Consider the following 60,948-nt stretch of genomic DNA (forward strand, 5'->3'; position numbering starts at 1 on the left):
AATAACCCAGCATTGACTCTTAGCACTGGGTTGCTTTTGACCCAGCAGTTTTAAGTAAGAACCCGTTGTTTTCCCTGCTTTTTACACCAAGTACTGTACAGTACCACCTAAAAAAAAATGAAGTCATTAACCAAAACAATGCAATGCACCCAAGGGGATGTGGTGACCAAAAAAGTGTCATGGGGCACTGTCAGGAGTGTTGTAAGGTGACAACATCCCCCTTGATGGCAACTTGCATACAAGAACCTGAGGCAGCTGTCAGATCTAATGAAGCACAATTTGCCAAAGTGAGCTGATATGATAATGAGTTCACACACACACACAAATCATTATAAATGAATGTTATTTTGATTTAGTTTTTATTTGTTAGTTTTTTTGTTTGTTTTTTGCATATGTGTAGAACAGAGATGGTCAATGAGATTCATTTTTCAATGGCTTTGGGGGTTTTGTGACTCCCTTGTAATGAGATTAAATGACCTCATATTTTCAACTGTAGTGTACTGTAACGAATATTGCCCGTCACCCTCAATTTTTTATTTTATTTGCCTTAAACCTGTGTTTTCTCAAACCAACCAGAGACAGCTCAAAAAGGAAAAACTCTTTGAATTTCCCTCCAGCAGGAACTGGATTTCGTTTTTACAACCCACAGGAAACACATACCTCAGCGCCTACCGAGACCTAAAAGCCTGTTTAGCAAGCAAACTAGCGATAAGACTGCTTATCAGTCCCCAGACCACTTTTATGGTCTGGTCTATCTACAAGAATCAGCCATATGTTTTTGGAAACAATGCCCCTTGGAAGTTATATGGTACAACAGTGCCCTCCAGCGGTCACTATCTGTATTATCCTCAAGAATCCCGCCGCTCGTAATTAATCTGAAGTCTACATAATTCGGGACATAAACGGACTCTATGTACTTGACTGACATCAAGTGACTTCTGTTGTTTATCTTTGTACACAACCTGTATGTCTATCTCATAGGAATGATCTGTGTAACTTCTGCAGCCATCTAAAATTAGCTAATTAGTAAGCTTAGCGGATTCAATAACTTTATCATCACAGTAATGTCTGAAATGTGTTCAGAATGATAAATAAAGAATCTGGCTTGTCAATTCTGATCATAAATTATCAAATGCTATCCCAAAAGCTTGGTCTCAGTCGACTAAGTCTGCTTCAAGCGCAAAAAAGAAGCAGGACTACTGCTTGACGCGCAAGCACATCCCCGCCAACCGGGACTTGTGCTAGCCAAGGACCTGCCGCGGCCTCCACGCCGCGTGCGCACCTCTCCACCAACCGGGGACCTGTAGCGGCCATCACCATCAGTCAGAGACTCATTCTAGCTGCACGTGCGCCGACCGCCCAGATCGCCTCCGAAGCTTTCTTCAACTGAGGATCGATGCTCGCCGAGTCCCTCCCTCTCCCGTGCACCTGAACCAGTCCAGGCCTTCATTGCAATCTGACCATATACCACTGACGCAACGCTTTAATTCAAATATAAAAGGATTGACAGGTCAAAACGCTTCCATCTCTATTCCCCATCAACCTTTTCGTTAGGTTCACATCTTTTTTATTCCGTTCCATTAATAGGTTAGGCTGCGACTGATATATGTGTTTTACTAAATAAATTTGTTGTCTATAAATTAAATTTCTGCCGAATCATTTGTGTTTTCTGAGTGGATTAGTAATTCTCTTATTAAAGCAAAGCAAATAACTCCATGATTAACTAAAGTAGCAACTTCAGATTATGAATACTTGATAATAGGATTTTTATTGTTTATTTTGCTCCTACAAACAGGCAAAGTCAAAGGTTGGTGAGGAAATTACAACTCCCCTCAGTAAGTTTCTCGCCATTACGGAAACCCAAATAATCGCTACATGTACCCATATACATTCTTCAGCAACTGTGTCTCCCATGATAGATGCACACATTTTAAGGGGAAAAAAATTGTTTTTGGTATCCAAACAATTCATTTCTCCAGAGAAATGTAAAAGTAGGCTGTCTCGAGGACATTTGCGATGGAGTGCAACAGCGGGGATGAGATAGAATGGAGGAAGGCTCGGAAGGAAATTGTTGTGCACCCGGTTTGCTTCCCAGCTATTGACAAACTGTTACAGATGCTGTCAATTCTGAAATGATGGGAAATTTTGCTGGACAGAATCCCCGGCACCTATCATTCTCCAAATGGTGTCTTTTAGGCCTCACTGTCGCTTATATGGTGTTGACACCTTGGGAGTGAGGTTTGACACACCTCATTTCTTTCTCCTTGTTAGTCATTTATATGTACGTCACATTGTCTGTATGTTAAACAATAGTTTAAAACTGAGGCATTCACATGTTATTCCAATTCGTTATTCTTATTATTTTGACATGCAGTTCCTTCCACATTATTTATCCGTTTCACATCTAGTTTCAAAATATTCCAAAAATGCACACCATCCTGGTTTTTTTCCTCCCCATTCAAAATTTTCAGTTTTCTTTTCCACATATTTCATTTTCCACATTCATTTGCAATAACACATTCTTCAATCAGTCTCATTCAAAATTTTCCGTACATTTAATTAAAACACAAATTCTTACGTTCCCAAAACTCTACATTTTTGTCCAACATATGGATGGATGGATATTGCACATTTTTCTCCATTGTCATTCCACATCGTTCTATATACATACCATCATTCAATACCATTCCACATTATTCCATATATTTTGAATACATCCCATGTCATTCAATACAACTACACATTTTTCACCGACATTTTGCCTATTTCTCAAAAATATCATTGGATATCATTCAATATTGTTTTACATCATTCACTATCATTCCACATTTTTTATCAAATTATTGTAGTTTTTTCCTTAAAGGGATACTTGACCCTTGAGCCATTTTCAATGTAAGAAGATAATATTGTGTCTTTAATTAATGTGATAACGTCATTAATACACATTTTTTTCCACTTGCTATCGACTGAAGGTGACATCACCTGTGCTGAGGAATTAGGTAAGTCTCACCAGTTTTCTGGGTTTGGTCAGAAAACTGAGCCATGATTGGTTGTTACTTGTTTCCTGAGCACAATTGATAACATCTTCAACAAAATGAGTTTTTAGAGGTATTAATTGTTCATGAAAAATAATGAAGTTATCACATGAATCATAGACAAAATATTATCTTCTTCCTATTGAAAATGGCTCAATGAGTCACGTATCCCTTTTATAACAGAGGTGAGCAATTTACAAAATGTTGCTGTTCCCCCATTCACCAGCGCGCTCGGCATCCTTCCGTCATCGTCATTTTTCGAGCCGGACCAAACTGTAATCATCAGTACATCATTTTATTTGAACCACATTTCCCTCGTCACTATTTTAGTAGGCAGAGGTGGGCATTCCATCAGTCCGTCATTTATCAATCGTCAACAAAATAGGCATCCACCAGTGACCCGGTTAGTGACCATTACACTGACAGACGAAAACCCACTACCGTCAGTGTTTAGTCCGTCTTTATTTATTTAGTTTTTAAGTTTGTCGTCTTTCGTCAGCAAAACTGGCGTCTGTCAATCATGGACAGAATGCCCTCCTCTTCTGAATACTATTTAACATCATACCATATTATTCAGTATTATTGCATATCATTCCACGTTTCCATATTTTGTCATGTAGCATTTCAGCATTCTCACACAATTAATGCAGACATCGCAATGTCTAATTAGTATTTTAAATACTTTTTGGGTGTCTGGAGCAGAGTAATAAAAAAATAATAATTATGCTTTAAAAAACATTGCTTCGGGTTTTATTCCGACTTTTTGGAACTCATTAATCATCACTGCCCACAATCTTTCGAAACCAGAAGTCGCAATAAACTCTCACAGTAGACAGCGTCAACGCATACCTCGTAATTCACGTGAAAATTTGTGTGACAGTTATGAGTTTGATTATTTTGAATAATTTTGCATGAGTGTGGGCAACCTCCAAGTGACTGACAAGCTGCTTCATAAAAGTGTTTATTGGTTTATCCTTGAATGTAGCAGCATGTCGAATGTTGCTTGTAAGCTCTTTCCTAGTTTGGCAACCTGATGAACCATGAACGTATGTATGTAATGTATTACACTCGATCAGAGATAAATAAATAAATAGCAATGAGTGTATGGCCAGGTTTACATGGCAACCATGAACATTTTAATGAGATTGAGTGCAAATGTGACAGTGGCTTTCAGTGTGAATGTTAATTTTGTACAAGGTCACGTAACAGCGCTCTGCCACCATGACAGCGGCTAATTAACCCAGCACCATCGTTTATTGAATCTGACACTTTGAAAGGTTTTCTTTAAGACCATTCCTCATTTTTCATAGTATTGATCCTTTTTTCCCCTTGCCCCCGATCATACTAGGCTTTTCTAAAAGGATTCCACCAGCATTTTTTTCTTCCCTCATTCTCTCACACTTTCAGGGTGTTTGCTTTGAGCCCTGTCCAGAGTGTCTGCGATTTGGCACGAGTGTAAGTGCAACCACACTGTCTGCTGCACCGCAATTATCAAAAGGTGGTTGGGCAAAGAGATGGAGGAGAGGGTAATTGATCTGTGGCTTGTGGGACAGTAAACAAAGCCTCCCTGTCCCATGTGTGCTCAGCAATTATAAAGCACAAGTTGCGGCTTTTGCTTAAAGTGTTTGAAAGCATGTTTATTCGGGAACATTTGCTATTAGCTTTTAATTACTGGTTGCACTTAAATCTGCTAATCGCATGCTACTGTTCCAGAGAACAACCGTCGTATTGTCTTCATAATCGGAAACTGGTCAGGATATTACATAATTATACTCAGAGGTGGACTAGTAATGTTTACAAACAAAAGTAGTTAAGTTTCTTTCTTCATCTCCTTAACTGTCTTTTAAATATTTTGGAGACACATTGCTATTGTCTACATTACGTCAGAATTAAATTTCAGTTGGGATCCATTGGATCCAGAATCTATAATATAGCAGGACCGTGACATAGTGGGGGATGAAGGTATATTCTGATGTAAATTAGCCCTTAGTATGGCTCCAAATAAGGTGAAAACTAGGGAAGTCCTAATGTATTTGTTATGATTCGATTCTGTGGGGTTGGGGTTTTGTTTGATTTTGGGTGTTCTTGGGTGTTCTTGGGTGTTCTTGTTGTCTTTTGTCTCTGTGATCAGTGTTTTGTTATGTGTTCCTCGTCTCTCCCCTTGTCTCGTCATGTGTAACCACCTCCACCTTAGTGTGTCTTCCCGTGTGTTGACCAATCAGTGCCCTCAGCAACTTGTGTCTCACCCAGGTGTGTCTTGTTGAGTCAATCAGTGTGGGTGTATTTAGTCTGCTGTCTTTGTTCAGTCTGTGTGGGTGCATTGTCGTTGTTGTGTGTCTCGTGGGTCATGTTGTGTGTCTCGTGGGTCATGTTGTGTGTCTCGTGGGTCATGTTGTGTGTCTCGTGGGTCATGTTGTGTGTCTCGTGGGTCATGTTGTGTGTCTCGTGGGTCATGTTGTGTGTCTCGTGGGTCATGTTGTGTGTCTCGTGGGTCATGTTGTGTGTCTCGTGGGTCATGTTGTGTGTCTCGTGGGTCATGTTGTGTGTCTCGTGGGTCATGTTGTGTGTCTCGTGGGTCATGTTGTGTGTCTCGTGGGTCATGTTGTGTGTCTCGTGGGTCATGTTGTGTGTCTCGTGGGTCATGTTGTGGGTCTCGTGGGTCATGTTGTGGGTCTCGTGGGTCATGTTGTGGGTCTCGTGGGTCATGTTGTAGTGATGGGAAAATGAAGCTTCATGAAGCACTTGTAATATTTTTTGACTCCTCTAGATGCCACTCTTGGTTGAAAGTTGCAGTGGAAATGTAATCAATTTCCTTTGCACTAGCCTTTATATCTAAACCAAGAGCACCATCTAGGGGAGTCAAAAAATATCACAAGTGCTTCATTTTTCCCATCACTATCATGTTGTGTGTCTTATCTTAGCCACGTCTTAGCCAGGTCTTAGCTACAGCCAAGCTAAAGTAATAGCCACTCCACAGCCAGCCAAGCCTCAGCCACTCCACACCAGTCAAGCCAAGTCACTCCCCTGTTAAGGCAAGTCCGGTTCTGTCACACCCTGCTCTGTTCAGTCCAGTTACGCCAAGTCCTGCCACGTCACGCTCGATTCAGTTAAGTCCAGTCTAATCAAAGTCTTGGATTTCCTGCCCACTTGATCTTGTCAATAAATCCCCCTACGTTTACTCATTACCTCTGTCTGATCACTGAGTCTCGTCACATTTGGGTCCACATAGCTCACTCCGCCTCAGAACTGTGACAATATTAGTATGGGAAAAAAGAAAGAAATGTTAGCGAAACAGGAGAATGGTGTCCATGTTTGTGATTCTCTCACTGCACAGTTTGGTGACCATTTAATTTACCATCTGTACTCCTTCCCTTCAAAGGAGGAGGGGCTGCTAGCTAGCTAAGGCTAGCTAGCCCAGTGATATGGCACAGTAATTTCCTAGCGAACGTCTTATTCTTCATTATGACGTGTTTTCGCTTATTCCTATGTTGTACTTGGCTTACATTGATAAAAACAAGTAAACCTGTCTGAAACGGATAATTTCAATTCCAACATTACCTCGGTTTGCGAACGGAGTCGCGGAACAAATTCAATTCAAGAATCAAGGTTCCGCTGTACAGTTCTGTTTACTGTGTGTCTTGTCGGTTGGTGGCAACACAGTGGACTCGTGGTTAGCACATCTGCCTCAAGTATAATATATTTGAATGATAATATTATTCAAAGATCAGCGTCAAATATTGCGTTTCCAGTGCAAAGTGAAATCTTTTTGCCATTTTCACCCTTTCACATAATCTTCCATTCAGCGCTATCAATTCATTTAGTTGTTTTCCGTCACCTCACCTGTGTCACCGCGTTGTCTGCCGTCCAATCTGTTTGTGCGAACATTAGATTGCAGCTCTGATATGTGGCATCCCCGGGCGCCTGGCCGCCATTGCTGTATGAATAGCATTTAGGAAAATAAATTGATCTTTGATGGCTGTCCTTCAGGGGGAGATTATGTGACATTGCTTACTGTCGGCCATATTTCTATTTTTGTCAAAATGTGTCTGCAATGTTATGTCCAAATCAATGCAAAATGCGCCATCGGACATTTTGTCATATTTACGAAGTGGGAGAGATGAATATTTTTCACTCGGACCTTACAACATTCGGTACAACATGCACAATTAATTGACATACGACAATAGAGACGTTTTGCACTGACAGTCACCTAATTTACTTCCACGGTTCTGCACAGCTTGCATATTGCATATTACTAGATGGTCAGGCAATTATAGGTTTTTAATCGTAATTAATTGCATGACTTCAATAGTTAACTAACAATCACAAATTTTACATCAGTTCTAAATGTACAGTAACAATATTTAACAATATATAAGTTTTCATACTCATAACATACACTCTTAACATAAAAGTGTAAACAAATGTTAAATTAATAGAAATATGGCTGCATCTTTTAGTCATTGGCACAGAAATTTTATGATAATTCATCAAATTGAGTTAAATTAAAAAGATGTGCTGTGAAAAAAAGAGTGTGATATTGACTTGTGTTGGTCATTTTCTGCCACTAGATGTCATAATTGCATTTGTAAGACGTTGACAGCTCATATGTATTTTTCTTTTCATATTAAGAGTTATCTAATCTTTAACATGAAATAACTTCTGCACATTTTTAAAATTGTAAAATACAACTTGACCCTAGTCTTCACAATATGCATTATTTATTAATGTAATAATTTTTTTAATTAATTTATTACTGCTAAATCTTCTCGTGGTTGTGACTTACCAATTAAGGGGTGTTTATTTAAAAAAATGCGGGGAAAAATGGTGGTGTTAAAGGAACTTTAAATTAACTCAAAATGAACACACTAATTTTGACACCCATACATATTCCATTCCAAAATACGACCTGTTCCAAAACTTTTATAGTATTAAGTCAGAGTTTATGAGTCGGAAAAAAAAAATGTTTTAACATTTTTAGCAGGCCTACTAATAATATAATTCAAAAATTTCCCAAGTACTCTTGTTTGCTTTGCACTGGTGACAGCATCAGGGGCAACTGGGAGTTCAGTATCTTGCTTAAGGACACTTCAACATGGTCACAAGGACTACACTGGATTATATAGTATAGATTGCAATGTGACACATCAGCCCATAAGTGCCGCATGGCTGAGGTGGTAGAGTGGTTTGTTTCCCAGTACTTTTGGCCATGTTGAAATGTCCTTAAGGGATATACGGAACTCCCAGTTGCTCCTGTAGCTGTGAGTCAGGATGTGAATGACAAGACGGTGTTAAAGCTAGTGATGGGAAAATGAAGCTTCATGAAGCACTTGTAATATTTTTTGACTCCTCTAGATGCCACTGTTGGTTAAAAGTTGCAGTGGAAATGTAATCAATTTCCTTTGCACTAGCCTTTATATTTAAACCAAGAGCACCATCAAGGGGAATCAAAAAATATCACAAGTGCTTCATGAAGCTTCATTTTCCCATCACTAGTTAAAGCGCTTTCAGTACCTTGAAGGTAGAAAAGCACTTTTTCATTTTACTCATATTTATGCTCTTAAAACTGATGGGTCAAAAGAAAGCCAAATTGGGTAACACAATCCTGTGTCCAAAAGGGTTATTTGGGTTATTTGGGGCATTGGGTTGAGGATTTCAGCCAGCATGTTGGGTTAAGATTTTGACACAAGGGTGCAACTTTCGATGAATTCTGAGTTAAAGCTAGCAAGAAACAGGTTAACAGATTATCAGAATACTGTAGCTGTGGAATTTTATTACCAACATTTTGTAACAAGAAGAAGAAGCAACCATCCACATGATATGTTTGGTACAGTTTTACGCCAGATGACCTTTCTGACACAACCCATCCATTTTCCATGGTAATCCGACCAGCCACCAACACCATTTTCCAAGTATGTTACATTAAATTTAATTCAAATTCAGGACACAACAAAACTGTCCAAAATGGCGACCAGCTTCAGCTCTGCTGCGTCCAAATGCAGTAATTAACCCAAACAGACAGTTTTACTCTGACTGCACCTATCAGCTTTTATCTTCCCTTTATAGTTGAGTGTGCGGACCCTGCACACTCCACCGTTTCTTTGGGAGTGGTGGTGGATGACGTCATGCGCGTCCCCGCAGAGTAGCGGACATGTGGCGTGCACTTAAGGTCGTGCACGTTAGGGGTGTGTTCAAAAAATGTATAAGGCAATATATCGTTGTGGGCCTCTTTCACAATACACGTATTGATACGCAGGCGTCAGAATCGATATTGCACATTAATTTGCAAATAAGCAGTTAACAGGCATTGCAGGGCTGTGCAACAGCGGCCTCTGAAGTTAATTGCTTCAATTAAGTGCACGTGCAAAGCAGCATGAGGAGGAGGGAATGGGGCGAGCGAAAAAAGACGCTGGTGGCTTTGCAGTTAACTTAAAAAAAAAAAAAAGTGTACATGATATCAGGTGTCCAGATCTCAAGTCTGTTCTAAATATAGCTCACCATTGATTGAACACGTCTGAGTCTCGTTAAGAATTAAAACAGGGGAAAACTATCAATATTTATTTACTTTTTTATTTAAACTTAACATGGTACATGTTTCTTAATGTATACATTTTCCTATAATTTGTTTAAAAACTAAATAGATTGTGTTAAATGAAAAAAAATGCTGTTTTTATTTCTCCAAATATTTAAAATAAGCACATTTTAGCGCTGTAAATTTAATACTTTGATATTTTTATTCATATCGGCCCTTCCCTATTTTGTTTAAGTTTTGCGGTGTGTCTGTGAAAGCAGCACCTTGCGCGCATTCACGCCCGATTCACACTGACTGCGGAACCGACGCGGTGCGATTTTCCGTGCGACGTCCGCATGGACTGCAATTCACACCACGTGCATTGCATGAGCTGTCCGTGTCCGGAAATCTGCACCCGCCAGACCACAAGATCACGGGGGTTCACGCTGGAGAGTTGAGTTCATGCGATAACAACCGTGTATATAGAGTCCTATTGGTAAACAATAGCCACACTTGCCTGTTGTCACATCAATATGCTTTTGGACATTATTTCTGGGACTTCTACCATGGGTAAGTACGTTTTGTGTTTAAATAGTGTTATTTTGTCATGTTTAATCTATTTTGAGCACATTTTTTGTCTTAAATGTCATACTCATGTCATGCTATGTAGTTAGCTAGCTTTCCTCCCCAATAAATGAGTTCGCGAACTGTTTCATATTGAAATATACCGGATGTACCTTGATGCCGAACGCACCGTACTGCAGCTGGTGTGAATTGACAACCAGACTAGAATGCTAGACTAGGCATCGGGCTCCCTTTGAAAGGTGTCTACTATATATCCTTTGCGGAGTTTGCACCACACGAAATGCTCACATTGCACACAGTGCAAGTCGCAACGTCTCCGCTTTCCACAAGACGATAATAACTTATACTACTTGTACTCATATTAGATTCTTATACTTATACTACTACTTCCAAATACCTCGGCGACATTTCCTTGTTTAGCCCCGCCGCTCGATGGCATTAATAGTGTCACTGTAGTAAAGTGACGCCATGCCGTACGCACTGTGTGGAAAAATGAAGTGTCACTCTGTGCCACCGCCCAACTCCAGATTTAATAAAAAGTTATATTAAGAAAAAAAAAAACGTCATATATTTATCCGAGTCCTGATGGGGATACGACGTTCGATTCCGATCGAGTCAGCAACCACGTTATCGGGCCCGATTTCCGATCATGTGATATCGGACCGTGACCCCTATATCGTGATACGCATAGTATCGTGAGGTTGTTGGCAATACCCAGCCCTAGTGCGTGTGCTCGCACGCGCACCATGAATGAGCTTGACACAAATGCTGCAGTTACGCTTCGGGCCAGAGGTGGCAGTCGCGAGTAAAAAAAAAGAGACAAACACAAAGATCTTTTAGACGTCCCAAGAATCATTGTAATGGGTTTCCACATGAGTTGAACTAAATCATCAGGTTTTGCAGTGCAGGTGTATTGGATCTCGTCAGCCAAAATTTCATCCATGCAAACAACTTGGACGCGTGTGTGTGCGTGTGTGTGTGTGCGTGCGTGCGTGCGTGCGTGTGTGTGTGTGTGTGTGTGTGTGTGTGTGTGTGTGTGTGTGTGTGTGTGTGTGTGTGTGTGTGTGTGTGTGTGTGTGTGTGTGTGTGTGTGTGTGTGTGTGTGTGTGTGTGTGTGTGTGTCCAGTAGCAGCAGAGTGATTTCTACTGTCATGTAGACCAATTTAAAAAGTCATCGATGGATCCAAAATTGTTCTTTTTTTTTGCCCAGCATCTGCCAGTTCAATTTGCCTCCAGGGGGATATCTCAGCATCCTTGTGAGCATATGTTGTTTTGGAGACCAGCTTCTCGTCCAAGGAAAAATGACTTGCTATCTTGCTTCGTTGTTAAAAGTTCTGCCGCTGAGGAAAATCATTTCTCTCTTCTTCCTTGGCCTCCTCTAACTTTTGACTAGTGACAGCTGACTAAACACACCTCTGCCCTCGGGGACGCTAGCTAACTAATGTATGCCAATTTGACTTTTTGTTCTTCTACCAAGGACGGGATACCACCTGCCGAGAGATGTGATTTTATGTGCATGTTTATGGGCTGGCGGCCCGCACACCTCCAGGGGGAGTCTGCTTGAGCGATGGCATGGGGAGAAAGCGGGCCTCCCCACTGCCACACCTCTCTGCGCATCCATCAATGTGACACCACCCCACTAAGCTCCCAGCTCACTAGAAGAGGGTTTAAAGATGACTGGCAACTTGTAGCTACACTTGATTTGCCCTTTGACCCTTGCCTAACTCGCGGTATTTGGCCCTACGCATCACCACTCCGCTCCACTGTATTACCATTGGTAATATTTAAACAATGTCAATGGCTACCCTTTCCCTCAATACTCCACAAGATCGTTTGAAATTCAATTATGCTAATCACGGCTGAGGTCGGCCGCTTTCCCGCTCTTAATTTTATTTATTTTATTATTTTTGCTCGGCTTGCTCTGCACGCCGCTGAGAGTAATTGTTCTTAAAAGCGTATCATTTGGAGTCCTTTACAAAGGGGGAGTCCTGGCTGCACTTAGGTTGGATTCTGGTGCACTTTAAAATGTTGACTGGTCACAGGCTGGAGGATTCTGAGAGGTGACGACCAGGGAAAATGTACTCCCCACACACGCAGCCTTCCGTCCTCGCATGTGCAAGGGCTTTTATTGTTCAGAGTCGGTATTATTTATTAGTTTTATGAAGCTGTATGTAGGATATGTTGAATTTGCTATTCTCAGCAGCTTTATGGAGATATATTGTGTACAGTTCATAGGGTAGACTTGTTATGCCCCTGTTATGATAATAGGACGGTCGCTCTTCTGACTTCTTGCAAAATGACAAAGTAGTTTTTACCTGCACATTGGATAGACCTGAATGAGCTGCATCAACATTGGACGTATTAGCACAGTCATGCTGAGCGTGCCCGGCTGCAATTTGTGCAGCGTCCGTTTCCATAGTAATGCTGATAATAATCCTCACTTGGCATTTCACCATATTAGTTTGTATTCAAGAGTGCACCTGATTCCTTATTCTGCAGTCAAGAAGACAAGCTGGTGGTATAATTTGCTGTCATGCAACTTGCTGTGTGTGTGTGTGTTTTTCTCTCTCGTTTTTGCTACATTGTGGGGACTTTGACCTGACTGGACACTGCACGGTGGGGACCAAAAATCTGGTCCCCACGGGCAAATCCACTTTAGAGGCTTCCAAACACTATTTATAGATGCCTGATGATGTTTTCTAAAAAGTCCCCACAGAACAGCAAATGTGTGTGCGTGTTATTTCCTATGCGACCCCAGTGGACAATGAACAGTACTGCAAGTCCACACCAGGTAGGTTTTCTGGTTTTGTGTATCACATCTGGTCTACTTAGTTGCGCCCCCTGATCCATTGTCAAAAGTGGTATTACACTTTGCAAATACATTTTAAACCTTGTGCTTGTTTGACCAAAGATGTTGGGAATATTACTTTAAAAAAGTAACTAGGTATAGTTGCTCATTACATGCTTAAAAAAGTTAGTAATTAAATTACTTCATAATAAAAGTAACATTATTATTACCATTATTGTTATTACTATAATAATAATAATAAAAATAATATTTTTTAATAAAAGGAATGCAAATTATGTCCACGCTATATAGGGTGTTTTCATTTATTTTTGTCACTATGTCACACAAATCCCTCACTCTATAATGACATAACATAATAATAATCATTAATATTGGAGTCGTTGATGTATGTTCTACCACTGCCAATTACTACAGCAATCATAAAAATAATAAAAATAAAATAAAGGTGATTTGTGGCACACATGTCATCTACAGGTAATTTGTGCGGGCTTAAATAATCAATAATATATATATATAAAAGAAATCGCCAATGCTATGAAATATACAGTGCTTAATGCTATCAAGGCCAAAATCATTGCCATAACTTTTACTCCATTTCCTCCTCAAAATCATCAGCTTCCACTTGGAATCTCTGAAAAACATACTTTTGTACACTTTCAATCAAGAGAGTATGGTGATATATCTTCAGTTTATAATTCCACACATTTAAAGACATGGATAAAGGTGCATGACGCAACGTTGACGTGTTAAAATAACCATATTTTTCACCCACACATGTTTTAAGAATTGTATAATAGACAGGAGGCACTACTGTGGCACAATTGCTGTTGCCCCTATTTTCCTGTAGAGTGAAATAATGATCGGGGATTCGGGACCAAAACTTTAAGCTTTCTCCCTATCAGGCGCGTGCACGCGCTCAGTCGGGACGGCGAAAGTGTTTGAGAGTGTGTAGACGAGTCCGTGGTAAAAGACAAACGTGTGCCACAGCGGATATAAAAGTGTGCCAAATAATAATAAACCAATACTGCAGTACGCCCTTCATTTCCCAGTGGCTTCTTTTGTTGGACCATCGGCCGAAAGTTTTGTGACATGCAACAGGAGTTTTTCCACAGAGGTGACGCTGACCGAGGGAAAAATCTCCCCCTCGACCACGGTCAAAATACAGAGCAGGAAAGGATAACACTGTTGAGTGTGCCAAAAAGGGAAAAACTGAAGTTGCACAAGCGTCGCAGTAGGACGTGGATCAATATTGGAACAGCCATAATATTAGAGTAGGTGGAAAAAAAAGGATGAAACGGCACCCACAGCTTGCTTTTTTCTTGCTAAAAAGGTAAGACCTCGTCACGAAAATGCGATAGGGTCTATTTATGATAAGCAATGCACAATAAAACTATTACTAACTAACGTTTCGGCACTGGGCGCGTGCATGTAGCTGACTTCCATTCCGCTTTTCACCAGAGGGGTCGCAAATCTGCAAAAAGTTGGTAACTTGCGTTCGGTGCCTTTAATGATTGATTTACGTCAGAAAAATACCCAACTCTAAGCTTGCATTATTTACATACAAATGCTATATTATATATAACTGCACACCATTCTCACTTTAATTAGTTTGGTGCTCCCAACAGACCTAGACTCCATCGCCTCGTCAGTGTGATTTGCTGAGACTGGATATTTCTTTCAACACTTTTCACGTGTGATGATTCTTGTTGAGTTACGATGCTAATGGTTCTTGGTGGAACAGAATTGTCAACAATTCGCTCCACATGCCAGCTGTTTATCGGCAAATCTCTACTGTTATTTTGATTAATGTCACTCTTGTCATAGTTGCCAAACCTGACTTCCAGGCGAGGGACGTGGACTTTTTGCTAAAATGCTGCGCCTTAAGGAAGGAAGACACATACGTCACGTTGTGACGCTTCCCGCGGCACCTTCAACATAAAAGTCACTATACATTTAAGACGTCAAGTCACTTTTGTTGTGACGAGGTCCGACAACAACAGTGCCTCTAACTGCGCAGATGACATTTTCAGAGCAAGAATTCTGCAAAAGAGCAACACGACTGCAGAACGTCTCGTAGCTTACTTCGAGCCTTGAAACACCTAAACCGAACACCGCCGTCAGGAGACCCGAGGAAGGACCAAAGAAAAGAAAGGAAAGTGACATCCAGCACCGACCAGACACCACCCACCGGGCCGCCAACCAGAGTCCTTCACCAACCCCAGAAACATCTAAATTCCAACAAATCAGGGAGACCTCAAGAGACCAAAGGAGAGACTGAGGAAAGGAAGGAAGGACAGACGAAGCAGAGTGAGATCCACAGACACCAGCCTCCACCGATTCAATGACCTGAGGGAGAAGCAGATTGTGTCTGAGTTTCGATAGATGCTGGTGTGGTGGATCTGGCATGCATGAAAATCTCCACCAAAGAGGGGAGCCGTCGACCCCTGCCAGGACAGAGCAAGCGCAACACCTCAGGGCCCCCCAGGCCGCGGCAGCGCCAAAGGACGTCTAAAGGATCTTTGTGCAGTTTGTCACTTTTTTTTTTTTTACTTGCGACTGCCACCTCTGGCCCGAAGCGTAACTGCAGCATTTGTGTCAAGCTCATTAATGAATGAAAAGAAAAGTATAACCTGACAATGGTCTACCAAAAAATTTTGCTTTGACCAATCATGGCAATTCATCGCCGTAAATTGAAAGAAAAAAAAATATATATATATATATATATATTTTTTTTTTTAAAGCACTGACATGTATACCAGTTAAAATGCCTGAAACACCTCTCACTGTTCTTCATTCAACAAGGGAACTGTGAGTAATTCTGTGAGTTTTGGGTTCTGGAAAAATCACAGAAGGGCCGCACATCATGATGGGCGTTGGCCTGGGCTGTTTTGTTAGTTTTCCCCCCCAGTGACAAACGTTACTGTTTTGCAGTCTGATAGGTGCAGCCGACCAATCAATCATGACCAGCACTCCCTATAAAGCCAACTGGCCACTAATATGGCCTGGCCACAGCTTGCTCTATTCACTGTCTTGCGTGAAACGATGCACCTGCACCGTGCCGTGCCCCACCACTCCAACCGTGTCATTTGCGCCGCCCCACACGCATCCACCACCGGCCGTGTGAAGTACATTAACTACTATGCAAATGCACCACCTGAAACGCTTCTCTCGCTTTTGGTGAATGTATCAGAGGGCCGCTTTCAGAAGGTGAAGCACGTTAATAAGCGAAACTACAAATGACGTTACGACGACATGATAGCAAAACGGAAAGAAAAGGGTGGTGGCTCAGAAAGCCAGAGAAAAGAAACAGAGAATTACAGTGTATGAGCAGACATGAGATTTTTAACAACGCAGAAGGGATGGCCACCAAAACAGCCAAGACAGCAGCCGTGAAAGACTGGTCGGTGCCGGACAACAAAGCTTCTTGGGCATCCCACAACCGCCGATTCATCCGGGACTTTGCCACTATTGCCAGTCCCCTGCACAGACAGCAAAAGGGGAAAAATATTCCAGTGGAACGACGACTGTGATCGTACCCCGGTTCAGCTCAAGACGGTATTAACCGGGGGCCCAGTGTTGGCCTACCCTGACCTCCAGCAGCCATTTATCGTGGACACCACGCCACAGCACCCCCAGAGTGATGGATTGGTGGAACTGGTCACTCAGCTCGCCATCTTAACCAGCCCCCAGTAATGTGACTGGGACTTGCATTTGTCCCTGGCCCTGTGGGCATACCAGACAGCAGTCCAGGAGTCTACAAAATGCACCCCAGCGGCTCTCTTGTTCGGACGAGAGCTTCGGACCCCCTTTGACCTTGTGTTTGGACACCCTCCTGAGCCGAAGGTGGGGGGTGAGGCCGGCAGGGATTACTACAGCCAGCTGCGGGACTGACTTCGGGAAGTGCATGACGTGGATTAACAGACCATCACCCAAGCCGGCTGTCGTCAAAAAAGGGCATACGACGTTTGCTGCAGAGGTAAAGACTTCGACATGGCCGCACAAATTTGGGTCTACAGCCCCGAGAGATGGAGGGGCTTGTCTCTAGAACTCATGAGCCACTGGGTGGGACCGTGCACAATACTAGAGACATGACATGGTGACATGATGTGGTGTTTCGCTGTTAAAGAGGAACCAGGTGGGGGTCCTCCACCAAGACCGGCTCACCCCCTACCAATACCAATACCAATACCAGAGAGGGAGGCCATGCAGACATGCAGGGAGGAACAGTTTGAGGGGACCCAGTCCACCCCAACACTGGTTGGGAGGCCGCGGAAGGGTACTCGGCGACACCGCCGACCCACTTCCTATTTGTGGGACTACATACTGGAACGCTACGGTTGCTGAGGACAGCTAACCAGCTAAGTGGGGGCTGTGTAGCGTCGCTGGGAGCCCGGAGGCGCTCCTAGCATGTTTTGCGGCACTAATGATTAAAACAGTGTTTAAAGTGCATGTTCTTTGTTATTTCTTTAGTTAGTGATCTAGTGTTTTACTTACGAGTGATGCTATCTAGTTTGCTGTTATGTAGTTATTTTTGTTTTGATGTGACACAGTGATTGTGCATGATCTGCAAAATAATTACTTGCCTACATTGTGTTAAGTTGAAGCAAATGTAACAGAGATCTTCTGTTTACAGTGAACTGTTTCTCACTGCCTCGTGAGCGCCACAATACACAACCATGCTTTTTAGTCCCCACCATGTCTATGCCCATCCATGTAAAAAAAAATGACGTGCCTAAATTGTGTGGATTTGAAGCGAATGTAAGAGAGATCTTCTGCTCATAAAAACAAGTGTGAACTGTTCCTCACTGCTTCGTGAGCGCTACAACATCCATGCTTTTTAGTCCCCACCGTGTCTATGCCCATTCCCCACCATGTGTTGATCAGCAACAGAGCCGTAATTGTGTGAGCCAGGCTAATATACAACAACATTTATAGCTAGTGAAGTTGTTGCAAGATTCAGCAAACATATGTTTGCATCAAAAACAAGGTATGCAGTTTTTAAATGTGATGATTATAGACGTTTAATCCCATATTCATCATACTTTAGTAACACAGTAACAGTGTGACACTCATACAGTGTAAAAAAAACAAAACATGCATTATTTTGATATAATTTAAGTGTATCCATTAATTTCACATCCTTAAGTTGTTGTTGGTTTTATTTCTAATGTAAATGCTTATTTACTATTTTAGAAGTATTGGATGTATTGTAAGTCGTTATAAATCTTATAAGTCTTAACTATACATTTCTGACTTCTGACCAGTAATGACTAAAATGACTTGACAGTTGGTGCACAACATTGGTGCACAACATTTATTAGAATTTTGAATGTGTAAAGACATAATTTTAATGAAAGTTTATAATGTAGTTTAAAATGTGTAATTCTTAATTATACAACATGAGGGTTCGTTGGTGGTTGATGGAACACTAGAAAAAAGATGAGATAAGATAAGATGAGACATAAGATGAAAATGCAGGATGGAGCATTCTGGAACAACGCTGTTTACTCGTCACATGCAGCGGCAACACTTCCTGACAACACTAACCAATCAGGAGCTGGCCAACTATAGCTAAATGTAAGTGAATGAGAACAGCAGAGTCAACACGTCAATTTAGCTGCTTATATAACAAAACAATAAAAACAACAACAAAAGTATAAATGTGTAAATAATTCTGGAAACAAATTTATAAGTAAATATATATTTTAACAAATTAAGTTAAATCTTACTCATTACTGAACCTTACAATTATAAATGAGGCCAGTAAAATCACCCAAACAGCCGAACCCCCTCTGTCTGAACTGTATGAACGCTCAGTGATGAGGAAAACCACCCTCATCACTGATGATCCTTGCCACCCACTCCCTTCATGCTGCTACCATCAGGTAGACGCAACAGAGTTCCACTGGCCAGAAAAAACATTTACAAAAAATCCTTCATCCCCTCTGCAATAGCCGCTCTTAATAATACAAAATGAACGGCACTATGTTTTACTCATGTTTCATTGGTTGTTTTTATGTTTTATTTTTAAATGTGTGGGATGTTTGTAATGTTTAAATGTGAGTTCTAAACTTTCTTTTACAGCCGTGGCAAAAAAATAGAAACATTTCTGTATTCACCGAGAACAGACAATAAAGCTATCCATCCATCCATCCATCCATCCATCCATCCATCCATCCATCCATCCATCCATCCATCCATCTATCTATCTATCATGTTCAACACGTTGCATTTCTTTGAAACAATACAATATGCTTTTTAATAAATGCATAAAAAATATAGAGCAACATCTCAACGTGTCTTTCCAAACTAAATCACAACAACCCACCCATCCCCCACTCGCTCCATAAGTTCCATATTGCACTGCGCGATCGAGGGTGTGCTTGCATTGAGACTCGGACATCCCGGCATTCTTCTGTTTGTGAACAAATGCGTTGATGCGCTGGTGTGAGCTGTACCATAAATCGAGCGCTTCCTCTCATTTGGGCGCGTGTTGTTAGAAACAAGATGGAGAAGGCAATCGAAGACAGCGTTCAGAAACCCCCCTGTAGAGAAATGGTGAGAATATATGTTTTACTTGCATTATATTTTGGTGCTGTGAAGTTTATTTGCCTGTTGTTAGGACACGTTGTGACCGCATTCGCTGCGGTATGCTAGAGCTAGTGTCCGGCAACTAGTGCTTCTTGATTGCAATTAACCTCCATTAACCTCGCAAACCACTGCAGGTGGATAATGACTAAACGTAAATGCCATAATGGCTCCGTCTACTTTACGTCTTTATAAGGTACTTTGTATGTTACTTTATTCAATATTAGGAACATATTTATATTTATTGTGAGTACATGGTTGGCCTATTAGGTGCATATGGAGGCGCTTCAATCTGCATGTTTTCCCCAACGGCAGCCATTTTGCTACCATGGAGAGCCAATTTCAGCCTTCTCTTCGCAAGACTGCTGTTTCCCAGCGCATCCGCCAGGGCTAGAAAGTTAATATAGTACATTTAGTATAGTCCATAATAAAGTCTCTGCACTAAATTTTTATTCTGGAAAATAAAGTACAGTATTTGAAAAAAGCTTATATGTGAAGTATTTACAACGTTGTATTACATAGTGAGGAGTCTAGGAACTGATATTAGTTGTTGTTTGATACTTGCACATTACCAGTAAAGGTAAAGCATAAGTCAAAGCAATGAATTAAATAAATTAAGATGGGGCAAAATCAATGGAATATAGAAAGGATGGGAAGAGATGTATTTAGTATCAACCCTTTCATGGGAGAATTAAGACCGGAAGTTCAGTGTGAAAAGGAAGCAGTTTCATAAATTAAGCTTTCCTTTCCTTTACTCCACACGTGCCACATTGATAGTCTATGTCTAGTGTGTTCCAAAAATGCCACAAAAGACACTAAAAAGAAACTACATAATTACCATCTCTAAACATGCATTTTGTGTGTTTTCAGGCTGAAACACGTTGGATGCGGCGCATGAAAATGTTAAGAGAACACCATGCTGCATGTGAGAGCCGATATAAGAAGGCTCAAGAACAAATGTCAAATAAGGTGAGTAAGAAGTCTTTGTTTTTATAATGTGTGATCAAGTGCAACAATACTTAGGTCTTCAGTTGCTATGTTGCTTCAGACGTCTGCCCCCTGCATGAGGTGGTAACATCTGAGGAGAGAAACCCATCTGTACTGTCGGTGAAATTTCTTTCATTGTGAAGTAATTTGATACGTTTTGAATTGTTTTTCAGACATTTCACAAAGACACCTCCGATGATGTTGGTAATGAGCCAACATTTAACCACTTTGCCTGTTTGAATGTTTTGGCTGATTGGGTCAAACTGAATGTGCTTTTCTATGTGTTCATTTGTTTTGATAGGTAGGTCAGATGGAGAGATGCTGCCGGTGTCGAAGGAGTCTGTCACACCGGAGCAAACCCCAGGTATACTACTCTCCAATGGCTTGTGAGGGGTTATTGTTTTACATGGGGTGGGCAAAAATATATCTCAATTATTATTATTGTTATTATTTTTCAATTTGATAATTTGACGATATCCTACCCCAATTTTTTTTTAATCTTTATTCGCTTCCCAGGACATTTATGGATAGACACAACATTTCTGAACAACAGCTTCCGTTTATTCTTTGAAACGTTGCACAACAATATTCTATGGCAATTTCAACAGTGAACAACTTCAACTTATATCCAGGCTGTATATAAATCACAGGAGAATATGCCAAATCAGGTTTGCTCAATAATATCTTGGTTACGCCAAGTAAAAAAATATGCTTGTTTGCAATGTTAATAAAACCCAAGTAAGTAACCCACTTGATAGATATAAATTGAAGAACAGAATGAAAAAGATTTGGCCCTGGGTAGTGGGAACCAACATTTAACCACTTTGCCTGTTTGAATGTTTTGGCTGATTGGGTCAAACTGAATGTGCTTTTCTCTGTGTTTATTTGTTTGATAGGTAGGTCAGATGGAGAGATGCTGTCAGTGTGGATGGAGTCTGTCACACTGAAGCAAACCAAAGGTATACTACTCTCCAATGGCTTGTGAGGGGTTATTGTTTTACATGGGGTGGGCAAAAATATATCTCAATTATTATTATTATTATTATTATTATTTTTCAATTTGATAATTTGACGATATCCTACCCCAAAATTGTTTAAATCTTTATTCGCTTCCAAGGACATTTAAGGATAGACACAACATTTCTGAACAACAGCTTCCGTTTATTCTTTGAAACGTTGCACAACAATATTCTATGGCAATTTCAACAGTGAACAACTTCAACGTATGTCCAGGCTGTATATAAATCACAAGAGAATATGCCAAATCAGGTTTGCTCAATAATATCTTGGTTACGCCAAGTAAAAAAATATACTTGTTTACAATATTAATAAAACCCAAGTAAGTAACCCACTTGATAGATATAAATTGAAGAACAGAATGAAACAGATTTGGCCCTGGGTAGTGGGAACCAACATTTAACCAATTTGCCTGTTTGAATGTTTTGGCTGATTGGGTCAAACTGAATGTGCTTTTCTCTGTGTTTATTTGTTTGATAGATAAGTCAGATGGAGAGATGCTGCCGGTGTCGAAGGAGTCTGTCACACCGAAGCAAACCAAAGGTATACTACTCTCCAATGGCTTGTGAGGGGTTATTGTTTTACATGGGGTGGGCAAAAATATATCTCAATTATTATTATTGTTATTATTTTTCAATTTGATAGTTTGACGATATCCTACCCCAATTTTTTTTTAATCTTTATTCGCTTCCCAGGACATTTATGGATAGACACAACATTTCTGAACAACAGCTTCCGTTTATTCTTTGAAACGTTGCACAACAATATTCTATGGCAATTTCAACAGTGAACAACTTCAACTTATATCCAGGCTGTTTATAAATCACAGGAGAATATGCCAAATCAGGTTTGCTCAATAATATCTTGGTTACGCCAAGTAAAAAAATATGCTTGTTTGCAATGTTAATAAAACCCAAGTAAGTAACCCACTTGATAGATATAAATTGAAGAACAGAATGAAACAGATTTGGCCCTGGGTAGTGGGAACCAACATTTAACCACTTTGCCTGTTTGAATGTTTTGGCTGATTGGGTCAAACTGAATGTGCTTTTCTCTGTGTTTATTTGTTTGATAGGTAGGTCAGATGGAGAGATGCTGTCAGTGTGGATGGAGTCTGTCACACTGAAGCAAACCAAAGGTATACTACTCTCCAATGGCTTGTGAGGGGTTATTGTTTTACATGGGGTGGGCAAAAATATATCTCAATTATTATTATTATTATTATTATTATTATTGTTATTATTTTTCAATTTGATAATTTGACGATATCCTACCCCAAAATTGTTTAAATCTTTATTCGCTTCCAAGGACATTTAAGGATAGACACAACATTTCTGAACAACAGCTTCCGTTTATTTTTGAAACGTTGCACAACAATATTCTATGGCAATTTCAACAGTGAACAACTTCAACGTATGTCCAGGCTGTATATAAATCACAAGAGAATATGCCAAATCAGGTTTGCTCAATAATATCTTGGTTACGCCAAGTAAAAAAATATACTTGTTTGCAATATTAATAAAACCCAAGTAAGTAACCCACTTGATAGATATAAATTGAAGAACAGAATGAAACAGATTTGGCCCTGGGTAGTGGGAACCAACATTTAACCAATTTGCCTGTTTGAATGTTTTGGCTGATTGGGTCAAACTGAATGTGCTTTTCTCTGTGTTTATTTGTTTGATAGATAAGTCAGATGGAGAGATGCTGCCGGTGTCGAAGGAGTCTGTCACACCGAAGCAAACCAAAGGTATACTACTCTCCAATGGCTTGTGAGGGGTTATTGTTTTACATGGGGTGGGCAAAAATATATCTCAATTATTATTATTGTTATTATTTTTCAATTTGATAGTTTGACGATATCCTACCCCAATTTTTTTTAATCTTTATTCGCTTCCCAGGACATTTATGGATAGACACAACATTTCTGAACAACAGCTTCCGTTTATTCTTTGAAACGTTGCACAACAATATTCTATGGCAATTTCAACAGTGAACAACTTCAACTTATATCCAGGCTGTATATAAATCACAGGAGAATATGCCAAATCAGGTTTGCTCAATAATATCTTGGTTACGCCAAGTAAAAAAATATGCTTGTTTGCAATGTTAATAAAACCCAAGTAAGTAACCCACTTGATAGATATAAATTGAAGAACAATGAAACAGATTTGGCCCTGGGTAGTGGGAACCAACATTTAACCACTTTGCCTGTTTGAATGTTTTGGCTGATTGGGTCAAACTGAATGTGCTTTTCTCTGTGTTTATTTGTTTGATAGGTAGGTCAGATGGAGAGATGCTGTCAGTGTGGATGGAGTCTGTCACACTGAAGCAAACCAAAGGTATACTACTCTCCAATGGCTTGTGAGGGGTTATTGTTTTACATGGGGTGGGCAAAAATATATTTCAATTATTATTATTATTATTGTTATTATTTTTCAATTTGATAATTTGACGATATCCTACCCCAAAATTGTTTAAATCTTTATTCGCTTCCAAGGACATTTAAGGATAGACACAACATTTCTGAACAACAGCTTCCGTTTATTCTTTGAAACGTTGCACAACAATATTCTATGGCAATTTCAACAGTGAACAACTTCAACGTATGTCCAGGCTGTATATAAATCACAAGAGAATATGCCAAATCAGGTTTGCTCAATAATATCTTGGTTACGCCAAGTAAAAAAATATACTTGTTTACAATATTAATAAATCCCAAGTAAGTAACCCACTTGATAGATATAAATTGAAGAACAGAATGAAACAGATTTGGCCCTGGGTAGTGGGAACCAACATTTAACCAATTTGCCTGTTTGAATGTTTTGGCTGATTGGGTCAAACTGAATGTGCTTTTCTCTGTGTTTATTTGTTTGATAGATAAGTCAGATGGAGAGATGCTGCCGGTGTCGAAGGAGTCTGTCACACCGAAGCAAACCAAAGGTATACTACTCTCCAATGGCTTGTGAGGGGTTATTGTTTTACATGGGGTGGGCAAAAATATATCTCAATTATTATTATTGTTATTATTTTTCAATTTGATAGTTTGACGATATCCTACCCCAATTTTTTTTTAATCTTTATTCGCTTCCCAGGACATTTATGGATAGACACAACATTTCTGAACAACAGCTTCCGTTTATTCTTTGAAACGTTGCACAACAATATTCTATGGCAATTTCAACAGTGAACAACTTCAACTTATATCCAGGCTGTATATAAATCACAGGAGAATATGCCAAATCAGGTTTGCTCAATAATATCTTGGTTACGCCAAGTAAAAAAATATGCTTGTTTGCAATGTTAATAAAACCCAAGTAAGTAACCCACTTGATAGATATAAATTGAAGAACAATGAAACAGATTTGGCCCTGGGTAGTGGGAACCAACATTTAACCACTTTGCCTGTTTGAATGTTTTGTCTGATTGGGTCAAACTGAATGTGCTTTTCTCTGTGTTTATTTGTTTGATAGGTAGGTCAGATGGAGAGATGCTGTCAGTGTGGATGGAGTCTGTCACACTGAAGCAAACCAAAGGTATACTACTCTCCAATGGCTTGTGAGGGGTTATTGTTTTACATGGGGTGGGCAAAAATATATCTCAATTATTATTATTATTATTGTTATTATTTTTCAATTTGATAATTTGACGATATCCTACCCCAAAATTGTTTAAATCTTTATTCGCTTCCAAGGACATTTAAGGATAGACACAACATTTCTGAACAACAGCTTCCGTTTATTCTTTGAAACGTTGCACAACAATATTCTATGGCAATTTCAACAGTGAACAACTTCAACTTATATCCAGGCTGTATATAAATCACAAGAGAATATGCCAAATCAGGTTTGCTCAATAATATCTTGGTTACGCCAAGTAAAAAAATATACTTGTTTGCAATATTAATAAAACCCAAGTAAGTAACCCACTTGATAGATATAAATTGAAGAACAGAATGAAACATATTTGGCCCTGGGTAGTGGGAACCAACATTTAACCAATTTGCCTGTTTGAATGTTTTGGCTGATTGGGTCAAACTGAATGTGCTTTTCTCTGTGTTAATTTGTTTGATAGATAAGTCAGATGGAGAGATGCTGCCGGTGTCGAAGGAGTCTGTCACACCGAAGCAAACCAAAGGTATACTACTCTCCAATGGCTTGTGAGGGGTTATTGTTTTACATGGGGTGGGCAAAAATATATCTCAATTATTATTATTGTTATTATTTTTCAATTTGATAGTTTGACGATATCCTACCCCAATTTTTTTTTAATCTTTATTCGCTTCCCAGGACATTTATGGATAGACACAACATTTCTGAACAACAGCTTCCGTTTATTCTTTGAAACGTTGCACAACAATATTCTATGGCAATTTCAACAGTGAACAACTTCAACTTATATCCAGGCTGTATATAAATCACAGGAGAATATGCCAAATCAGGTTTGCTCAATAATATCTTGGTTACGCCAAGTAAAAAAATATGCTTGTTTGCAATGTTAATAAAACCCAAGTAAGTAACCCACTTGATAGATATAAATTGAAGAACAGAATGAAACAGATTTGGCCCTGGGTAGTGGGAACCAACATTTAACCACTTTGCCTGTTTGAATGTTTTGGCTGATTGGGTCAAACTGAATGTGCTTTTCTCTGTGTTTATTTGTTTGATAGGTAGGTCAGATGGAGAGATGCTGTCAGTGTGGATGGAGTCTGTCACACTGAAGCAAACCAAAGGTATACTACTCTCCAATGGCTTGTGAGGGGTTATTGTTTTACATGGGGTGGGCAAAAATATATCTCAATTATTATTATTATTATTATTATTATTATTATTATTGTTATTATTTTTCAATTTGATAATTTGACGATATCCTACCCCAAAATTGTTTAAATCTTTATTCGCTTCCAAGGACATTTAAGGATAGACACAACATTTCTGAACAACAGCTTCCGTTTATTTTTGAAACGTTGCACAACAATATTCTTTGGCAATTTCAACAGTGAACAACTTCAACGTATGTCCAGGCTGTATATAAATCACAAGAGAATATGCCAAATCAGGTTTGCTCAATAATATCTTGGTGTTACGCCAAGTAAAAAAATATACTTGTTTGCAATATTAATAAAACCCAAGTAAGTAACCCACTTGATAGATATAAATTGAAGAACAGAATGAAACAGATTTGGCCCTGGGTAGTGGGAACCAACATTTAACCAATTTGCCTGTTTGAATGTTTTGGCTGATTGGGTCAAACTGAATGTGCTTTTCTCTGTGTTTATTTGTTTGATAGATAAGTCAGATGGAGAGATGCTGCCGGTGTCGAAGGAGTCTGTCACACCGAAGCAAACCAAAGGTATACTACTCTCCAATGGCTTGTGAGGGGTTATTGTTTTACATGGGGTGGGCAAAAATATATCTCAATTATTATTATTGTTATTATTTTTCAATTTGATAATTTGACGATATCCTACCCCAATTTTTTTTTAATCTTTATTCGCTTCCCAGGACATTTATGGATAGACACAACATTTCTGAACAACAGCTTCCGTTTATTCTTTGAAACGTTGCACAACAATATTCTATGGCAATTTCAACAGTGAACAACTTCAACTTATATCCAGGCTGTATATAAATCACAGGAGAATATGCCAAATCAGGTTTGCTCAATAATATCTTGGTTACGCCAAGTAAAAAAATATACTTGTTTGCAATATTAACTCTTTGACTGCCAGACGTTTTCAGAAAAGATGTGCTGTGAGTGCCAGCCGATTTAAGCATTTTGACTGGTCTTTCAAGGTCCACAGAAAATTTTCTGTTTGGACTATGGAAACACACATACTACCAAATGAAAGATTGAACTTTCATCTTTCATCAGAAAAAAAAGTATGTTTCTACCTTATTCCGTTCTTTAGTAATCAACAATAGAAAATGGTTAGTTTCACCCTAATCCGCTTGTTTTGGACCAAAATACGGAGAAATCAAGCTTTTAGTGAAACGATATTATTTCATGCACTAGTGAATTTTACACTTCTTTTTGTCCATGAATGATGCCACAAACACCAAAATAGTGCTTTACTTCTATAAAACACTACCACCAAGAATGAAAAAGTGTTTTTTGATAGCAAAATACGTTTATTTACATTCAACAGTGTAACAATTTGACAACAATTTGGCAAACTATTTACAAATGTGTGCAACTGTGGTACTATTTACAATTATGTGGATGTTTCAACGACAGTTTTTCTTTTTGTGTAACACTCCCCTGCGTGCAAGGAGACGCAACAGGATTTGCACAACAAATTAGTTTCACTGCGATTGCCTCTTCGCATGCAGACGCTACACTTTCTTGCCGGCCGTTTTTTCCGGGGAATAGCAAGTATATACTGCAGTGTGTGTTGCCATCAAGTCTACTATCAGAATCATGCTTTGGTCACGTTACGGTGGTGTTACGTCTGGCTTCCTCATGTCCTTCGGTTCCTATACCGGGTGGTAAGAGATATTCTGATCCATCTTATCCACTCCATTCATGGTGGCATCGTAGTCCAGAACCAGTGTCTTCTCCGTGATCAGACTGTACCCGCTCCTCCGATGAATATGCATCCAACGCCCGATCGAATGTCCACTTGTGCAGCTCCGCGTTTTCCGGCGTTAGCAGCGCTAGCCGGTGAGGCTTACTACGTGATCATAACGGTCGCGTCAAGGCTTCCAACTTTGGCGTCAAGCTCTGAGTCATCATCATCGTCGACATCAATGCGCTTTTTAGTATTGATCGATGCTTTCCGTCTTTGAAAAAAATGCTCAAGCGTGAGCTGCTTGCAACCGGTCGCCATTGTTGCTTCATCAGCCATTGTTGCATCATCAGCCATTGTCCACTCAACACTCTAGCTCCGCCTCACGTCTTCTACTGACGCCCACGGTGGGCGGCCAACCCAATCTTGTCCAAAGAGAGTCATCGCTGCCATCTAGGGGCCAAAACGAGTCATTATACTAACTAGATCTGCTTGATACTTTCAGCACAGCTGCCCAAGGCTTTCCTCCACCCGTTTCCAAAAAAAAAACAAAAAAACATAGTGAACGTCTTTTAACGTCCTCGGCGCCCCTCCGTAGGTTTTTACTAAGCGTTATATAACGTTTATGGCGGTCAAAGAGTTAATAAAACCCAAGTAAGTAACGCACTTGATAGATATAAATTGAAGAACAGAATGAAACAGATTTGGCCCTGGGTAGTGGGAACCAACATTTAACCACTTTGCCTGTTTGAATGTTTTGGCTGATTGGGTCAGACTGAATGTGCTTTTCTCTGTGTTTATTTGTTTGATAGGTAGGTCAGATGGAGAGATGCTGCCAGTGTGGATGGAGTCTGTCACACTGAAGCAAACCCAAGGTATACTACTGTCCAATGGCTTGTGAGGGGTTATTGTTTTACATGGGGTGGGCAAAAATATATCTCAATTATTATTATTGTTCTTATTTTTCAATTTGATAATTTGACGATATCCTACCCCAAAATTTTTTAAATCTTTATTCGCTTCCAAGGACATTTAAGAATAGACACAACATTTCTGAACAACAGCTTCCGTTTATTCTTTGAAACGTTGCACAACAATATTCTATGGCAATTTCAACAGTGAACAACTTCAACGTATGTCCAGGCTGTATATAAATCACAAGAGAATATGCCAAATCAGGTTTGCTCAATAATATCTTGGTTACGCCAAGTAAAAAAATATACTTGTTTGCAATATTAATAAAACCCAAGTAAGTAACCCACTTGATAGATATAAATTGAAGAACAGAATGAAACAGATTTGGCCCCGGGTAGTGGGAACCAACATTTAACCACTTTGCCTGTTTGAATGTTTTGTCTGATTGGGTCAAACTGAATGTGCTTTTCTCTGTGTTTATTTGTTTGATAGATAGGTCAGATGGAGAGATGCTGCCGGTCAGGAAGAAGTCTGTTACACCGAAGCAAACCAAAGGTATACTACTCTCCAGTGACTTGTGAGGGGGTATTGTTTTACATGGGGTGGGCAAAAATATATCTCGATTATTATTATTGTTATTATTTTTCAATTTGACGATATCCTACCCCCAAATTTTTTAAATCTTTATTCGCTTCCAAGGACATTTAAGGATAGACACAACATTTCTGAACAACAGCTTCTGTTTATTCTTTGAAACGTTGCACAACAATATTCTATGGCAATTTCAACAGTGAACAACTTCAACGTATGTCCAGGCTGTATATAAATCACAGGAGAATATGCCAAATCAGGTTTGCTCAATAATATCTTGGTTACGCCAAGTAAAAAAATATACTTGTTTGCAATATTAATAAAACCCAAGTAAGTAACCCACTTGATAGATATAAATTGAAGAACAGAATGAAACAGATTTGGCCCTGGGTAGTGGGAACCAACATTTAACCAATTTGCCTGTTTGAATGTTTTGGCTGATTGGGTCAAACTGAATGTGCTTTTCTCTGTTTATTTGTTTGATAGATAGGTCAGATGGAGAGATGCTGCCAGTGTGGATGGAGTCTGTCACACCAATGCAAACCCAAGGTATACTACTCTCCAGTGGCTTGTGAGGGGTTATTGTTTTACATGAAAGAGGGTGGGCAAAAATATATCTCTATTATTATTATTATTTTTCAATTCGATAATTTGATGATTTCCTACAAAAAAATTGTTTAAATCTTTATTCGCTTCCCAGGACATTTATGGATAGACACAGCATTTCTGAACAGCTCCCGTTTATTCTTTAAAACATTTTTCAATAGTGAACAACTTCAACTTATGTCCAGGCTGTATATAAATCACAGGAAAATATGCCAAATCAGCTCAATATCTTGGTTACGCTAAGTAAAAAAATATCTTTAAATTAGGTGATTTCAAAATGTAAACAAAATAAACATTTTAAACCAAATTGACATGTGTATACAAATGTGTGTATAAATGACTATAGAAAATTTAAGAAAAAAATATATCGTAAAATAAGAAAATTCTTACTTCAAAATAAGCAAAATGATCTGCGAACAGAACAAGAACATTTTGTTTGACATATTCCTTATACTCCTTTGTATAGTTTGTTTGCAAGTGGTGGCGAAAAAAATATGCCGCAACCGTAATCCTGTACATCTTACATACAAGGTTATTTTAATCAATGCCAGTTTTGTCAAACCTGAATCATTTTCAGACTAGGAACGTGGATCCACATCTTGCTGTTAAATCATTTGCTGAGATGGTGAACTCATCCATATTTCCTGTTAATGTGGATCCTTAGAAGTTATAGCCTCGTCTTAACGTAGACCTTCCTTCATTCCTCCAACTCCATGCACTATGAGTGATTATAATTATTTTTTTCACTTCTGAAATGTAATTTATTTGCAGCCTCGTGGGTAATGTAGTTAATGTTCCATTGAGAAGTTACATTGTTACATTGAGAAGCATCTTGATTACTGGAAGCTCGTGTATTCCACTCCCCGCAAAGAGGCGTTGCTGATTGTTCACAGTATTTAAGATCCTTGATGTAATGTTTGAGAACGCATCTCAACATTGACTTGCCAGTTCTGGTGAAAATTTGCTCAGTAACTGCTCTCGATCCTCGGTGAGCTTTTCCTTGCATTTGTCATCTGGATCCACTATGCTCTTTTTCGGATATCCACTGCTTTTCCTTGCTTCCCCGTTTGGGCATAGATAATATAAAGGTTCTCTGGTCAGTGGAGTAACTGATTGCGTTAAACTGAATGTGCTTATGTCTGTTTGTGTTTTGGTAGGTGGTTCGGATGGAAAGACGCTCCTGGCCGAGAATACGTCTGAGGATAAGCAGTTATCTAGGCGCTTGCGTCAACTTTTTCTGGGTATAAAAACGACTAAGTTGTTACAGAACTGTGTCTTAACTTTCAGTGGCATTTTAAAGAGGATGCTTTAATCATTATGCAATTTTCAGGAGTAAAAAGTGAATATTTTGGCTTTAAACAACTTGATAACGTCATTATTTTTCAGGTACTTTGTACAATTAACACTTTTAAAAAGACATTTTGCCACTTATTGTCGACTGAAAATGACATCACGTGTTGAGGGTTCAGGTAACAACCAATCATGGCTTACCTAACATTTACAAATTGAGCCGTGATTGGTTGTTACCTGAACCCTCAACACATGATGTCATTTTCAGTCGGCAAGTGGCAAAATGTATTTTTAAAATTTTTAATTGTACATGGGAAATAATGACGTTAGCAAGTTGTTGATAGCCGAAATATGAACTTTTTTCTCCTGAAATCAGCAAAATTAGTAAAGTATCCCTTTAATTTACTGTTCCCATTTATCTAGGGAAAGCAAAAGTCAAAGAGGAAGAAGACGAAAGAAGAAATCAAGACTGTGAAGAAAACTTTGATGGACTGCATCATCAGGTCTGCCATGGTTCCACAGAAAGATTACTGCAATAACTGCATTGATACATGACCAACAGTATTGAATGGGAGAACTTGGAAGGGAGTTAAAAAAAATTGTGAAAAAACGCATTGATGCCTTAAAAAGAGCTTCTGCGAAACACAGGTAAGGTTTATGTTCAAAATTCACGTGGAAGCTGCAATAATCTCAATTCTGATGTTAATGGTTTACATTTGTTCCTGACGAGTGACGTCTCTCAATCCTACCTTCAGTACAATACCTATCAAAGGATAGGGTTTTCTATCTTGAATGGTTAAATTCAAGCACTTTTATTTTTGACAGTCAGTGTTTTCTATCTTCGATATTGAAGTACTTATGGTTTCTATACAAAAGCACTTTTATTTTAACACAGTCAGGGTTTTCTTTCTTGAATGTTGGAATTCAAGCACTTTTATTTTTGACAGTCAGTGTTTTCTATATTGAACGTTGATACACACTGGCACAGTGTTTCTCCAGTTGCTCGTTTGAAAACAATTTTATCCTTTCACTGTTGCATGCACTTGTTTTGGTTGGCAAATACGCAATAAAAAGACTTGAGGTCTTCAAAACTGACAACCTGAACAGTATTCATTTACTTCATTCTGTGCAGTCTACATTTTTAAATGCGCAAACAATATTGTGCACTTCAATTGTTGCACATAATTTTCAAATGAATTATGTCCCCCCAAAATAACATTGGAATTTGTACTCTAATATGCACAGATTAGGGCTGTCAAAGTTAAAGCGTTAACTAATTAATTAATCACAAAAAAATTATTGCATTAATCATGTACTAACGCAGATTAATCACACTTTATTTTGACCACAGATGATCATTTAGCACTTGACGGGCGGATAACATAACTACATGCATAAAGTAAAGCATTTAATAAATGTTTGCGTCAAAATATTAGGGTCATTTTTTTCCCATTTTAAATTATGCAAGTAATTAACTGATTATAGAAAAGGACAAGGATGAGCGTGTGCAGTTGATCAAAACATTTGGAAGATGTCCTCATAACATTAAATGTCAAAAAAATGAACACATAGCAGGTGCCCTTTAAATTTGGCGGGCAAAAAATTATGATAAAAAAAGCCCTTTTTGTTAAGCGATTAATCGTGATTAATCAAAATGATAAAATATGATTAATCTGATAAAAAAAAATCCAATCGTTTGACAGCTCATATATTTTTTTTTTTACAGTGACATCTGTTGGTGGTTTATGGTATGATATGTCCCCATGAGGTGACAAAAACCTGGAAAAAAAACTAAAACAAGATATATGGCTTTTGAAGGTGATTTCTGGGTGAGCCCGGACCCCCCAAAAAATCTGTGTCTTAAAATAAAAAAAAATTGCATTATTTACATACAAATGCTATATTATATATAACTGCACACCATTCTCACTTTAATTAGTTTGGTGCTCCCAACAGACCTAGACTCCATCGCCTCGTCAGTGTGATTTGCTGAGACTGGATATTTCTTTCAACACTTTTCACGTGTGATGATGCTTGTTGAGTTACGATGCTAATGGTTCTTGGTGGAACAGAATTGTCAACAATTCGCTCCACATGCCAGCTGTTTATCGGCAAATCTCTACTGTTATTTTGATTAATGTCACTCTTGTCATAGTTGCCAAACCTGACTTCCAGGCGAGGGACGTGGACTTTTTGCTAAAATGCTGCGCCTTAAGGAAGGAAGACACATACGTCACGTTGTGACGCTTCCCGCGGCACCTTCAACATAAAAGTCACTATACATTTAAGACGTCAAGTCACTTTTGTTGTGACGAGGTCCGACAACAACAGTGCCTCTAACTGCGCAGATGACATTTTCAGAGCAAGAATTCTGCAAAAGAGCAACACGACTGCAGAACGTCTCGTAGCTTACTTCGAGCCTTGAAACACCTAAACCGAACACCGCCGTCAGGAGACCCGAGGAAGGACCAAAGAAAAGAAAGGAAAGTGACATCCAGCACCGACCAGACACCACCCACCGGGCCGCCAACCAGAGTCCTTCACCAACCCCAGAAACATCTAAATTCCAACAAATCAGGGAGACCTCAAGAGACCAAAGGAGAGACTGAGGAAAGGAAGGAAGGACAGACGAAGCAGAGTGAGATCCACAGACACCAGCCTCCACCGATTCAATGACCTGAGGGAGAAGCAGATTGTGTCTGAGTTTCGATAGATGCTGGTGTGGTGGATCTGGCATGCATGAAAATCTCCACCAAAGAGGGGAGCCGTCGACCCCTGCCAGGACAGAGCAAGCGCAACACCTCAGGGCCCCCCAGGCCGCGGCAGCGCCAAAGGACGTCTAAAGGATCTTTGTGCAGTTTGTCACTTTTTTTTTTTTTACTTGCGACTGCCACCTCTGGCCCGAAGCGTAACTGCAGCATTTGTGTCAAGCTCATTAATGAATGAAAAGAAAAGTATAACCTGACAATGGTCTACCAAAAAATTTTGCTTTGACCAATCATGGCAATTCATCGCCGTAAATTGAAAGAAAAAAAAATATATATATATATATATATATTTTTTTTTTTAAAGCACTGACATGTATACCAGTTAAAATGCCTGAAACACCTCTCACTGTTCTTCATTCAACAAGGGAACTGTGAGTAATTCTGTGAGTTTTGGGTTCTGGAAAAATCACAGAAGGGCCGCACATCATGATGGGCGTTGGCCTGGGCTGTTTTGTTAGTTTTCCCCCCCAGTGACAAACGTTACTGTTTTGCAGTCTGATAGGTGCAGCCGACCAATCAATCATGACCAGCACTCCCTATAAAGCCAACTGGCCACTAATATGGCCTGGCCACAGCTTGCTCTATTCACTGTCTTGCGTGAAACGATGCACCTGCACCGTGCCGTGCCCCACCACTCCAACCGTGTCATTTGCGCCGCCCCACACGCATCCACCACCGGCCGTGTGAAGTACATTAACTACTATGCAAATGCACCACCTGAAACGCTTCTCTCGCTTTTGGTGAATGTATCAGAGGGCCGCTTTCAGAAGGTGAAGCACGTTAATAAGCGAAACTACAAATGACGTTACGACGACATGATAGCAAAACGGAAAGAAAAGGGTGGTGGCTCAGAAAGCCAGAGAAAAGAAACAGAGAATTACAGTGTATGAGCAGACATGAGATTTTTAACAACGCAGAAGGGATGGCCACCAAAACAGCCAAGACAGCAGCCGTGAAAGACTGGTCGGTGCCGGACAACAAAGCTTCTTGGGCATCCCACAACCGCCGATTCATCCGGGACTTTGCCACTATTGCCAGTCCCCTGCACAGACAGCAAAAGGGGAAAAATATTCCAGTGGAACGACGACTGTGATCGTACCCCGGTTCAGCTCAAGACGGTATTAACCGGGGGCCCAGTGTTGGCCTACCCTGACCTCCAGCAGCCATTTATCGTGGACACCACGCCACAGCACCCCCAGAGTGATGGATTGGTGGAACTGGTCACTCAGCTCGCCATCTTAACCAGCCCCCAGTAATGTGACTGGGACTTGCATTTGTCCCTGGCCCTGTGGGCATACCAGACAGCAGTCCAGGAGTCTACAAAATGCACCCCAGCGGCTCTCTTGTTCGGACGAGAGCTTCGGACCCCCTTTGACCTTGTGTTTGGACACCCTCCTGAGCCGAAGGTGGGGGGTGAGGCCGGCATGGATTACTACAGCCAGCTGCGGGACTGACTTCGGGAAGTGCATGACGTGGATTAACAGACCATCACCCAAGCCGGCTGTCGTCAAAAAAGGGCATACGACGTTTGCTGCAGAGGTAAAGACTTCGACATGGCCGCACAAATTTGGGTCTACAGCCCCGAGAGATGGAGGGGCTTGTCTCTAGAACTCATGAGCCACTGGGTGGGACCGTGCACAATACTAGAGACATGACATGGTGACATGATGTGGTGTTTCGCTGTTAAAGAGGAACCAGGTGGGGGTCCTCCACCAAGACCGGCTCACCCCCTACCAATACCAATACCAATACCAGAGAGGGAGGCCATGCAGACATGCAGGGAGGAACAGTTTGAGGGGACCCAGTCCACCCCAACACTGGTTGGGAGGCCGCGGAAGGGTACTCGGCGACACCGCCGACCCACTTCCTATTTGTGGGACTACATACTGGAACGCTACGGTTGCTGAGGACAGCTAACCAGCTAAGTGGGGGCTGTGTAGCGTCGCTGGGAGCCCGGAGGCGCTCCTAGCATGTTTTGCGGCACTAATGATTAAAACAGTGTTTAAAGTGCATGTTCTTTGTTATTTCTTTAGTTAGTGATCTAGTGTTTTACTTACGAGTGATGCTATCTAGTTTGCTGTTATGTAGTTATTTTTGTTTTGATGTGACACAGTGATTGTGCATGATCTGCAAAATAATTACTTGCCTACATTGTGTTAAGTTGAAGCAAATGTAACAGAGATCTTCTGTTTACAGTGAACTGTTTCTCACTGCCTCGTGAGCGCCACAATACACAACCATGCTTTTTAGTCCCCACCATGTCTATGCCCATCCATGTAAAAAAAAATGACGTGCCTAAATTGTGTGGATTTGAAGCGAATGTAAGAGAGATCTTCTGCTCATAAAAACAAGTGTGAACTGTTCCTCACTGCTTCGTGAGCGCTACAACATCCATGCTTTTTAGTCCCCACCGTGTCTATGCCCATTCCCCACCATGTGTTGATCAGCAACAGAGCCGTAATTGTGTGAGCCAGGCTAATATACAACAACATTTATAGCTAGTGAAGTTGTTGCAAGATTCAGCAAACATATGTTTGCATCAAAAACAAGGTATGCAGTTTTTAAATGTGATGATTATAGACGTTTAATCCCATATTCATCATACTTTAGTAACACAGTAACAGTGTGACACTCATACAGTGTAAAAAAAACAAAACATGCATTATTTTGATATAATTTAAGTGTATCCATTAATTTCACATCCTTAAGTTGTTGTTGGTTTTATTTCTAATGTAAATGCTTATTTACTATTTTAGAAGTATTGGATGTATTGTAAGTCGTTATAAATCTTATAAGTCTTAACTATACATTTCTGACTTCTGACCAGTAATGACTAAAATGACTTGACAGTTGGTGCACAACATTGGTGCACAACATTTATTAGAATTTTGAATGTGTAAAGACATAATTTTAATGAAAGTTTATAATGTAGTTTAAAATGTGTAATTCTTAATTATACAACATGAGGGTTCGTTGGTGGTTGATGGAACACTAGAAAAAAGATGAGATAAGATAAGATGAGACATAAGATGAAAATGCAGGATGGAGCATTCTGGAACAACGCTGTTTACTCGTCACATGCAGCGGCAACACTTCCTGACAACACTAACCAATCAGGAGCTGGCCAACTATAGCTAAATGTAAGTGAATGAGAACAGCAGAGTCAACACGTCAATTTAGCTGCTTATATAACAAAACAATAAAAACAACAACAAAAGTATAAATGTGTAAATAATTCTGGAAACAAATTTATAAGTAAATATATATTTTAACAAATTAAGTTAAATCTTACTCATTACTGAACCTTACAATTATAAATGAGGCCAGTAAAATCACCCAAACAGCCGAACCCCCTCTGTCTGAACTGTATGAACGCTCAGTGATGAGGAAAACCACCCTCATCACTGATGATCCTTGCCACCCACTCCCTTCATGCTGCTACCATCAGGTAGACGCAACAGAGTTCCACTGGCCAGAAAAAACATTTACAAAAAATCCTTCATCCCCTCTGCAATAGCCGCTCTTAATAATACAAAATGAATGGCACTATGTTTTACTCATGTTTCATTGGTTGTTTTTATGTTTTATTTTTAAATGTGTGGGATGTTTGTAATGTTTAAATGTGAGTTCTAAACTTTCTTTTACAGCCGTGGCAAAAAAATAGAAACATTTCTGTATTCACCGAGAACAGACAATAAAGCTATCCATCCATCCATCCATCCATCCATCCATCCATCCATCCATCCATCCATCCATCCATCCATCTATCTATCTATCATGTTCAACACGTTGCATTTCTTTGAAACAATACAATATGCTTTTTAATAAATGCATAAAAAATATAGAGCAACATCTCAACGTGTCTTTCCAAACTAAATCACAACAACCCACCCATCCCCCACTCGCTCCATAAGTTCCATATTGCACTGCGCGATCGAGGGTGTGCTTGCATTGAGACTCGGACATCCCGGCATTCTTCTGTTTGTGAACAAATGCGTTGATGCGCTGGTGTGAGCTGTACCATAAATCGAGCGCTTCCTCTCATTTGGGCGCGTGTTGTTAGAAACAAGATGGAGAAGGCAATCGAAGACAGCGTTCAGAAACCCCCCTGTAGAGAAATGGTGAGAATATATGTTTTACTTGCATTATATTTTGGTGCTGTGAAGTTTATTTGCCTGTTGTTAGGACACGTTGTGACCGCATTCGCTGCGGTATGCTAGAGCTAGTGTCCGGCAACTAGTGCTTCTTGATTGCAATTAACCTCCATTAACCTCGCAAACCACTGCAGGTGGATAATGACTAAACGTAAATGCCATAATGGCTCCGTCTACTTTACGTCTTTATAAGGTACTTTGTATGTTACTTTATTCAATATTAGGAACATATTTATATTTATTGTGAGTACATGGTTGGCCTATTAGGTGCATATGGAGGCGCTTCAATCTGCATGTTTTCCCCAACGGCAGCCATTTTGCTACCATGGAGAGCCAATTTCAGCCTTCTCTTCGCAAGACTGCTGTTTCCCAGCGCATCCGCCAGGGCTAGAAAGTTAATATAGTACATTTAGTATAGTCCATAATAAAGTCTCTGCACTAAATTTTTATTCTGGAAAATAAAGTACAGTATTTGAAAAAAGCTTATATGTGAAGTATTTACAACGTTGTATTACATAGTGAGGAGTCTAGGAACTGATATTAGTTGTTGTTTGATACTTGCACATTACCAGTAAAGGTAAAGCATAAGTCAAAGCAATGAATTAAATAAATTAAGATGGGGCAAAATCAATGGAATATAGAAAGGATGGGAAGAGATGTATTTAGTATCAACCCTTTCATGGGAGAATTAAGACCGGAAGTTCAGTGTGAAAAGGAAGCAGTTTCATAAATTAAGCTTTCCTTTCCTTTACTCCACACGTGCCACATTGATAGTCTATGTCTAGTGTGTTCCAAAAATGCCACAAAAGACACTAAAAAGAAACTACATAATTACCATCTCTAAACATGCATTTTGTGTGTTTTCAGGCTGAAACACGTTGGATGCGGCGCATGAAAATGTTAAGAGAACACCATGCTGCATGTGAGAGCCGATATAAGAAGGCTCAAGAACAAATGTCAAATAAGGTGAGTAAGAAGTCTTTGTTTTTATAATGTGTGATCAAGTGCAACAATACTTAGGTCTTCAGTTGCTATGTTGCTTCAGACGTCTGCCCCCTGCATGAGGTGGTAACATCTGAGGAGAGAAACCCATCTGTACTGTCGGTGAAATTTCTTTCATTGTGAAGTAATTTGATACGTTTTGAATTGTTTTTCAGACATTTCACAAAGACACCTCCGATGATGTTGGTAATGAGCCAACATTTAACCACTTTGCCTGTTTGAATGTTTTGGCTGATTGGGTCAAACTGAATGTGCTTTTCTATGTGTTCATTTGTTTTGATAGGTAGGTCAGATGGAGAGATGCTGCCGGTGTCGAAGGAGTCTGTCACACCGGAGCAAACCCCAGGTATACTACTCTCCAATGGCTTGTGAGGGGTTATTGTTTTACATGGGGTGGGCAAAAATATATCTCAATTATTATTATTGTTATTATTTTTCAATTTGATAATTTGACGATATCCTACCCCAATTTTTTTTTAATCTTTATTCGCTTCCCAGGACATTTATGGATAGACACAACATTTCTGAACAACAGCTTCCGTTTATTCTTTGAAACGTTGCACAACAATATTCTATGGCAATTTCAACAGTGAACAACTTCAACTTATATCCAGGCTGTATATAAATCACAGGAGAATATGCCAAATCAGGTTTGCTCAATAATATCTTGGTTACGCCAAGTAAAAAAATATGCTTGTTTGCAATGTTAATAAAACCCAAGTAAGTAACCCACTTGATAGATATAAATTGAAGAACAGAATGAAAAAGATTTGGCCCTGGGTAGTGGGAACCAACATTTAACCACTTTGCCTGTTTGAATGTTTTGGCTGATTGGGTCAAACTGAATGTGCTTTTCTCTGTGTTTATTTGTTTGATAGGTAGGTCAGATGGAGAGATGCTGTCAGTGTGGATGGAGTCTGTCACACTGAAGCAAACCAAAGGTATACTACTCTCCAATGGCTTGTGAGGGGTTATTGTTTTACATGGGGTGGGCAAAAATATATCTCAATTATTATTATTATTATTATTATTATTTTTCAATTTGATAATTTGACGATATCCTACCCCAAAATTGTTTAAATCTTTATTCGCTTCCAAGGACATTTAAGGATAGACACAACATTTCTGAACAACAGCTTCCGTTTATTCTTTGAAACGTTGCACAACAATATTCTATGGCAATTTCAACAGTGAACAACTTCAACGTATGTCCAGGCTGTATATAAATCACAAGAGAATATGCCAAATCAGGTTTGCTCAATAATATCTTGGTTACGCCAAGTAAAAAAATATACTTGTTTACAATATTAATAAAACCCAAGTAAGTAACCCACTTGATAGATATAAATTGAAGAACAGAATGAAACAGATTTGGCCCTGGGTAGTGGGAACCAACATTTAACCAATTTGCCTGTTTGAATGTTTTGGCTGATTGGGTCAAACTGAATGTGCTTTTCTCTGTGTTTATTTGTTTGATAGATAAGTCAGATGGAGAGATGCTGCCGGTGTCGAAGGAGTCTGTCACACCGAAGCAAACCAAAGGTATACTACTCTCCAATGGCTTGTGAGGGGTTATTGTTTTACATGGGGTGGGCAAAAATATATCTCAATTATTATTATTGTTATTATTTTTCAATTTGATAGTTTGACGATATCCTACCCCAATTTTTTTTTAATCTTTATTCGCTTCCCAGGACATTTATGGATAGACACAACATTTCTGAACAACAGCTTCCGTTTATTCTTTGAAACGTTGCACAACAATATTCTATGGCAATTTCAACAGTGAACAACTTCAACTTATATCCAGGCTGTATATAAATCACAGGAGAATATGCCAAATCAGGTTTGCTCAATAATATCTTGGTTACGCCAAGTAAAAAAATATGCTTGTTTGCAATGTTAATAAAACCCAAGTAAGTAACCCACTTGATAGATATAAATTGAAGAACAATGAAACAGATTTGGCCCTGGGTAGTGGGAACCAACATTTAACCACTTTGCCTGTTTGAATGTTTTGGCTGATTGGGTCAAACTGAATGTGCTTTTCTCTGTGTTTATTTGTTTGATAGGTAGGTCAGATGGAGAGATGCTGTCAGTGTGGATGGAGTCTGTCACACTGAAGCAAACCAAAGGTATACTACTCTCCAATGGCTTGTGAGGGGTTATTGTTTTACATGGGGTGGGCAAAAATATATTTCAATTATTATTATTATTATTGTTATTATTTTTCAATTTGATAATTTGACGATATCCTACCCCAAAATTGTTTAAATCTTTATTCGCTTCCAAGGACATTTAAGGATAGACACAACATTTCTGAACAACAGCTTCCGTTTATTCTTTGAAACGTTGCACAACAATATTCTATGGCAATTTCAACAGTGAACAACTTCAACTTATATCCAGGCTGTATATAAATCACAAGAGAATATGCCAAATCAGGTTTGCTCAATAATATCTTGGTTACGCCAAGTAAAAAAATATACTTGTTTGCAATATTAATAAAACCCAAGTAAGTAACCCACTTGATAGATATAAATTGAAGAACAGAATGAAACATATTTGGCCCTGGGTAGTGGGAACCAACATTTAACCAATTTGCCTGTTTGAATGTTTTGGCTGATTGGGTCAAACTGAATGTGCTTTTCTCTGTGTTTATTTGTTTGATAGATAGGTCAGATGGAGAGATGCTGCCGGTGTCGAAGGAGTCTGTCACACCGAAGCAAACCAAAGGTATACTACTCTCCAATGGCTTGTGAGGGGTTATTGTTTTACATGGGGTGGGCAAAAATATATCTCAATTATTATTATTGTTATTATTTTTCAATTTGATAATTTGACGATATCCTACCCCAATTTTTTTTTAATCTTTATTCGCTTCCCAGGACATTTATGGATAGACACAACATTTCTGAACAACAGCTTCCGTTTATTCTTTGAAACGTTGCACAACAATATTCTATGGCAATTTCAACAGTGAACAACTTCAACTTATATCCAGGCTGTATATAAATCACAGGAGAATATGCCAAATCAGGTTTGCTCAATAATATCTTGGTTACGCCAAGTAAAAAAATATGCTTGTTTGCAATGTTAATAAAACCCAAGTAAGTAACCCACTTGATAGATATAAATTGAAGAACAGAATGAAACAGATTTGGCCCTGGGTAGTGGGAACCAACATTTAACCACTTTGCCTGTTTGAATGTTTTGGCTGATTGGGTCAAACTGAATGTGCTTTTCTCTGTGTTTATTTGTTTGATAGGTAGGTCAGATGGAGAGATGCTGTCAGTGTGGATGGAGTCTGTCACACTGAAGCAAACCAAAGGTATACTACTCTCCAATGGCTTGTGAGGGGTTATTGTTTTACATGGGGTGGGCAAAAATATATCTCTATTATTATTATTATTATTGTTATTATTTTTCAATTTGATAATTTGACGATATCCTACCCCAAAATTGTTTAAATCTTTATTCTCTTCCAAGGACATTTAAGGATAGACACAACATTTCTGAACAACAGCTTCCGTTTATTTTTGAAACGTTGCACAACAATATTCTATGGCAATTTCAACAGTGAACAACTTCAACGTATGTCCAGGCTGTATATAAATCACAAGAGAATATGCCAAATCAGGTTTGCTCAATAATATCTTGGTTACGCCAAGTAAAAAAATATACTTGTTTACAATATTAATAAAACCCAAGTAAGTAACCCACTTGATAGATATAAATTGAAGAACAGAATGAAACAGATTTGGCCCTGGGTAGTGGGAACCAACATTTAACCAATTTGCCTGTTTGAATGTTTTGGCTGATTGGGTCAAACTGAATGTGCTTTTCTCTGTGTTTATTTGTTTGATAGATAAGTCAGATGGAGAGATGCTGCCGGTGTCGAAGGAGTCTGTCACACCGAAGCAAACCAAAGGTATACTACTCTCCAATGGCTTGTGAGGGGTTATTGTTTTACATGGGGTGGGCAAAAATATATCTCAATTATTATTATTGTTATTATTTTTCAATTTGATAGTTTGACGATATCCTACCCCAATTTTTTTTTAATCTTTATTCGCTTCCCAGGACATTTATGGATAGACACAACATTTCTGAACAACAGCTTCCGTTTATTCTTTGAAACGTTGCACAACAATATTCTATGGCAATTTCAACAGTGAACAACTTCAACTTATATCCAGGCTGTATATAAATCACAGGAGAATATGCCAAATCAGGTTTGCTCAATAATATCTTGGTTACGCCAAGTAAAAAAATATGCTTGTTTGCAATGTTAATAAAACCCAAGTAAGTAACCCACTTGATAGATATAAATTGAAGAACAGAATGAAACAGATTTGGCCCTGGGTAGTGGGAACCAACATTTAACCATTTTGCCTGTTTGAATGTTTTGGCTGATTGGGTCAAACTGAATGTGCTTTTCTCTGTGTTTATTTGTTTGATAGGTAGGTCAGATGGAGAGATGCTGTCAGTGTGGATGGAGTCTGTCACACTGAAGCAAACCAAATGTATACTACTCTCCAATGGCTTGTGAGGGGTTATTGTTTTACATGGGGTGGGCAAAAATATATCTCAATTATTATTATTATTATTATTATTATTATTATTATTATTATTGTTATTATTTTTCAATTTGATAATTTGACGATATCCTACCCCAAAATTGTTTAAATCTTTATTCGCTTCCAAGGACATTTAAGGATAGACACAACATTTCTGAACAACAGCTTCCGTTTATTTTTGAAACGTTGCACAACAATATTCTATGGCAATTTCAACAGTGAACAACTTCAACGTATGTCCAGGCTGTATATAAATCACAAGAGAATATGCCAAATCAGGTTTGCTCAATAATATCTTGGTTACGCCAAGTAAAAAAATATACTTGTTTGCAATATTAATAAAACCCAAGTAAGTAACCCACTTGATAGATATAAATTGAAGAACAGAATGAAACAGATTTGGCCCTGGGTAGTGGGAACCAACATTTAACCAATTTGCCTGTTTGAATGTTTTGGCTGATTGGGTCAAACTGAATGTGCTTTTCTCTGTGTTTATTTGTTTGATAGATAAGTCAGATGGAGAGATGCTGCCGGTGTCGAAGGAGTCTGTCACACCGAAGCAAACCAAAGGTATACTACTCTCCAATGGCTTGTGAGGGGTTATTGTTTTACATGGGGTGGGCAAAAATATATCTCAATTATTATTATTGTTATTATTTTTCAATTTGATAGTTTGACGATATCCTACCCCAATTTTTTTTAATCTTTATTCGCTTCCCAGGACATTTATGGATAGACACAACATTTCTGAACAACAGCTTCCGTTTATTCTTTGAAACGTTGCACAACAATATTCTATGGCAATTTCAACAGTGAACAACTTCAACTTATATCCAGGCTGTATATAAATCACAGGAGAATATGCCAAATCAGGTTTGCTCAATAATATCTTGGTTACGCCAAGTAAAAAAATATGCTTGTTTGCAATGTTAATAAAACCCAAGTAAGTAACCCACTTGATAGATATAAATTGAAGAACAATGAAACAGATTTGGCCCTGGGTAGTGGGAACCAACATTTAACCACTTTGCCTGTTTGAATGTTTTGGCTGATTGGGTCAAACTGAATGTGCTTTTCTCTGTGTTTATTTGTTTGATAGGTAGGTCAGATGGAGAGATGCTGTCAGTGTGGATGGAGTCTGTCACACTGAAGCAAACCAAAGGTATACTACTCTCCAATGGCTTGTGAGGGGTTATTGTTTTACATGGGGTGGGCAAAAATATATTTCAATTATTATTATTATTATTGTTATTATTTTTCAATTTGATAATTTGACGATATCCTACCCCAAAATTGTTTAAATCTTTATTCGCTTCCAAGGACATTTAAGGATAGACACAACATTTCTGAACAACAGCTTCCGTTTATTTTTGAAACGTTGCACAACAATATTCTATGGCAATTTCAACAGTGAACAACTTCAACGTATGTCCAGGCTGTATATAAATCACAAGAGAATATGCCAAATCAGGTTTGCTCAATAATATCTTGGTTACGCCAAGTAAAAAAATATACTTGTTTACAATATTAATAAAACCCAAGTAAGTAACCCACTTGATAGATATTAATTGAAGAACAGAATGAAACAGATTTGGCCCTGGGTAGTGGGAACCAACATTTAACCAATTTGCCTGTTTGAATGTTTTGGCTGATTGGGTCAAACTGAATGTGCTTTTCTCTGTGTTTATTTGTTTGATAGATAAGTCAGATGGAGAGATGCTGCCGGTGTCGAAGGAGTCTGTCACACCGAAGCAAACCAAAGGTATACTACTCTCCAATGGCTTGTGAGGGGTTATTGTTTTACATGGGGTGGGCAAAAATATATCTCAATTATTATTATTGTTATTATTTTTCAATTTGATAGTTTGACGATATCCTACCCCAATTTTTTTTTAATCTTTATTCGCTTCCCAGGACATTTATGAATAAGACACAACATTTCTGAACAACAGCTTCCGTTTATTCTTTGAAACGTTGCACAACAATATTCTATGGCAATTTCAACAGTGAACAACTTCAACTTATATCCAGGCTGTATATAAATCACAGGAGAATATGCCAAATCAGGTTTGCTCAATAATATCTTGGTTACGCCAAGTAAAAAAATATGCTTGTTTGCAATGTTAATAAAACCCAAGTAAGTAACCCACTTGATAGATATAAATTGAAGAACAGAATGAAACAGATTTGGCCCTGGGTAGTGGGAACCAACATTTAACCACTTTGCCTGTTTGAATGTTTTGGCTGATTGGGTCAAACTGAATGTGCTTTTCTCTGTGTTTATTTGTTTGATAGGTAGGTCAGATGGAGAGATGCTGTCAGTGTGGATGGAGTCTGTCACACTGAAGCAAACCAAAGGTATACTACTCTCCAATGGCTTGTGAGGGGTTATTGTTTTACATGGGGTGGGCAAAAATATATCTCAATTATTATTATTATTATTATTATTATTATTGTTATTATTTTTCAATTTGATAATTTGACGATATCCTACCCCAAAATTGTTTAAATCTTTATTCGCTTCCAAGGACATTTAAGGATAGACACAACATTTCTGAACAACAGCTTCCGTTTATTTTTGAAACGTTGCACAACAATATTCTATGGCAATTTCAACAGTGAACAACTTCAACGTATGTCCAGGCTGTATATAAATCACAAGAGAATATGCCAAATCAGGTTTGCTCAATAATATCTTGGTTACGCCAAGTAAAAAAATATACTTGTTTGCAATATTAATAAAACCCAAGTAAGTAACCCACTTGATAGATATAAATTGAAGAACAGAATGAAACAGATTTGGCCCTGGGTAGTGGGAACCAACATTTAACCACTTTGCCTGTTTGAATGTTTTGGCTGATTGGGTCAGACTGAATGTGCTTTTCTCTGTGTTTATTTGTTTGATAGGTAGGTCAGATGGAGAGATGCTGCCAGTGTGGATGGAGTCTGTCACACTGAAGCAAACCCAAGGTATACTACTGTCCAATGGCTTGTGAGGGGTTATTGTTTTACATGGGGTGGGCAAAAATATATCTCAATTATTATTATTGTTCTTATTTTTCAATTTGATAATTTGACGATATCCTACCCCAAAATTTTTTAAATCTTTATTCGCTTCCAAGGACATTTAAGAATAGACACAACATTTCTGAACAACAGCTTCCGTTTATTCTTTGAAACGTTGCACAACAATATTCTATGGCAATTTCAACAGTGAACAACTTCAACGTATGTCCAGGCTGTATATAAATCACAAGAGAATATGCCAAATCAGGTTTGCTCAATAATATCTTGGTTACGCCAAGTAAAAAAATATACTTGTTTGCAATATTAATAAAACCCAAGTAAGTAACCCACTTGATAGATATAAATTGAAGAACAGAATGAAACAGATTTGGCCCCGGGTAGTGGGAACCAACATTTAACCACTTTGCCTGTTTGAATGTTTTGTCTGATTGGGTCAAACTGAATGTGCTTTTCTCTGTGTTTATTTGTTTGATAGATAGGTCAGATGGAGAGATGCTGCCGGTCAGGAAGAAGTCTGTTACACCGAAGCAAACCAAAGGTATACTACTCTCCAGTGACTTGTGAGGGGGTATTGTTTTACATGGGGTGGGCAAAAATATATCTCGATTATTATTATTGTTATTATTTTTCAATTTGACGATATCCTACCCCCAAATTTTTTAAATCTTTATTCGCTTCCAAGGACATTTAAGGATAGACACAACATTTCTGAACAACAGCTTCTGTTTATTCTTTGAAACGTTGCACAACAATATTCTATGGCAATTTCAACAGTGAACAACTTCAACGTATGTCCAGGCTGTATATAAATCACAGGAGAATATGCCAAATCAGGTTTGCTCAATAATATCTTGGTTACGCCAAGTAAAAAAATATACTTGTTTGCAATATTAATAAAACCCAAGTAAGTAACCCACTTGATAGATATAAATTGAAGAACAGAATGAAACAGATTTGGCCCTGGGTAGTGGGAACCAACATTTAACCAATTTGCCTGTTTGAATGTTTTGGCTGATTGGGTCAAACTGAATGTGCTTTTCTCTGTTTATTTGTTTGATAGATAGGTCAGATGGAGAGATGCTGCCAGTGTGGATGGAGTCTGTCACACCAATGCAAACCCAAGGTATACTACTCTCCAGTGGCTTGTGAGGGGTTATTGTTTTACATGAAAGAGGGTGGGCAAAAATATATCTCTATTATTATTATTATTTTTCAATTCGATAATTTGATGATTTCCTACAAAAAAATTGTTTAAATCTTTATTCGCTTCCCAGGACATTTATGGATAGACACAGCATTTCTGAACAGCTCCCGTTTATTCTTTAAAACATTTTTCAATAGTGAACAACTTCAACTTATGTCCAGGCTGTATATAAATCACAGGAAAATATGCCAAATCAGCTCAATATCTTGGTTACGCTAAGTAAAAAAATATCTTTAAATTAGGTGATTTCAAAATGTAAACAAAATAAACATTTTAAACCAAATTGACATGTGTATACAAATGTGTGTATAAATGACTATAGAAAATTTAAGAAAAAAATATATCGTAAAATAAGAAAATTCTTACTTCAAAATAAGCAAAATGATCTGCGAACAGAACAAGAACATTTTGTTTGACATATTCCTTATACTCCTTTGTATAGTTTGTTTGCAAGTGGTGGCAAAAAAAATATGCCGCAACCGTAATCCTGTACATCTTACATACAAGGTTATTTTAATCAATGCCAGTTTTGTCAAACCTGAATCATTTTCAGACTAGGAACGTGGATCCACATCTTGCTGTTAAATCATTTGCTGAGATGGTGAACTCATCCATATTTCCTGTTAATGTGGATCCTTAGAAGTTATAGCCTCGTCTTAACGTAGACCTTCCTTCATTCCTCCAACTCCATGCACTATGAGTGATTATAATTATTTTTTTCACTTCTGAAATGTAATTTATTTGCAGCCTCGTGGGTAATGTAGTTAATGTTCCATTGAGAAGTTACATTGTTACATTGAGAAGCATCTTGATTACTGGAAGCTCGTGTATTCCACTCCCCGCAAAGAGGCGTTGCTGATTGTTCACAGTATTTAAGATCCTTGATGTAATGTTTGAGAACGCATCTCAACATTGACTTGCCAGTTCTGGTGAAAATTTGCTCAGTAACTGCTCTCGATCCTCGGTGAGCTTTTCCTTGCATTTGTCATCTGGATCCACTATGCTCTTTTTCGGATATCCACTGCTTTTCCTTGCTTCCCCGTTTGGGCATAGATAATATAAAGGTTCTCTGGTCAGTGGAGTAACTGATTGCGTTAAACTGAATGTGCTTATGTCTGTTTGTGTTTTGGTAGGTGGTTCGGATGGAAAGACGCTCCTGGCCGAGAATACGTCTGAGGATAAGCAGTTATCTAGGCGCTTGCGTCAACTTTTTCTGGGTATAAAAACGACTAAGTTGTTACAGAACTGTGTCTTAACTTTCAGTGGCATTTTAAAGAGGATGCTTTAATCATTATGCAATTTTCAGGAGTAAAAAGTGAATATTTTGGCTTTAAACAACTTGATAACGTCATTATTTTTCAGGTACTTTGTACAATTAACACTTTTAAAAAGACATTTTGCCACTTATTGTCGACTGAAAATGACATCACGTGTTGAGGGTTCAGGTAACAACCAATCATGGCTTACCTAACATTTACAAATTGAGCCGTGATTGGTTGTTACCTGAACCCTCAACACATGATGTCATTTTCAGTCGGCAAGTGGCAAAATGTATTTTTAAAATTTTTAATTGTACATGGGAAATAATGACGTTAGCAAGTTGTTGATAGCCGAAATATGAACTTTTTTCTCCTGAAATCAGCAAAATTAGTAAAGTATCCCTTTAATTTACTGTTCCCATTTATCTAGGGAAAGCAAAAGTCAAAGAGGAAGAAGACGAAAGAAGAAATCAAGACTGTGAAGAAAACTTTGATGGACTGCATCATCAGGTCTGCCATGGTTCCACAGAAAGATTACTGCAATAACTGCATTGATACATGACCAACAGTATTGAATGGGAGAACTTGGAAGGGAGTTAAAAAAAATTGTGAAAAAACGCATTGATGCCTTAAAAAGAGCTTCTGCGAAACACAGGTAAGGTTTATGTTCAAAATTCACGTGGAAGCTGCAATAATCTCAATTCTGATGTTAATGGTTTACATTTGTTCCTGACGAGTGACGTCTCTCAATCCTACCTTCAGTACAATACCTATCAAAGGATAGGGTTTTCTATCTTGAATGGTTAAATTCAAGCACTTTTATTTTTGACAGTCAGTGTTTTCTATCTTCGATATTGAAGTACTTATGGTTTCTATACAAAAGCACTTTTATTTTAACACAGTCAGGGTTTTCTTTCTTGAATGTTGGAATTCAAGCACTTTTATTTTTGACAGTCAGTGTTTTCTATATTGAACGTTGATACACACTGGCACAGTGTTTCTCCAGTTGCTCGTTTGAAAACAATTTTATCCTTTCACTGTTGCATGCACTTGTTTTGGTTGGCAAATACGCAATAAAAAGACTTGAGGTCTTCAAAACTGACAACCTGAACAGTATTCATTTACTTCATTCTGTGCAGTCTACATTTTTAAATGCGCAAACAATATTGTGCACTTCAATTGTTGCACATAATTTTCAAATGAATTATGTCCCCCCAAAATAACATTGGAATTTGTACTCTAATATGCACAGATTAGGGCTGTCAAAGTTAAAGCGTTAACTAATTAATTAATCACAAAAAAATTATTGCATTAATCATGTACTAACGCAGATTAATCACACTTTATTTTGACCACAGATGATCATTTAGCACTTGACGGGCGGATAACATAACTACATGCATAAAGTAAAGCATTTAATAAATGTTTGCGTCAAAATATTAGGGTCATTTTTTTCCCCATTTTAAATTATGCAAGTAATTAACTGATTATAGAAAAGGACAAGGATGAGCGTGTGCAGTTGATCAAAACATTTGGAAGATGTCCTCATAACATTAAATGTCAAAAAAATGAACACATAGCAGGTGCCCTTTAAATTTGGCGGGCAAAAAATTATGATAAAAAAAGCCCTTTTTGTTAAGCGATTAATCGTGATTAATCAAAATGATAAAATATGATTAATCTGATAAAAAAAAATCCAATCGTTTGACAGCTCATATATATTTTTTTTTACAGTGACATCTGTTGGTGGTTTATGGTATGATATGTCCCCATGAGGTGACAAAAACCTGGAAAAAAAACTAAAACAAGATATATGGCTTTTGAAGGTGATTTCTGGGTGAGCCCGGACCCCCCAAAAAATCTGTGTCTTAAAATAATTTTTTTACGAGTTGCATAAATAAGTTTGAAGTGAAGACCTCACGTTGCAAATCCCTCGCACACCAAGTCCCCAATATGTAGCAAAAACGTGTGTGCTTTTTCTAGCTGTTGATTAATGATGCAATATGCACTGTAAAAACATTTCAGATAACAAGACAAGTCAGATAACCCAATTATCGGCTAAAAAGTTACCGAGTATGCTTGGGTCAATTTGGCTCAACTTTTTGGGTTTTTCATCTGACCAGTGAAACAACACAAAAAAACCTTTATTGGGTTATTTTTTTTATCCAACCTGTTATAGAGTTGGGTTGTTCTGGCAAAAATTCCTAAAAAGCTGGCGGTAAGTCCCTATAATTTGGTTATTTTTCACCCAACTGTTTTTAGAGTGTAAAAAACTAAACATCACAAATAATAATAATAATAATAATAATAATCCATGCTGTATCGGAAAAAGCCAAGTGAGAGATAATAATTAAAGGGCAGCACACCAGCATGAGCAAATCACATTTAGAACTCTAAGCAAGACAAGACTTGCACGTGAACCATGAAGAGAACATTTTTCCCCGGAAGGGACTAAGTCTTGTTTGCCAAATAACTATCAGAATGTATTCATACTTACGGTACAGTCTGTATGCTGTGAACAAGCAGCTTATTTAACGTGATTTGTATTCACTTTTGCAGAAGTGTGCCTTTTTTTGCTCCAGTTGCCTGCTGTGACTGATCAAGTTTTGGGATAGCGGGTAGCAAAGCTAAATTGTTTAATGCACTGTGGAGAGCGTGGTGTTACGTAAATGTGTTATTTGATTTCATGAGGTTGCCTCGGGCAGTTGTGTACCTCAGCGCACTAACTTCATTATCACTGCAAGCGTTCTTAAAACGAAACACTATACATTAACATGAGGCTTGAAATAAGCTGTGGCTGTAGCAGTCACTTGGGCCGAGATGGGCAAAAACATGGAGGACATCCATTGCAGGATTTGGCTACACACTAGTCATACTTTGGCAGAATCCGGCAGTTTCAATGCAGTCGTTTGGGCAACTGGAAGCCTCTACAGTTAGTAAAGAGTTGTGATGAGGGCAATTTGTGAACAAGAATGCTAATGACGTGTACAGTACATCTCATCACGTGCAGTCTTCCCCCTCTAAGCGCTGACGTATTCGATGGTCATCCGGGAGGGAGGGGCTCAGATTCACATCTTGTTAGGATGCCACCTCCCTGCTGAGGTGTTTTGGGTATATCCCAATGGGAGGAAGCCAGGACATGCTGGGGAGACTCCCAACTGGCTTGGAAATGCTTCGGGATCCCCCAGGAGGAGCTGGACGAAGTGGCTAGGGAGAGGCAAGTCTTCCCTGCTTAGGCTGAATTTAGTCAATTTAACTCATCAGGTTTTACAGTACCGCTGCGTTGGAGTTAATCAGCCAAATGTTTTGTGTGTCAGTTTTACGGTCTCTATTCTGTTGAGTCTGAAACATGTCCCCCGGCTTAAACAAGGTGAAGTGTCCCCTCAAATACTTACAAAAAAATCGTAGTTTGTGACAGTTAAGTCAATGGAGAATATGTCTTGCTGATTCAAAGACACAAACCCTCCATCTCCGTCTTGTGTGTGGTCACCATTTAAGAATTGATATAAGATGTGGTGTTCTTTCATTTGTAAACAAACTGCTGATTGAGAGCTGGTGAGGGGGCACCCTCAGCAAAGGGGATTTTTATCAGCACAAATGTTTAGTGATTTTTATCAACACAAATGTTTTTTGTTCACACTGCCTGTGAGTGACGGGTCCCCGTTTTAATGAAATTCTTACAATGTGATAAAGTAACAGGAAGGGATCAATTCAGTTGAGGAAACAGTGAAGGAAATAAATCTAAATCTCAAATGCCAAACAAGATTCTGAAAGATAAACTGTCAAGTGTGTCCTGTTTAATGACATCAAGGCAACTTGAGTAGTCATTAATATATTCCAAAGACAAGTAGAGGGAGCGTAAACCTGGCCGGAGGAGCAGATTGAGAAAAATAAACTAAAATGTAGAGGCGGAGAAGTGCAATATCCCCCCAGGAGAGTTCAAACTGTGCGTAAAAGCCTTTTCTTTGACTTGATTGATTTGATGTCCTTGAAAAGTGAGTGGGAACAAGTGAAAACAGAAGAAGCCCCAAAGGATACATGAAGCACATTCATCAGTGACTTACTTCTGTTTGTCCTCCACAATGATCCGCCAAAGGGCCCCTTGTTAAGAGAAGTATGTTGTTGTTTATTTATACTAGAAACAATAGCAGCATGGTCATTTTCAAATCCTTAGCATGAAAACAAGTTCCTTTGCCCCAAAAAGCAGATCAATATCCGAGCAGACAAAACACTGTATGAACATTCGTAAAGACTTATGTAGAGACAAAATATTTAAACAAATAAAATATTAATTAATTAAAATGTAGGCTTAGTGCTTGAACGTGCAGCAGCATTTAGCTTATATCCTGCCATTGGTTTCTGCAGGCTTGCAGAAAAAGTCCATTTGGAAATTACTTTTTCTAAGCTTTTTGTCATGCAAGCAACCATGTTTGGTCAATTGAAGGTTCAAGGATTTTCCCGAAAAGTACAAAAACAGCAATGGGATTCAAACCCAGGTCGTCAAGTCGTAAGACGAGCGTTTATCTTACTGAGCTAACAGGCAAGTAATGATCTTAGTGTGTTTTTAAGTGTTGACATGTATGTCAATTCACCGTTGGACTAATGGTTGATTAGGCTTTCAGTGAGGTTGTACAGTACACGTTAGGTCTTTGCATGGGACGCTAATGGTTGAGGTTGGGAAAAGGCTCAGTGACATTGTAGTACAAAACATGAAATCAACACTAAAACAATCACTGGCCAGTTAGCTCGGTCAGATAAGCACTCCGGGTTTGAGTCCCATTAACTCCACTTATGGTTCAGTTGACTATTTTTTCAATATTTAACATGGCCGATAGAGGTCGCTAAACTACAATGCGTAACACTTGGTCATAATTTGGTACATTTCAAAACGACTGTCTTGATCGGTGGAGCTACAACGATGAATGGCTGAATCCGAAGCTCAGCGGCTACAGGCTACAAACGCTCGAAGTGCGCGCAGCTCGGAACGAGGACGCACCACATCAATAAGGCAGATTGATTGACGGGATCGAGAGCCAATCGTTCAAGATGATCCACCCAGAAGACGCAGCGACAAAAGATCCTTGATTCAAAATCAGTGTGGGTTATTTTTTATCTTATTTTTTGTTTCCCCCTTACTTTACATATTTCAATAATTTAATCAGTCCCTATTGTAATCATCTGTGATCTTGTGATCGCTATTTGGCAGAAGCCAGCACTGACGTTCTCGAGTTATTGTCCTTTCCACTCCTTTCTTCCAAAGCAATATTTACAGCAAAGCAAGGTGTCAGTGGTTGTTGTCCAAAGAGCAGCATCGCCCGTGGGCTCGCTTTCCGTCACTTGTGTGATGACACGTTGGCTTGAATGATTGTGACCCTCGCAGCCCCTCCAGACGAAGGAGGAGGCGCCGGTGTCAAGGTGGGGAAATTGTCCTTGAAAAAGGGTAACAATGGCTCCGAGTGGAATGCGACATCTCTCCGGGGTCTGACAATATTAATCTAGTTGTCAATCACCATGGGCAGCCGGTCCACTCCTTCAACCCTCCAGGGTGTTTATTAATTAGGATACTGTCATACTAAAGCAAGTATTTGGAGCATAACACGACAGTATCTGTGCAGTCATTATGCTGCACATGTCAAACAGGACGTTTTTTTGCTTATCACTCAAGTGACATGCCTGACAAAACTTGTTTTAATGCAGTGACCTTTTTGCTCTTCATGCTCTTCACATTTTTCCAGATAAAAAAAATAAATATTAATATTAAACAATAAACATCCTTTTAAATTTCTAACAAAATGTTCAGGGAGCTCCCAAGGTTATCAGTATGTCTTAAAAAGTTAAATGGAAACTTAAACAAGTAAATACCATATAGCTATCTATAGTTTTCTACAGTAGATATATTTTTTTCTCCCAAAGTTTAAAAATAGCTGAAATCTTAAACTTTCACATTTGTTTTAATGTCAAACTAAAACAAAAGGTTCAGAATGTTCCCAGGGTCAGCAGGATCTCTTGTAACGTTAACTGAAAATGTAAATTTAATAGCTCCCTGAGATTAAAAAGGTTTTAGATTTACTTTATATCAGCCGTCAGATTATTATTTTATTTTTTAAACGGCCGATACCGATATTTGTCAAAATGCCAAATACCGGCCTGTCCCTAGTCTAGTATCAATTGGGTTGAAAATAAGCCTTAAATAAGCCAAAAGGGAGCCCACTCAATTGGACCCAACTTTTTGACTGTGGGCTGATGACATGATGATTCAAGCCTGAACCGAAGGAAGTAATTTGTCCTGTTTTGCCAAATGTGAAAGTTGGTTGCACTGGGTTAGCAAGGTGGGCTTCTAGCCTGCTGCTTAGCACACTCAACTCTCAACGCAAAGGTCAGTTATTGCACGGGTTCAAGGACACTGCCAGACATCCCGGATTGGGAGTGAACTTTCCGGTGGGTAAACATAACAAATGTTAGCTCGCGCTTTGCAAATGAATGCTAGTAATCCTTCAGAAGCTTTAAAATGAGAATATAATAGAATAGGACTTTAGTTGTCCTATCCAAGATAAATACAGAAAGTCCTTTTGAAGATAGCTTTCAGGTTAACATCCAATTCTAACACTACAATTTTATAAAATGAGATAAAGCACTGACTGGTGGGTTAGCGAGACTACCATTTTTCACATGCACACACCTCTGGATTTGTATATTGATGAGTTATTAACATTGTTTTTTAGTTTTAAATTATATTTTAGCCGTTTATAATTATGTTAATTTAGTATGGCTGTATGAATAGACCTATATTCTTATCTGTGTTACTTTCATGAGAAAGAGCAACGGGTCTGTCTATTCATTCGTAATCTAAAGGGAGGTTCCGGGGATTTTGCTGTGTCGGAAGGGAGTCAGGCTTATTATTATTGTATTCTTTTTAATCTGATTTATACCCATGGGAACGGATTCTCTTGTATTCAGTTGTAACCAGGTGTGTTGTGGGCTGACCTTTTTCTGAACCCTTTTTGTGAATAAATAACGATGTGAGCTGGAGAGAGATCACCACATTTGAACAGAGCATCGCTTGGATGGTTTGTCTATGTGGACCAGAAGCTTCTGGTAATTAAAACCTTTGCAAAGGAACTTCTTCAACAGAATCTCACCATTCAGTTAATTGAACACGCAAAGAGTACAATACTTAATATTGTCTACTCTAACAAATGGTGACCGCCGACGCTGAATTATAACGAATGGTCTCCTCCGTTGAACCAAACGGATGGTGTTGTTGACGTTGAGCAGGCTGCGGCGTTCCCTGACGGGCGGAATTTCTGGCGCCATATTAATTCCGGTAAGTGGAGATCTTTATCCACGTAGAAGAAATTTTGTCTGTCTGGTCCGCTGCAGCTGGTTTTTTCGTCTTCCAAAATTGTCTAAATTTTAAAAGAGATCTGTGTGAACGAGTGTAGTTTGATGTCGTTCTATTGTGAGTTGTGATAATTCCGACGATATTGAACTAAACACGTCGTGGAGTGGTGCATTTGAAGGTGACGTGATGCAGACTCGAAGTGATGAAGCTTTTTTTGTACAGGAAGAAATAGCGGTTAATTTTTTGATTTGTTTTGTTTTTCGTCAACGCTATGAAGAATCCTTAGACCATAATATATATTGAAGATTATGGTATGCGCTCTGCTTTTTAAGCAGTTTTGGCCGATTTGGGGACGAGTATCATATTTGTTCATGGCTCTTATTGAAAAAGTCCTATTTACACGTAATATGTTTTTTTTTTTGAAAAAGCGCCTGTTTGAAATTGAACAGAAAGGGGTCCAGGTTGATTACAGCGATGATTGGATTTTGTATCACTGTATTTGCAATCGAGAGATTACGTGATTTATTTTATTTTGTTGGCGCTTCTACAATATGTAGTTTTGAGGTCAGGATTCCCGTTTGAATTCCTTTTGTTCCACGGTTGAGTTCGTTAGTGCGTGACAATTTCTTAAGAAAATGCGCCTTGCAGAAATTTTGCAATGTATGGAGAACAGTTTAGCTCAGCGGGATTGGGTAACCGCTGTGTATAAACGAGAGGTCACGTAATTCTTATGTCTGTCTGTGTGTGGCCATATGTGTTAACATATTGAACTATTAATACTAAAAGTGAGACGTCACTGTATTAAAACCGAATGTATACATCAAAAACTACAAACAAAAATGGAGGCGATTTCGACCCGGATATAGAATGGTTTGTCATGAATGCGCTTCCGGTTCAGCGAAAAATAAAAGCGTCGATGAACAATGAAAAAACGAACTATGGATCGATTGTATACAAAGCTTTCGCTGGACAAAATGGTATGTCAGACTTTTGTATTTTCTTTGTTGGTAATGGAAAAAGGCTGAATTTGATGCTAAAATGACTCCAGTATTTTTGGAGCAGTTTACGGATGGGTTGTTTAAAGTTACCCGTTTACTGAAATCACCGTATAAAACTGCAGTTTAAATGCTATAAGATTTGTAGACAACGAATTGAAGGAATAATACCGTTTATTTTTTTTTTATAATGACTGAAGAGTGTGTGCGTATGCATTTGAGTGTGTGACCTAGCTTCTAAAAAAAGGTGGGGGTTTGTAAGTGAGAAGTGTGCATATGGGGATTTTGTTTGTTTTTCTTTAATATTTTAACTAAGTTTGGTGTTGTTTTGTGTGAGATGATACTGTTGTGATAGTGGCGTTTGTTTTATTAATGGGAATATGATAAAATAGGTTTTGCGATTTATAATGTTAAGATTCCCCCCCCCCCTTCCCCCGTTTCTAGGTTAGAAAAAAAGGTGGGGGCTGAGCTGTGCGCTGTGAGCATAATGTGTCCTCGTAATGGGACTCTTTTTTTGTCAAAATGGTAAGAGAGGAATGATAAACAATATAAAATAAGTAATAGTATTTGACTGAGCTAATAAATCTTTACACTTTAATGATTGATGACGATGGTTAATTTGTTAACTTTCCCTTTTCGGGACAAATGAATAAAGAGTAATGATAAAATAATGGCATTTTGTTTGAGAGTTGATATAATTATGCCTACATCTTTATAGCTGTGGCTGGAAGTAAGATAGTTGAATAAGGAGTTATGAATGTTTTTGAAATTGACATGTTGATAATGATTTTTAATATTTGTTTTTTCTCTGAGTGTGTCATTTCAGAAACTGATGTTTGAGTTCCAAGGCAGATGAGGGTTTGATGGCCTTCACTGATTACAAACTGCGAACGGGATGCGCCCCAGCTGCTGATATGTTGTATGGCTAGTAGCTATTTGAAGGGGTATTGAAAAAAAAAAGAGAAATGAATAAAGAGGCTGTGTTTTTTACGAAACATTTTTGAGAAAGCAGGGAGTGAACTGTCTTGCTATGATCCCATATCCTCAGTCTGGCATTTTTAAGGCATTGTATCAACGAATGTGCATTTTTTGATCAGGTGAGCTCTCAGAAAGACTGTGTGTCATCGGATCCACATTGCAGACTGCGTCTGAATGGATGTGGCAGAGATCAAAGGTCAAAAGCCGCAGAGCAACAGTCTTCTCGTCCTGTGCCTAAGAAAAACATGATGTTCAAATTCCTCAATGCCCAGTGACTGTGTATACGCCTCATTCTAGTGACTTCTCCCCTATGGCTGTTTTGCATCCAGAGGAAATCTAAATGCCTGCTCTGAACATTGCTGCCACAGCAGCCGCCATGCTGGCCAGGACTGAACATTGACAACAGCTGCCGTCCTGCCTTTTGCTGGGGGTCTGGACAAAGAAAGTTGGTGGTCGGAATGAGATGTGATCCATTCAGTAAAATGCTACATAGTGATATGCAAGGCATTTTTAATGTGTTGAGTGGGGAACTGTGATCTATAGCAAGATATTTCAGGAAAATGAAAACGACATATGTAAATTTGAAATGAGGGATTGAGAAAATTTATTTCAATCTATAGCCTATTAAATTTTTGCCTATATTTTTGGGAGAATCAGTTTCTGAATTGGTACAATGGGAATTTTATTAATATGTTATTATATGATATATTTTTATTTTCCCCGTAAGGAACTTTTTTGGACTTCGTCCAGCTGCAGCTATAGTATAAAATAAATAACAGAATAGAATGAGTAGTAACGAGTAAAAGACTAACTAAGAGTTTGATGGCTAAATTAGATTTTTTTTTTTATAGCACTGTGATTTATAAATCCCAGAAATATTTTGTGTGAATTAGAGTAATATGGTTATCTCTATTTTTATGGCCCCAAAGTCATCATATATTAGTGTCTTCAGTTGTATCTGCTTATGCTCAGTTTTATAGTGTTTTGTAGCTCTTTTGTTTATCTCATAGCCTGATTTAGAGGGTTGAGTTATTTATGACGTTTTTTGAGTTATGAGGTCTCTATTTTGTCCTCCCTTTATCTTGACATGTTTGAAAAAATCAGTGGATCTTTGTCAAATGAGGGAGTTTATGTTTAAGAATTTAACCAATGTAGACGAGTTAGAAAATTAAAATCAAACTTAAAAACGAAATTAAAAAGGTTGTGGGGTATCGGCCTACACTCCAATTGACAGGATGAGTTTGAAAATGATAATCCACAGTTTGAATATGAAGAAATCTATCAGAGGAAATCGATCGCAAAGTAAGTCTGAAGCAAGCAAGGACAATAATGCATATTCGCCGAATGAAGGTAATTATATTATATTATATCTTTTATTTCAGAATCATATTTAAAAAATGTAATGTTTGGAGCCCAGTGTTTGCAAAAGAGTATAGATAATATGAATATATGTGAGTTTTTCCCAGCATGCCAGGATTCGGCCGGTCATGGGATTCTGGGAAGAGAATAAGATATGAAAGGCACAGTTATGAAAATTTAGAACAAATTTAGTCATGGTAAAAAATTACCTATTATTGAACAAAACCTATTTGAAAAATAAATATTTATAAGCTCTGTCTTATATTAATGAATGAGCGAATGTCATTCAACTCAATCAAGGGCTGGGCTCTATTTTAATGTCACAAAAATAGATATTTTCCTGTTCCAACAGCACAGGACCTATGGATCTTAATCAAATAACATTTATTAATCCCAACTAACAAAAACTATCAGGGTTTTTTCCTCCAAATAAAATTTATGTGAGTTTATGAGAAACTAAAAATGAAAAGTTTCTGCACTCAGGAGAACGGCCCCAGGGGGTTGGTGAGGAAATCTTGTGCAGTTCTCTGCACAGAGAAAATTCCACATCTGGTCTACAAGGCTTCCGGAGACGTGCCAGGCTCGGCTATCTCATCAACTGATGATCATCAATCTTATCACCTCCGACCTGGAGTCACGTCAGCTGACCCAGTGATCGTTCTGGAGCGGCCGTTTCGACATCATTCGACACCTTTGAGGACATCAGTCAACGGATCAAGAGCAAGTGCCTTTTCTTGGGCAATCATTCCTTTGATCAGTCACATTTTGGGCAGAATAATCCCAGGTGACAAATCGAAGAATTTGGGTAGTCTACCCCAAATTCTTAAAGAAGAGACGA

At 38.7% G+C, this 60,948-nt stretch overlaps 2 protein-coding genes across 11 annotated transcripts; both read left to right on the forward strand.

The window, feature by feature from the left end:
* The first annotated feature begins 19,352 nt into the window (after window positions 1–19,352).
* On the forward strand, window positions 19,353–32,546 carry LOC147160174 (uncharacterized). Of its 5 annotated transcripts, XM_086060348.1 has the most exons (19): window positions 19,353–19,498; window positions 20,399–20,497; window positions 20,689–20,719; window positions 20,817–20,879; window positions 21,412–21,474; window positions 22,013–22,075; window positions 22,608–22,670; window positions 23,220–23,282; window positions 23,812–23,874; window positions 24,413–24,475; window positions 25,006–25,068; window positions 25,607–25,669; window positions 26,202–26,264; window positions 26,822–26,884; window positions 28,853–28,915; window positions 29,448–29,510; window positions 30,033–30,095; window positions 31,310–31,393; window positions 31,866–32,546. In XM_086060348.1, the coding sequence occupies exons 1-19, from the start codon at window positions 19,448–19,450 to the stop codon at window positions 31,979–31,981; spliced, it is 1,263 nt and encodes a 420-aa protein (XP_085916474.1). In that variant the 5' UTR covers window positions 19,353–19,447; the 3' UTR covers window positions 31,982–32,546. The 5 variants fall into 5 exon arrangements, with proteins under 5 accessions (XP_085916474.1, XP_085916475.1, XP_085916476.1 ...); XM_086060349.1 differs by lacking the exon at window positions 26,822–26,884; XM_086060350.1 differs by lacking the exon at window positions 22,608–22,670.
* A 5,639-nt stretch (window positions 32,547–38,185) lies between these two features.
* LOC147160175 (uncharacterized) lies at window positions 38,186–50,547 on the forward strand. 6 transcript variants are annotated; one of them, XM_086060370.1, is made up of 18 exons: window positions 38,186–38,331; window positions 39,232–39,330; window positions 39,522–39,552; window positions 39,650–39,712; window positions 40,245–40,307; window positions 40,846–40,908; window positions 41,439–41,501; window positions 42,040–42,102; window positions 42,635–42,697; window positions 44,454–44,516; window positions 45,046–45,108; window positions 45,646–45,708; window positions 46,242–46,304; window positions 46,854–46,916; window positions 47,449–47,511; window positions 48,034–48,096; window positions 49,311–49,394; window positions 49,867–50,547. In XM_086060370.1, the coding sequence occupies exons 1-18, from the start codon at window positions 38,281–38,283 to the stop codon at window positions 49,980–49,982; spliced, it is 1,200 nt and encodes a 399-aa protein (XP_085916496.1). In that variant the 5' UTR covers window positions 38,186–38,280; the 3' UTR covers window positions 49,983–50,547. The 6 variants fall into 6 exon arrangements, with proteins under 6 accessions (XP_085916496.1, XP_085916497.1, XP_085916498.1 ...); XM_086060371.1 differs by lacking the exon at window positions 46,242–46,304; XM_086060372.1 differs by lacking the exon at window positions 45,046–45,108.
* Window positions 50,548–60,948: the final 10,401 nt, after the last annotated feature.

This window comes from Leptonotus elevatus, chromosome 17 (genome assembly GCF_054856555.1).
Source record: "Leptonotus elevatus isolate MCC_2025b chromosome 17, RoL_Lele_1.0, whole genome shotgun sequence".
NCBI lineage: Eukaryota > Metazoa > Chordata > Actinopteri > Syngnathiformes > Syngnathidae > Leptonotus > Leptonotus elevatus.

Coding starts and splice junctions, on each gene's coding strand:
- LOC147160175 (XM_086060370.1), top strand. CDS start 38,281: ATGGAGAAGGCAATCGAAGACAGCGTTCAGAAACCCCCCTGTAGAGAA. Junction 38,332..39,231: donor AACCCCCCTGTAGAGAAATG/GTGAGAATATAT, acceptor GTGTGTTTTCAG/GCTGAAACACGTTGGATGCG. Junction 44,517..45,045: donor CACACCGAAGCAAACCAAAG/GTATACTACTCT, acceptor TTTGTTTGATAG/GTAGGTCAGATGGAGAGATG.
- LOC147160174 (XM_086060348.1), top strand. CDS start 19,448: ATGGAGAAGGCAATCGAAGACAGCGTTCAGAAACCCCCCTGTAGAGAA. Junction 25,670..26,201: donor CACACCGAAGCAAACCAAAG/GTATACTACTCT, acceptor TTTGTTTGATAG/GTAGGTCAGATGGAGAGATG. Junction 26,265..26,821: donor CACACTGAAGCAAACCAAAG/GTATACTACTCT, acceptor TTTGTTTGATAG/ATAAGTCAGATGGAGAGATG.